The sequence below is a fragment of the Lycorma delicatula genome, chromosome 9, assembly GCF_047948215.1.
Source record: "Lycorma delicatula isolate Av1 chromosome 9, ASM4794821v1, whole genome shotgun sequence".
NCBI lineage: Eukaryota > Metazoa > Arthropoda > Insecta > Hemiptera > Fulgoridae > Lycorma > Lycorma delicatula.
Window position 1 is genome coordinate 127,820,047 of NC_134463.1, and position 72,089 is coordinate 127,892,135.

The window sequence follows — 72,089 nt, forward strand, 5'->3', positions numbered from 1 at the left end:
CCTGAACGCTGGTGAACAACTAATGATATCGGGACAATAAGTCAACTTACACATCGCTATTAGTAGGTAAAGTTATGTACAAAAATTTGTAAGTTATGTACAAAAAAAATTTGCTTAGAGTCATCGCTCACCTGACTTATTTCTAAAATTCAAATTGTGATTAAAAAGACAGACAAAAATTTGAGACAATAGAGTCCATAAAAGGAAATTTGCAGAATGCTCTGAAAATTATTTCAAAAGGTGTGTTCCAGACCTGCTTCTCAGTGGAAGGGATGTTTGGAAGTGTACATCAAAGAGAATAATTACATAATGTTGCAAATATTTAATAAATACTTTTTTGAAAAAGATGTCACATTTCGAAGAGTACATGGTTTATTGAAATTTAAATAAGAATGGTTTTTTTTTAGTTATTACTTTTCTTTAAATAAAATATTCATAATAATGAATAAAATAAATACATATTGTTTACTGCATTACTTATTAAACACAATCACTCATTAATGATCTACTTCTTTATAACACCAAACACACTCAGTATGAATATAACTGTTTTTCACCATCTGTTTTTCCTCTTTTCACACTTGAATTCCATTAAACTAAAAAAAATATACTGTCATTTTGGCAAAAATGTTTTTTGTTATAGTTTCTAAACCAGTTTGTTGATGATGGAAGAATGTAATTAACTGAAACCATGGTATTATAACATCTTATAACAGGTTGTTTCAGAAACCATCATTGGTAAACTTCAGGCAAGATCAAAGAAGCTCTGAAGTATTTACTTATCTACCGATCATTAAAAATTGAATTTTACATAGAAAAACTCTTTTATTTTTTTAAAGTGTGTAAAGCTATCAACAAAGATGCTGAATTTTTCTTTAATTTGAAATGAGCTTAATTTTTAAACTTTCCCAATCCCCCAATAACGAAAAGTAATTAAATTCGTATGAAATTAAACAATACTAAAAAAAATTTATTCATAAAATTATTAAACAAATCGATGTCCTAAATGGTAATACTTTAGGTTATCTGAAGAAAAGACAACTTTCAGAAGTATTAACCTTACTAACTGCAACTCGGTTAACAGCTGAAGACTAAGTTCTTGTTTGGAAAAAAAAAATTTTGATATGTTGCATTAATACAGTAAAAAGTTGGAAAAACTGAACTATAAATTTAGATGTAGTAGAGCTTTTTATGATTTTTTTAAATATCTTTTTAAGATATACTCGGTGTTATTAATTTTTGATTAACTGAAAAATATGATAAATAAAACTTTCATGAAATCAAATCCTGTTCAAGAACACCTGATTTGTTTTTCAAAAATCTGATAAAATTTAATACCGTTAATTTACCAGCTAACATACTAAATTTCATAAAAAAAATTGTACATTAAGATTTTACTACTGAATGAAGGATATAAATAAAAAAATTAATTTAAAAAGAATAACTTTTTAATAAAAACAAACAATTACTTAGATTTTATTTCTCCTTAGCTTTTTTATGAAGCACTTTAGCACCAGCTGTAGTTTCATTTTTCAGTAAATTTTTAAAATTTTTAGTAAATTTACTCTTAAGCTGAGTCGCAGCAGTGGTGTCTCCTGATTCTATCAATCTGAAATAAAAAATTAAAACACTTTACAGATATTCACAAGATATTGAGTCATAGAATAATACTGACAGTGTAGCGGAGAAGTTAAGGAAAGACTTTTGCCCTAACATCACTACTACACTTATAAAGGGTGAAAGGACTAGGGAGAAGTAACAGCAAATATCCTAGGAAGCCAAAAATGAGTAAACAATGTGACTTCAAAATTAAAACAAGCCTAACCAAATAAAATAAAAATAACTTGTAATAAGAACTCGGAGTGTTACAACATTGACAAGAAAAGTGGTGGAGATAGTATGTTTGATAGAGTAGAGGAGACCTAATGTGTTGGAACTAGCAAAACATAGAAAATGAAGAATGATGCACGATGAACTGGTAAAAGGGTATCATATTGAAAATGAGAAAGGAAGGAGATACGGAAAGAGAATGGTACTAAGAGAAATTTAATGAGTTGGTGAGGGGAATATGTGATCGGTCAATCCAAAATGAGAATGCCAGTTAAAGAAAGTATTTATAAATTTTTAAAATATTTTCTTTGTAAATAGGTGTAATGAAAAAAAGGAAAATATAATTTAAAAATTTTGTAGGTAACTTGATAAGGAAAAGGTAATGTTAGAGGAATTGAATGCATTTGTCAGTGAAGATAGACAAAGGTTTAAAAGTGTTAAGAATGAGAAGGATGGGGAAGCAGAAATAATAAAGGTGAAGACGATTACAATTATGCAAGAGGAATGGTACAGTGACCAAATAGAATTATCAACATATTTATCTAGTAGAATGTTCAGAAAAAAACATGGGACAAATAAAAAAGGCTTAAGAAAAACAAAAAAAAAATGGTGAAGATCTTAAAAAATTTTAACATAAACAGCAATACAGATTTATGAAAGGATTTGCTATAAGAAATAGAAGGAAACAGTATCATGGTAGGGGTAGGGCAAAACAAGCTATAAAGAATAAGGCAATTGACTGAAGAAGGCAAAGGAAAAATGGTAAAGGAACAGGAGGTGGAACTGTTTAGCAGAGTAGATTCTGGATGAAAATGCGAACAAGTGTGGTAAAAAAAAGTGTAGGGATGGAAACAGGAAGGTTTAGATGGGATAGTACGGAAAAAGAGGAGAGATGTCAAATGAGACTATATTATAGTAGGTGAGAAACTGAGGATTGAGAAAGGGGAGTTTGGGTCACAACATAAAAAAAGAGAAAAATCTGACTGTGGAGAAATGGAATATACAATCAGAATAAATGAGATAAAGCAATAACTTTATTAATGACAAGTAAAAAATGATAAGGTAAGGAGATAACAAGATTATAAAAAAGAAATAATCATAATTCCTATTTTTAAAAAAGGAAACGGGAAGAGTTAAGAAATATAAAGAAGTCATCTAAATATGTCTCTACGAACAACTTTTTAAAAGTAATGGAGTGAAAAATTTGTGCAAGAATGGAAAAATGTCTTTAACACATCATCTTGGCTTCAGACCAGATCAATGGCAAAAAATACATTTTGAGTGTGAGGTTAACATTCCTAGATACTGAAGAGGCATATTATAATGTATGATAAAGAAAAATACAGATAATATTTTAAGAATAAATACGTGAAAAAAGGAACAGTGAAAAGATTGTAGGAATTAATGAGAGAAGTATGTCATATAAGGCAGGTGCAAGAAAGAACAATTAAATTGAACCACAGCAATGGATAGAAGCAAGGTAATGCACACTCACCTTTGTTAATAAATAAGATAGATGGTGGAAAGAAGCAGCTAAGTACAGAGAGAAAAATGAGGACGAACACTGCTATTAAAAAACTGCTGATTGTGTGAGGAAACATGAAAGAAATTCACAGCTGAATGTGTGGAAACAGTGAGATCTGGGCAATCGGTACAAGAAAGGAGTATACACCGTTCAGAATGGGTTGAAAAGAAAAGCTAATAAGGAATATTTTTTTTAAGTTACCTGAGAAGTATAATAGAGGAAAAGTGAAGAAAAACTAGATAAGATAAGATTTAAGATATAATTGAGAGGGTAGTGTAATGCAAGTGTTTAAATATTATAGAAAGTTATGGTTATGGTAAGTTTAATGGTTAGCAGGTACAGGCCATAAACCCACCGGTTGGTGTAGCGGTGAACTCGTCATCGCCAATCAGCTGATTTCAAAGTCAAGAGTTTTAACGTTCAAATCCTAATAAAGGCAGTTATTTTTATACGGATTTAAATACTATATCGTGGATACCGGTGTTCTTCGGTGCTTGGGTTTCAATTAACCACACATCTCAGGAATGTTATTATAAATGTAATATTAAAACAGCTTACCAAAATATTACTTGATTTCCTCAAACCTTTTCGACTATTCTGCCATCTTCAGGAGGAACTTATAATAATTTAGAATTAAAATATATAAAAATATAAAATTCACAAGATAAAATTGGAAACATAACAATCGGTCGTCATAAGACAAAAATTTTGTAAATGTTAAACTCATATGTTAAATTAAAATAATTACGTCGTTTTGTGTGTCACAATTGTTATGAATTCTGTAGATTGTGGAAATCAGTTTTAGTACAATTTTTATACTTAATTATATGGATATTCCTGAGGATGGATGAAAGTCTGAAAGTGCTAGAATATATTTAAACATTTTATAATTGTTGGTAAGCTAAACCTTCATTATTAATAATATAATTTTAATAGATTATATGATAATAATAATTAAAAAATAATTTAATAACAGATAATTATTTCAAATTGTTTTCCAATTTCAGTTCAGATTAAGTAGTAATAATTATATTTATAGTCTTGTCTATATCAATACCTGAATTCATATCTTTTGTGTCAAGTGTCATACGTTTAGTATTACTGTTTATAATCAAGAATATTATGCAAATTATATTAGTTTCTATTTTAATATATTCTTTTAATGCATTTGATAAAAATTTATTTAATTGGTATGCGAGTGAATTAATAAAATTTATGAGAGGATGTATAGACATATCGGTTTAATGAATCTTTATTACTCTTTCTTAAATGACTTTAATATTTAAAAAAATGTTATCTTATGATGACCAATTGTTTCTAATTTTATCTTTTGAATTTTATAGTTTTATCAATTTTAATTCTAAATTTTTATAAATTGCTCCTGAAGATGGCAGAATAGCTGAAAATGTTTGAGGAAATCAAATAATATATTTGTAAGCTATTTATAATAATTATATTTTACCAACGATGCCATGTTTGAAAAACTTAAAAAAATCTCAGGAATGGTCGACCTGAGGAAGACCAGATTTCATTTACATTCATACATATCATCATTCATCCTCTGAAATAATACATTACGGTGGTCCAGAGGCTAAACAGAAAAAGAAAAGGTACAGGCCATACAAAAATAAGTACAAATATTATCGAGTATTAACTCTTACTTTGGAAGTAATAAGTAAGTGGTACATCAGGATATCTATACTCAAATATGTAACATTCGTATCAAAATTTTGGCCTGTGAAATGAGATTTCTGAGATGATGAGAATTACAGTGATCGACAGGATAAGATACGAAAGGATTTGAGATTTAGAGAAAAACCAAGGATCCAAACAACCTGCATTCTGAATGTACAGAGACTCAGAGGTTATCAATAATAATAATAATAATAATAATAATAATAATAATAATAATAATAATAATAGAAATGTCAGTATTGCTGGCGTTGTGACTGGAAAAATAATAAGTCCCTTTACTTTTTACTTTGCAAATAATTGCAATAAACTACTTATAACTAATTTTAACTTCTTTTAAATATAATGCAAAACATTGGGCATTTTTTTTTTATTCCTGACAGGGTCACACCACCATTAAACACTTATTGTACCAACACCAGACAGAAAACTAAGTCAATGAGTTGATTCACAGGAAAACACCCCTACCTGATACTGAAGATGCGCTTGACTTTTTGTTTTTGGCCCGCTCAGCACAGATGAATATATTATATATAACACAGTATATATTAAACACAAAGTATTAATACGATAAACAAAATCATAAGAAATATTTACTTAACAGCAGGAGAAATTAAATTCATTATAAACATAAATATTAAGGCAAATTTATGTTATTCTTCGAGTTTAATGGCAAGGATTTTATGGCTTGATACTCTTCTCGGTGCAACCTACTATAAGAGATAATATAATATATGCTTTATAGTTGAACTAAACATAACCAAAAACTTTCTGGATGAAAGGCACAGATGTTATAACTCTGCCATGGAGAATGAAATTTATAATCAAGATATTTACATAATTACATCCCAACTGATTATTATTCAAGTTTGTGGAATAGAGATTTGTAACATAACTATTATTTAATAATTATACATAGCATACTACAATAATTATAAGTTTATTAATTAAACAAATTAATAATACTTTATTAATTAAAATAATTATATACAGCCTACTAAAATTATTATATAAACCTGCTATAATTATGAAAAAAAAAATCAAAAATGTGTTCAAATTTTAAATTTGTTATTAGCTTGTTCTACATCTTAATACAAGGTCTGTTCATAAAATAACTGAACATTTTTAATTACACGCAAATAGATATTTAGTGATGTGCATTGTGTTCCACACCTCCTCTGCAACCAGTAAACCCAGCTTTTGTCTCCTGTTACGATCCTTTGCATGAACGTTTCATCGTCATCGGCTTGTTCAAGAAGTTGCCAACAAAATCCACTTGATGTTCTTTCTGCTATTCAGTCATCAAACGAGGAACAAACTCTCCTGCAACTTGATTCGTGTTGAATTCTTCATTCAAAAAGTCACTGCATGATCCAATTGAAATGCTTCCTCTTCTGCAAGTTCTGTGACAGTCAATCGGCAATTTGAATCCACCAGATTGTTGATTTTCTGAACGTGGGTGTCATCAGTTGAAGTTGAAGGCCTTCCTGGTTGAGAGTCATCTTCAATCAACTGATGACCACTTTTAAATCGTGAAATTCATTTGTAACATTGTGTACAACCCAGTGCACCTTCTCTCTAAGCTTGTTTCAAAAGTTGAAATGTTTCTGAAGAGTTTTCTTCAGTTTCATGTTGTATTGTTATTCCTGAAAATCGCACATTACAAAAATTGCTAACACTTACAACATGTTGCACTCAAATAAACTAAAAGAGCTATCAATAATCCAAGAACACATGGTTACAGAGGAGATTATGCAGAATACAATGCTGCCAACCGCATGTCACTAAATATATCCGTTGGCACGTAATTAAAAATGTTCGGTCATTTTCTGAACAGACTCATATTCTGTATTTTATTATTAAATTAAGGTTCTTAAAAGACAGTGGTTAATTAAACATTATAAATATTCAACTCAAGTATTGTGATACTATCCAGAACATCATAACTAACAAAAATTATCAATTCAACATTATAAGTAGCGGACAGAGGTAACATTTTAAGAGATATAAAAATCTTTTGTATTAGACAAGTTTGATACTTGACACTTCTAAAATTATAACTTTTCTTAAACTAAACATCCTATTAGACAGACATTAATGTATTTATTAACAGATTATTTACTTATTCTTAAATTAGATAAAAAAAACACAACTAAAATAATAAGAATTCAAACACTAACTTACCCAACTAACAAAAAACATGCTCTGTTTATTTTTATCCAACTTTCCAATATGGATTCAGTCAAGAAATCGACAAGCGTAGATGAAAATGTAGCTGAAATAAGAAATAAATAAATAGATGTGTATTTTCTGTTTTTTTTTTTAAATTTATTTTCTCATCCATTTTTTAAACAAGTTTGTAATAATGATGAAATCCTACAGAAAATCTGAATACAGTATGTAAACAGTAATTTTTGTTAATGCAAATTTTCAATAATTTATTGTTAACCAAAATAAAATTGTATTTGGTATAATAATGATGTATAAGAACAAAGAGAGCAGTAATTGCTTCTACACCAAAAACAAAGAGTTACACTAAAGACATTATAATTATCTGATTATAAATAATAAATTAATAAAAAAAATACTTTTTAAATGATGTACTTTTGATGGACTTATCCTATGATACAATAAGTATCAAGAAGTATTGAATCACTCCAATGAAACAAGACTTTTTTTTTCACATGTTTAAACAGAACTTTTCATATAATTTTTTTCTGTTTATTTCATATAATTTGCAACATCATATACAACTGAAACACTAACAAACCTCATTTTACTTTTTTGGTTACACGGTTATGGAGTATATTATATAAGGGAGAGTGTAATCATATTAAATTTCACATATTAGGGTTTTTTCAGGTCTTCACATTTCATAGCCCTCTTACAAAAAAAAAAAATAATAATAATTATATGATTGAAAAATTCTGGAAAAATATATGTACAAAGGCATGCATGTTGCCAAATTGGATGAACCAATTTGAATGGGATTAATTCAGGGGTGGAGGATAACAAGCCTAACTTTTTTTTGCTTTTTTCATCAATTATCGTTTTGCTAAGTATACGTTCAAACTTGGTAACCAACTTTAATGAAATTGTAAACTGTAACTTCTGAATGTGGGTTGTTATATGGTATTTAATTTTGGTTAAAATTGGTCGGAGGATGGAGAGATATGATTATCATGGGTTCCATATCCCAAAATTTTACTCAGAGTAAATCAATTCTTTTTTACATAATTGTTTACCAGCATATATATATATATATATACAAACTTAAATACTCTACCTAACTTTCCTCCAAAGTAGTAATCTGTGCATCGGGTAAGTTATGCAACTCTTTACCAGCGTATTATAATTAATGTACTAAACTAGTAATTATTAAGAAATAATAAATTAAAACTTACATAATTCTTTGTCATTGCTGAGAATATTTTTATCATGTTGTATTAACTTTTTAATGACAAAATTCAATCCACCATCTTCAACTCTATCAGTTTTGCCATCATTTATTATATATAAAGCAATTTTGGAATGAACATCTTTCAATTTATCACTCGATGCACAACTATCTATAATTGTACAAAAAAGTAAATAAATAAAAGTAAAGAAATCAATCGATAACCTTAAAAAAAAATCATTACATCTTTTCATAAACAAGTCTGATTAAAAGAATCTAGATCTAGATCATCTTATAAATAACAACAAGGAAGAAAAGAAAAGCTTAGAGGGTTGACAGGTGAAAATGGAAAATAAATTCCAAAAAACATTATTAAACTAAAATTCATTAACAAAAAATATCATTAAGGCAGATAATAGAAAGAAACAGACATATTTGCCATACAGCACACTCAATGTGTATTTGTGCTGATATTTTTGAGGCCTCACCGGTTAAGCAAACCATTCCCTCGCTGTAAATCAACTAAACCTTTGACGAGTAACAATTACAAAAAATTTACTGATCAGTTCTTCTGTAAATTTTGCCATTCTATGCAGACCTAAGAATTCATTCAGATGTTTTGAATATATACTAACATTACCCTGTTTGCACATATTTAAGCTTCTCTTTACGTTAAAAACAATAACCTACAAAATTATGCACCATGATGTGTTATACGGACAAAAGATGTTACAGAGGTGCCCGAGCAGTGTTCATATCATTTTATTACTTTTGCATATATTATGGATTATTGATTCTTTTGCATTTGCAAACAAAAAGATTAGCATAATTAACTTCAAATAATTAATATCGGGATCTGGCTTCATTTGAAAGGTGCTCAGCACCTAGTAGGAAATATAATTCAGCTACAAGAGATAGGATAGTATTGTTTTTAGAAAGGTTTATAGAAAGGCAACCGCAATTGCACTACATAACTACTAATAAGGTCTCATTAGATATTTAAACAAAATGACCTGAAACAAAGGGCTGAAAAGGGTAAAAGAAAAGGATGGATACTAAGAAAAGGTCAACCTATAAAAATGATATAAATAACCTTTAGTCAATGTAACATTCAAAATTATCTCCAAGAAATTAATATCAATCCTTTCCACAATTCCCCAAAAAATGGCTAATCAATGATTCTGCATTGACTGACTCTATATATAGCGCCACAAATTTATGTTCCTTCTGATACCAGAGGCACCCAAATAAAAGCAAAGGTTTTCTTTAGAGAAATCCTTGGCCAGAGATTTGTGACACATATTGAAGTACTTAAATGAAACAGAAGGATTTTAGTAGAAAGGTTTTTTTTTTTAAAAAAAACAGTTTTAACTGATGAAAAGCTATTTTCAAACACATTTGGTTAAATTTATTATCTTAGATATGTTATGTTAAAATTAATAAAATGGTTACTTTACATTACTTTTAACAAGAGTTTACTTATACTTAAGAAATTCTTTTAAATGATTCACATAATGGTGGTTTGAAGAAACTTTAACAAAATACAAAAACTAACCTTTCATATAAAGTCAACTATGAATATTACATTTAGAGTACATACGCATGACATATTTTTCCTTCACTCAACTGTAAAACATTTTTACTCTCCAAGCTATATATTTATTGTTGTTGCAGCAGGATGTTTTTAAACAGAAGGTATAGCAATCAGCCAAAATTTTGGGCATCAGGGTTTTTGCAAATGTTGACAGTTTAAAACCCCCAAAAAAAATTATAGAAATTTCTGGAAAATATATCTATGTATTTATGTATGTATATTTTTCCAAATTTAAGGACACGTACTGGTTTGTATTTTGGTTAATATCTCTGGTCAAACTCATAAATGCTTCAAAAATGACCCGACAATTTTCTATATATGGGACACTGAATGGCATTAAATTTTAGACAAAATTTAAAAAATGGAGGAATAGTTTAAGCCATTTTTAATTTTTGATTTTTTGTACAGCGGGTACAGAAAATTGAAGTTTTGTAAAATGAAAATACTTAAATAATTTATTAAGTTATTTAAAATTGAAAAGTTATAAATCAATCTGATTTAAGAGTAGGGTGATATTCAACATTATTTCCATTCAGTTTTTCTCATATTTCAAAAACCCATTGACCAAAAAAGTTCTTAACTTAGAAAAAATATTTGGCTCTCTCTCTCTCTCTCACCCTGTATATATACAACTAATGAGAAACTGGGAGATATATAAAGCTTTAGCCTGAATTTCATTTTCATTGGTCAAGGAGGCATCACGTACCAATTTTTTTTTTTTTACATTTTTGTTGAATAATACTGGACCAAATTGGACTAATTAATTTCTGTTTTATTCTGTGGCTGTAAGTAAAGTAGTTTCAAGCTAGAGGGGTCAAATCAGGCCCAAATTTTTTTTACAAAAGTTTTGATATTTTTTTGGTACTGTATTCTACATAGTGTAATTCTGATAAAAACGTCATCTGGTCAAGAGGGTCGATTGTAACCCAATATATTTTACTAATAATTTTGATTTTTTTTCTCATACTTTTAATAATAGTGAATAACTTTTAAGGTAAAAAGCATTATCTGATCAAGGGGTGTCAGATTGTACCTAAATCTTTTACTGAACATTTTGTCTTTACTCTAATGCTGTTGTACTATTAACTGAGTATTACTGTAGTCTATCTAGCACAATTGTGAAAAGGACAAATCTATCAAGAGTAAAGCCGGGAAGTTACACTTTGCCACCTTTTTTTTTTTATTAATTTGCCAAAATAAATTCTGAAGGCTTGTAAATGGGGAAAGGTTAATGAAAATATTTGGCCTGTGAAAAATTCTAAATTTTACCGGGATTCAATCGTGAAACTTACTAACTGAACGATAGCTGTACTACCATTTTGTCATGGAAATGATATAAATTTTTTTAATATAATAATAAGCATGTTTTTAAAATTAATCTAATATAATGTCCCTAAAAGTCAGTCATGATTAATATTCACAATCCATTACATTTAATTCTTTAGAATGTCAAAGTTTAATTAATAAATAAAAATTTAATCTATTTAGCAGAAATTTATACTAAATTATAATTTACCTGATGTACTTGCAGACTTTACTACAGCAAGTGTTAACATGCTCACTGATGAATTACCCAACCAGTGACTTGGATTATTAGCGATGAGTGTAAGCAGTGGATCAATCAGTCCTTCAAATAATTCTTTGTGCTTTACATTCGCACTTTTTTTACTGTAAAAATTAATAAATAGAAAGAACATTTACATCATCCATATCAACAAAAAATAAATAAATAAATAAAAATAGTAATTTCCTACAGTATAGCACACAGGGCATTTGATTAAATCGATAATGAAAATTATTAAATAAACTTAAGTAGGTTAACTGCTATTAAAAAAAAAAAACTAGTCACAAAATATGAAGTACATATAGACAGTAAGTCTAAATACTGCTGGTGCAGAGGTTTGATCAAAATCAGATGTAAGCTGAATCATCTGATATTTTACAAAAGCTGATAGTTACATCTTATTTAACGGTCTAGTCTGTGCACTTTTAGTGTTTTTTACAAAACTTTTACGAAAATTGAGACAACTGTTACAGATGAAATTTGGTCTGTAATCAGTTTTTTACTACAAGGAACACTGAACCGGTTGAAATTCACCATCAGATTTGTGATGTTTATGGAGAAAATGAAATGAATGATTTTATGTACACTTGCACGATGAAGAACAGAGCAACAATCTTTGATTACCGATTTAGTGTATGCAACTGATTAAAAGAGATAGACAGTCTTATAGGGAACAGATTTACAATCACATATCTATCTATACATTTTCCAGAAATTTTACTTTTGGTTTTACATTAAAAAAAAACCAGATAAATTGAATTATTGGAAATTGAGTGTACACTGGGCGCTAAGATGCTTACGAAAAATTACAAAATGAAATGGTTAGCCAGCGGGTTGAAATTTTTGGTTCGGTACAAAGAACAAGGCAATGGCTTCTTGAGTTGTATAATCACTGGGGATGAAATGAGTGTTGCATGTAATGCCTGAAATTAAATAATCTACACGTGGAATGACATCACACTATGATGCCCAGAAAGACAAAATAACAAGTCATTATTTTTCACTCAGAAAAATAAATAATGTGCACATTATTTTGGGGGAAAAAAAAGGAGTTATGTGTTTCAAATCAATAGTGATATTTATTGCGAAACATTGAAAAAACTGCACTGTGCCTGTGCGATCAAAGAACAAACGATGATGCTTGCTTATCAGGCACATTATGTGACAACACTTGCTCGCATGCTAGGTCTCCTCACAACCTTCAGCTGGGAACAGTATGATCATCCCATGTACAACCCAAGCCTTGCAGTAACTATCAGGTGATTCTGTGTCTTAAAAGCTTCCTTGCCTTAAAAGCTTTCCTTGTCTTAAAAGTTTCCTTGACAATTTCACGATGACAATGAGATCAAACATGTTCTTAATAAATGGCTTACACCCCAGGCCGTATCATTCTAAGATGAAAGGATGCAACTTCTAGTGCCCTCTATGATGTGTCTCCCCAATGGGCAGGAACTATGTAGAAAAATAGAGAAAGATTTGTACTTCAAAGAGCAATAAGTTTTATATGAGTATATTCTTGAACTTTTTTAATAGTCCTTTAGAACTTACTTTCAGGATAAACTTTCATAATAATAACTTTTCCATACTAAATTCAAAATCAAAAAAGTTTCCTGCAACACAAAACATAAAATAACAAAAAATCAAAAGAAATCTACAAAGTCTAATTGTGATATACAAAATAACAAATTTTAATAATGGCAAAACTAAATATAAAAAAAAATTGAAAAATATTTTTTTCCCAAATTGGGAACTAATATTCAAATTACGCTATCACATTTAGAAAAACTAATTTAATTGGAACATTTCAAGGTGATATGAGAATCTACAGTAGAAAGAATAAAAGTTATACATAAATAATAAAGAAATTTTATCTTTTATCATTATTATTTCTACTCGCATTATAATCATACAATTTTGGTTTTACATTAGGTAATAATAATAGCAAGTTAAATACAGTATTGTTTTTAACACTAGCTACAGAAAGAAGTAGCTAAATCATATAAATAAATAAAATTATCGGCTAAATTTTACAAACATACAAATAATGATTAATTAAAATAAAAGATTAAGAATAGCAACCCAGATCACATTAGTAAAGTCCGATGATGAAATTAAACTAAAATACTGTTCAAAATTTTGCTTATCGTATTCATCACTTAATAAACAATTTTTTTTATTAAACTGAAACTACTCATCTCAATCATCAAACTGAGCATTATCAAGTAAGGAATTATAACACTTTAGAAGTAAGATTCAAATTCCTAAAAGGCTTCATTTTTTGTTCAACTATCAATTGATTAGTCTGCTGTTTTGTAATTCTACCGTAGTTGTTTTGACTTTAAAATACAAGAGAGTAGTTTTAATATACAACTGTCAAATGATAAATACTTTAAAACTTTATAATTCCAATTAGAAATAAATACAATTTTTTTACGAAATTACCTAATTCATTTTGTAACTTTTTAATTTTAAATACGCTGAAGACTGTTTATTACATTTTAATAAACAACTTTCCACACAATAATTCTGTACTGTAAAACAGTTTGGATAAAAGAAAAGTACATTACTTGAACAGGTAGAATAGTCTTCAAGTTAATAAAAAACATATATATAACTTTATTTAAGCAAGGGATAATTTTACTTTTATGCCATCTTACATTCCAGCCAAGGTGCTGATCCAGTATTAGTACTACTTTGTAAATTTAATTGTACATTTTATGTTTTAACTTTAATTCATTAAGGATATCACAATCACTGATATCAATTGATGGCTGCTTAAAAAAAAAATCGGTAAAAGTAATAAAACAAGTTTTATCTAGATTGAGAGCTAACAGATCTATTTTCAAATATCTTCGGTTATCTATAACTACATTTTTTCACAGTCAATTCTAACCAGCAATTAACTCTTTCCTTAATATAAATAAAAGTATCATTTGCAAAAGATAACACATTACAATATTCTAAATCCAAATTCAGAAGGTTATTTCTGTAAATTATGAATAAAACTGGGCCGATTACTGTTCCCTTAAGCATACTATATTATAAGCGTCAACTACAACATCAAACATAACAAATTGCCATCTATCAGTCGGATAACTCCTAAACAGTAAAAGAACTCTCATAATTGCATTTCTCTCTCCAACTTTGTTAACAGCCTTTTACATGAAGTAATACTAAAAAGCCAAGTCCCCATGTCCAAAAAAAAAAAACACAACATCCCTTTCATTTTGTTACATATCATTGAAACGTCAGAAATTAATGTTTCTACATTATCTTGTGTGCTCATGTTATGAAAGAGATATTACTTTTTTGAAAATACTTTATTTTTTCTGTTTTTTTTCTAAGATAACTATTTTATTTTTTCAGTTTTTTTTTTGTCTTCAGTCATTTGACTCGTTTGATGAAGCTCTCCAAGATTCCCTATCTAGTGCTAGTCATTTCATTTCAGTATACCCTCTACATCCTACATCCCTAACAATTTGTTTTACATATTCCAAACGTGGCCTGCCTACACAATTTTTCCCTTCTACCTGTCCTTCCAATATTAAAGCGACTATTCCAGGCTGCCTTAGTATGTGGCCTATAAGTCTGTCTCTTCTTTTAACTACATTTTTCCAAATGCTTCTTTCTTCATCTATTTGCCGCAATACCTCTTCATTTGTCACTTTATCCACCCATCTGATTTTAACATTCTCCTATAGCACCGCATTTCAAAAGCTTCTAATCTTTTCTTCTCAGATACTCCAATTGTTCAAGTTTCACTTCCATATAAAGCGACACTCCAAACATACACTTTCAAAAATCTTTTCCTGACATTTAAATTAATTTTTGATGTAAACAAATTATATTTCTTACCGAAGGCTCGTTTAGCTTGTGCTATTCAGCATTTTATATCGCTCCTGCTTCGTCCATCTTTAGTAATTGTACCTACCAAATAACAAAATTCTTCTACCTCCATAATTTTTTCTCCTCCTATTTTCACATTCAGTGGTCCATCTTTGTTATTCTACTACATTTCATTACTTTTGTTTTGTTCTTGTTTATTTTCATACGATAGTTCTTGCGTAGGACTTCATCTTTGCCGTTCATTGTTTCTTCTAAATCCTTTTTACTCTCGGCTAGAATTACTATATCATCAGCAAATCGTAGCATCTTTATCTTTTCACCTTGTACTGTTACTTCAAATCTAAATTGTTCTTTAACATCATTAACTGTTAGTTCCATGTAAAGATTAAAAAGTAACGGAGATAGGGAACATCCTTGTCGGACTCCCTTTCTTATTACGGCTTCTTTCTTATGTTCTTCAATTATTACTGTTGCTGTTTGGTTCCTGTACATGTTAGCAATTGTTCTTCTATCTCTGTATTTGAACCCTAATTTTTTTAAAATGCTGAACATTTTATTCCAGTCTACGTTATCGAAAGCCTTTTCTAGGTCTATAAACGCCAAGTATGTCGGTTTGTTTTTCTTTAATCTTCCTTCTACTATTAATCTGAGGCCTAAAATTGCTTCCCTTGTCCCTATACTTTTCCTGAAACCAAATTGGTCTTCTCCTAACACTTCCTCCACTCTCCTCTCAATTCTTCTGTATAGAATTCTATTTAAGATTTTTGATGCATGACTAGTTAAACTAATTGTTCTGTATTCTTCTGATTTATCTGCCCCTGCTTTCTTTGGTATCATTACTATAACACTTTTTTTGATGTCTGATGGAAATTCCCCTTTTTCATAAATATTACACACCATTTTTCAGTTGGTATTTACAAATTTTTTATCAACTTTTTTTTAAACAGGACTACCTTATCTCAAAGTCTAACAACCCCTATTGTTATATACGTACAACCTTTCAATTGTCTTTCAAAAAATAAAAAAAAATAATTGTACTAATTACATAAATTATCACATTAAATTTCATGATTGTAGAAAAACCAGATGTAAATATACAGTGTACTAATTAATGGAGACGTTTTAAGATTTAAAAAAAAATTTATTTCAGTTATGAGTTTGCTTACATGGTATAATTTGTTAGTATGAAATATGTTCACCCCTATATTTTATCACTTCTTTTACTCTTTTTGGCATACACTGCACTGATTTTACACATTGTTTTTAAAACTTGTTATCCTCAAATCAAACACAGACTGCACTGTTAATAATTTTCTCCTTTTTCATACAACCTGGCTTCCTTATTGCCCTCTTGCAAATGCCGCATTTATTCTCATTAAGCTAGAAATTGGGCAAATTTCGTGGCCAGTCTGACAAAAATATTATTTACACTCATGAACATTTCTACTGCTGTTGAAAAATGACAAGCATAAAGCCTAATTGAAATATCCAATTTTTGCCTTCCAAAGAGGCAGAACTTTGTTTTCAAAATGACCATATTTTTTGTTTTCATCATTCCTTGATAGGAACTAGACAATGAGGTCCTTTAACAGAAAAACATCCCCAAAATATTTTTTACAGAATTTTCATAACTGGATGTGTCTGAACAGAACCTCCATCTGCCCTTTGAACGAACTGCGATGTTTCCCTTTCAATCAATCTTCAAAAATATAATTTACATATTTCTTAACCCACTGTAGTCCCTTTTTACTTATATCTTGTGATAGCAACTGGTTTTTCAATGGACATTGTGCTTTCCAACTTTTTTCAAGCAATCTTTATTTCATAACTGGATCAAGAATTTCAATACCAAAGCCAGCCATTTCCCTTTGAAGATTAACACCAGTTTTTTTTTAAGATCAATTTTAGATAACCTTTCTGGCAAGGTATCTTCCTTTAGTATCTCTTTTTCTGCAACACTTTCCCTTTCTTCAAGACTTGAAAGAATCAGTTTTTTTCTGATGGGTAATGGAAATAATCCATCAGCTTTTAAACTCATCCCACAATATGCTACAAATTTGATATTGAGACATTAAAGAATGTTCGGGGGTAATTAAGATTGTAGTTTATTTTTTGTGTAAGATTCATCTAAAAAATTAAATCCAATGATGACAATAAGAAAATACACAATATATATTAAAAATTAAACACACAGATGAAAAAATTAAACAAATCTAGTTAATATTAACTTAACAACATCATGCATAAAGTAAACAACTACGAGCACAGCTGTTTATATAATAATCAACAAAGGTGGCCACTACTCTTTGCTTGGCCACCAACTTAATTCAAATTTCTCTCTACGGTGAAATTTTTCAATTAGTTTGCACAATGTTCTACATAATACTTATAGAGATAGATGCATAATTTTGTAGGAAGAATTTAATACTTTTTGGTTCAGAATCGGAGAAGAGTTCATAACATCAATTCTACACTTAGTTTATAAAAAATCCTTGATGTTATAAATAAATTTTAGAACTAATTTTTTGGGTGTATCCTGACCCTGTAGGAGAAGTCACCCTCTGCTGCCCCCTCCGTTCTGAGCCCATCCAGCTAACATTTGTAACAAAACAAATTTTATTATTTCACACTAACCTGGTACCAATTTGATCGCCTTGTTGTAACAATTCTATCTCGGCCGGGTGGAAATATGATTTATCTCGATGTACTGTTAAATGTAAAAGAACTCTTCTACCTATCTCATCGACTGCCATTTCTTCAGCAACACTCAACAACTCTGGAAATAAAGCCTGCAACCGCAATGAGAAAAAATTAAACTAACAATGGCATTAAGGTAATTTAAAATTATCTTACTAAGTGAATTATTAAAAAAAAAAAAAGGTAATTTTGTAACTACTCGAATATTTTAATAACTAAAAATTTCACCCAAACCATAATGTGATAACGTAAAAATAAAGCAAATTTGTCAACATAGTTTCTTTAATACAGCAGTTGTTAAGAAAATAATTATTAATATAAACATAATTATTAATATAACATGACTGATAGTATGTGGTACAATAAAATGATAAAATGAAAATAAGAATATTTAAAAAAAAAAAATACTGATTCATATATAAGCAGTAAATTTATAACCGTGGAAAAGTACAAAAACTACAACCAGAAAATTAAAGACTTCCCTGGAGAAGTGAGGGTGTCATTTTTCATCCAGAAGATTCCTCATTTATATCTTGGTCAAGCTTGATATTTTCTTTTACAGTAAATAGATGAACGATGAACAAGCTTCAAACTTATAAGGTAAATTAATCATCAACTAAACAATAACCAGCAATGTAATATGTACAATGGATGGCTGAAATGCAATAGGTGCTTTTAACTCTTAAATGAAACAATATGGGATGAAAATACATTTTATTTGCTGCAAAGGCTTACATTTATTTTTCCTTATAGTCACAATTTCCACCTACACATTTCTTCCAGTGGTGAACCAATTTTCTCATTCTGTCAATTAAGAATGCTTACAACTTTTCCTTTATCCACAATCTCACTGCATCTTTCAATTCATCATCCGTGGTGAAATGAATGCTTTTAATATCTCTTTAATTATAAAAAAAAAACTGAAAGTCGCAGGATCCCAAATCTGGTGAGTATGCAGAATATAGAATCGGTTCAAATCTCAACTTCATAAGAGCCTTGGGCACACAATGAGTGTAGCCGAAATCATGTTGTACGAGCATTACCATGTTGCAGAATAATCGGCTCCATGGATTGTCAAATACGACATTTATATATCTTAAAGTGTTTCAGAAGTATCAAAATGAGGTGTTTCTACCTCCTTTTGATGTTTTTCATTAATCACAGAAACTGGTCAACCACTGCAAGGTTAATTTTTAATGTTTACTTTACCGACTTCTGATGCGTGATATTTTATTGTTCACATACTCACAGCATTTTAATTAGCAGTTTAATCACTATAAATGGCTCAGATGACAATGGACAATGACTGTCACTAACTCGAATTCAGTTTTCTGCTGTTAAAAATTCAACCGCTATATGTTATTTACACATGTTGACATAACAGATGTACTTGACCGCATAACAATGGTAACTGACAGAAAATAAGATAGTGTGGGACAACTGAGTTTTAGAATATTAGAAGTAGGAAAATGAAACTACAAGATCGGAACTGTCACTTCTTGTAACATCCTGTTCTCCCATTACATTTCAGCGGTCTTCATATTTAAAAATAAAAAAAACTGTCAGCTTGTGTACAACAAAAATTATATTAACAGAAAAATAATTTTATTCTGGTTGGTTATTACAAGCTAAATAATTTTTAGATTTTCTGCAGCGGCCTGGTACTGAATGACTGGTTAGACAGTGCATTTAATTGTGACAAGTTTGTCAATCTTAAAAAAAGAAAAAACTGTATTATGTATGTTAGAGACAATTTAAAATAGGCAACAAAGCTGGAAATTAATGTTGTCCAACTAGTTGGTGTAAAATACTCCAGATCACTCAGCAATTCTGTGCACTAGAGTTACTGATCTTTCAGGTAAGGTAAATTACGGTCAATAACTCATTGTCTATGTTTTTATTGTGTAATTTTCTGGTAATTTTCAGTCTATCAACTTTGGGAAATTTTTCATTGGTGGTGAGTTATATGCTCCATTGATTTTTTGACCAAATATTTAACAAACAAAAAATAAATAATATTACTAACAGTAATAATCATGTAATAAAAAGTTAATTTCTGAAAATATTCATCAGTAACTACCTTTTTAATGAGCACTGTATCGTCTACAGAATCAAATAGAGCAAGCAGTAAGAGATGGCCATGTTCAAGTTCTGATACTTCTTTAACATGTGTCTTCAACATCTTAACTGTCGTTTTCTTCATCTGCTCACAAAAAAAAAAAAAAAATAATGAATAACTAAAAAGAATTCACAAACATACTTACTTTATAATAAATATGGAGATAAATATTATTCATAAATTACAAATAATAGGCAGTTATTATTATATACATTTATGTAAAATGTTGCTTATTATCAGATTTAAAATGTGCTAAATGTAATTTTTCTGTTATTTAGTATCCTGGATATTTTCTTTTTGTTGATTTTACCAAAATATTTCCAGTTTGTATGATATTTAAAGAACAATTTTTTATTGCATTATTTTGTTGTAATATTGATAAAATTTTTATATTTGTACAATTAACACATTTTTTGGATTATTAATTTTTATATTTTTTCATTCATACGGTTTTTTAAATTCGAAATTACATTTTTATAAACAAAATTCATGATTCCTTCTTCATTTCACATTAATTTAATATAAAAATAAGATTAACTCCAATATATATATTTTTTTTCTTTTTTTTTCTTAATTTTCAGAGGATACATGAAATAGAAATAACTTAAATGATTTATTTTTTATACGTGTGGCACACATCTACTATTTTTATACTGGTGTAAATTAAAGAAAAAAAAGTCTGGTACAGGTCTTGCGTAGTCCATAAAAAAGCAAAAGATAAAATTTGTCACTTTAATTAACAAATCAAACATATAGGAATGGTACGGTAGGAGTCTTAACAAGATAGACATTTGTACAGCTCATAACAATGCTAAGAAACACAAATAGTTTTGTTAATGAATGACAGAGACCGTTAGAAGAGGTGAAAGTTTATAAAATCCTGTAAAGCACTAGTGGAAACACAAATACTGGAAAATGGGGACTTGTAATACATGAAAATTACACATACTAAAAAAAATACTGTAGCCAACATGTTAATGAGATTTTCAAATTAAATTTTAATCAAACAAATTTATTAAACAAAAGTAATTGTGTCTCCAGAGTTTCAACAATTCAATTTCAAAATTATTTTACATTAATCAATCTATTTATTCATTTTATTTATTTCTAGAACTCAAGTCTTTTTTTTGAGCGGTATTATTATTTTCCTAATAAGTATGTTGCAATTTCAATCTGTTTAGCTTGTGAATAAGCAACCCCCCCCCCCCCCTATGGCCCAACGAGATGATTATATGTACAACATGTAAATAAGTTATAGTCTTGTACAGACTCAGGCCAACCATTCCTAAGACATGTGATTAATTAAAATCCAACCAGAAAAATACAGTGGTAATACAGTGGTACTGTCTAGTATTCAAATCTGTATAAAAGTGACTAACATTTACTCGGATTTGAACCTCAGAACCTTCAAATTTGAAAAATCAGCTGTTAAAGAACCTATTTGAAATGACACATTAACCACTAGATTTTTAAGCAGCATTACGCAAATAAAACTTGACAACAGCTTGTATGCAGAGGGAAATTTTAACTTGAGAAAATTTTCTTGATCTACAGCAATCAGTTTATTAAGCATGGATTTTTAATAAGTTGGAATTTTATCCATATATCAAACCCTTCAATTTTTACCGTGCTATACTTTAAAACCTCCAGGGACCAAAAGATTATAAGCAATGTAGTTTGTTATCCTTTACTTATCACCTATTTTGTTCTCTTTTTTTAGTCAATCAGATTATGCATCTACTAAATTATATTTATATTTAACAATGAATACCACTCACTTTATTTGTACCATGCCAAACGATATTCATAGCGACAATGGTTCCATCTCTTGAAGTCAACAGCTGCAGTAGAGATTCAACAAGTGATTCAAGTAGCTCATTGCGTTCAACTGAATCACAGTGATTCATATAATCATGCATAACACTATGAAGAAGACTACTCACCATAATGTGTTTCCTTAAAAAGAAAAAAAAGATTATGAAAAAGTTAACTAATAATATATTATAATGGGTACAAAAGCTTTCAGAAAGAAGAGAGAGAGAAAATGAAGAATCTTAAACAGACAAAAAGCATAGAAGGTGCAAACAATGGAAATTATTACACTAAATGGGTTGGTATGAGTACTGTAGGTCAGGAGATATGAATACTCCCGAGGACCACTGAAGTGACAGTTTTTTCAAGTTAGAGTTAAATTCAGTGTGCGATTAAAGCAATCATGGTGTACAGGAGTATTCAGAGTAACTGTTTAGTAACAAATAAGATAAGAGAAGAGTGCGTTACAAGTATTCCATTTTGGACAGTGGTTGAAAACAAGACGCTGTTCAACAAGTTATTTGTGAACAGAATGAAAGTGACATTATTCTATTCACTCATAAAGTGGGTAGTTCTTTTGTAAACAGTAAAAATGAATAATACTTGCATAAAGAGAATGGTACGAATTGTAATTTTTCCATTGTTATCTTATTGTTAACTTAATATTAGTTTCTAATTATTATGTGTATATTAAATCATCATTGTATTTTGGTATTTATAATTTATTTGTTATTAAATTAATTTTGAATCTTATTTTAAAACTTATCTGTAACAAAAATGAGATATTTACATATAGATTTATATTTAATTTTTGGTTCAAATTGCTTAATCAGAAGTAAGTAATGTTATTCATTACCCAAAACTTAAAATAACCTTCCTTTTATTGCATGTTACAACTTGTACTAAGAGGGATCTATACTAAAATATTTAAAATAAGTTGTATGTTGATAAATTATGTAGATTTAATGAATTTTTAGGGACTGTTGTTTTGAACTTTGATTTATTTAATCCTTTGAGATTAAATTCTTGATTGCATCTATAATCATTAAGCTTGCTTACGAGTGAGTGCAGGATGCAAAGTTCTGGGCCTGGGTAAAAAAGAAAAACATTTTTCTGGGTACATTTTGATTTTTTTTCAACATAGTCACCATTAAAGTTTATTCATTCAGCCCAGCGTAACCACAAGAGTGCTTATACCAGTTTAGTACATCAATTTATCCAACTTCCTAAAATAACCATCTATGATGGCAATAACTTCATTACTGGTTGAAAATTTCTTCTCTATGCCGTTTTTTTTAGGTTAGGACACAAGTGATAGTTACTGGGAGCCAGTTGAGGAGAATATGGAGAATGTTGGAGCAATCTGAATTTGATTTTTGTCACTTCAACGAATGAAATGTGAGCTAGAGCATTGTCTTGTAGGAAAAACACTTTTTTTTTGCTAAATGCAGTCATTTTTCCTTAATTTCATCGCTGAGATACTGCAGTAGGGTCGCATAATATTCGCAGTTTGTTGTTTCATACTTTTTAAGATAATCAATGAAAATTATTCCACGTACATTATCAAAAAACAGTTGTGATAACATTTTTTCACAAAAAGTTGTTTTTGCTTTTTTTTGGAGCTGATTGGACCTTTTTCAACCATTGTTATGACTGCTTTTTTATCTTGGGAGTGTAGCGATGAACCCAGCATCAACCGTCAAAAATTGACATAAAAATTCCTCTGGATTGTGCCAAAATGTTCTTTTAGCACTGCTTTTGGTCAGGCTTGAGCAAATGTGGTACCAATCTAATGCATAGTTATTCATGCCAAAATGTTTGTGTAAAATATTTTTGTTGACACATTGGCTGGTAATTCTTAATTTAAGTTCACAGCAGATAACTCTGGATCAAGTAGGTCTGAATAACCAATCTGCATTGAAGTAGTTTTTCTTTTACAGCCACATTTGCCTTTCCTTTGAGATAAAAAGTAAACGGTTTTTTAAAATCGTTTTAAAATAGCATTCACTGTCCCCAGTTCAACATCCTAAGAAGCTATTTGTTGTTGAGACATACAGGTATCAGAAAGAGAAACAATCTTCGAACACTTTCTTGGAGTTATGTCCATTATTATATATGTATTCATTAGAGAACAAAAAAAAATGAAAATATAATTTATAATAAAAAAATTAATAAACTTTCACAAAGTATTATTTATAACATGAAAATTGCTAAATAACCGAAGACCAATAACCTCACATTACCCACACACCTTAAAGAATGGGTGTGATCAAACAATGTAACATAGAAATAAACAAAAAATTCCATGTTTTTGGATTAATCTACATGCACCATACAGACATACTACACTACACATTATTCAATAAATAGCTTACTTTTCCAACGCTTTACTGATTATAGATTTAGTTGTCAATAAGATGGCAGGTTTAACTTGTGGATTCTTAGCAAATAAATCAGATAGAGTAGAAACCGTTTCATCTTTTGACAATTTAAACAAATTTCCATACAACTCTTGGCGCATAATTAATTTCTGTGATTGACTAGCCCACGTACTGTATGCGTATTCCAACCACCTCGATGCTATCTAAAAATATAAAATTAAACCGATGAAGATAGGAAGATATAAACTCAAACAGAAATAAAATATTATAAAAATATAAACAATTTAGTTACAAATGTAACAAGACATATCACTGCTTATAGCCAGCACCGGCCAAAATAAATCGCTAATAAATGAAAAAGCAGATGCACTAACTGGTAAAACTATAACTGAAAGTATCTGTAACACAATCAAGCGATTATTTATTGGTGATTCATAAAATAAACTTAACTCTATCGACGACAGTAATAAAGTTCTTTTCCAGGGAGCCTATTTATTAAACATGTAATGGTAGTCTTTAACTTGCGATAACTTTCTGACTGACTTCAAAAAGAGGAAGTTCTCCAGTGTACTGTAATTTCTTTTATGTATGTTCAAACTATATCATTTTACTATTACAACTACACTTGATGCATCATTTTCAAAATTATATTTTTAACTTACTGAAGACGTTTCTCAAGTGGTTCTGTCATAAATGTTTCATACAAACTGAGATGTTTTAAAATGAAAATTCTGTAGTCTAAAAAGTCATATCAAAGATATTTTGCTTTTTTTTTGTGGTCATCATTGCTCGGCATTGGATTGTAATAATGCATGTTATTATTATGATACTGATGTCAATCTAATATTCAGAGTATTTTCATACAAAATAATGAACTTTTTTCTTTCTTTTGGGGGGGGGGGGCAAAAATGGTTTGCATTATCATCACCTGGGACAAAACTATAACAAAAAATGCCTCTTCTTGAATAATAAAAACATTAATGAAGTAAGATTGAAAACTATAACAAGATTAAAACTAAAATAATAAAAGAAACGTAACCATTAAAAACTGAAAACCCAAAAAACAAGATAAATCCATAATGAAGAATTACTAATATAAATTAAAACAGTAAATATTACCATCTGCCGTACACCAAAATGTATAGATAGCTGAAAACTACTACTGAATACTCAAATATTTATATATAAATGGACCACTCTGAGAAATCGTAAAAAAATTAGGTAACACCATTTCATTGTTTCCCAACAAACTTCCCATTCCAACCCCTACTTTGAACTTGTGACACAAAGCCACATAACAGATACAATCCAAGTATTTTAATAATTAATATTCTTGAATTTCATCTAACCCTTAGCAGTTTCTTTAACTTGATTCTGTGCATTTCACTTATTTTTATTAGGACAAATATTTTCTATTTTTTCATTTCTGGCAAATGGCTTTCTTATACTTTCCGACTGTAATTCTATCGCTGCTGCAGCAGAAAGCTAATAAGAAAAAGCGTAGCAATTTACCAAAATTTTAGGTATCAAGGTTTTCTAGACTAACAGGGGTGCTGAAATTTTGATATTTCAAGACCCCTTTAAACCCCTCCCCCACACACTGTTACAAAAATTTCTGGAAGCACATGGGTCGGCCTGTATTTTAAATATCTGTATACTGGCTCAACATAAATAAAAAATGGCTTTGAGCATTAGTATAACAAAAGTTCATACAAACTTATTTAAAATTCTAAAGTTTTTAACCCCACTGGATAAGAGGCCATTATGGTGGTACAAATTTTAATTTTTTTTTTGTAAACTATAATTTTTATTAGCCTTGTTAACATTGTAACAATCAGCAGACTTACTGAAATAAATAAGGACTCCAATAGATAAACTTTTAAGCCCCAAAAACCAAGGAGCTGTAGGAGGCCAGTACTTATAATCATTTTTTTTTTTAAATTTTAATTTTCAAGATTAAAAATCCAACTGTCTATTAATGAACAGGATATGGGAATCTTTTAAATAAAGAAAGAATTTTTAAGAATTCGATAAATATTTTAGTTTTTGTTTTTAATAATTTCTGAAACTTTATCACTTTCCAAGTCATGGCTATTATTAAAAATATTATATGAGCCAACTCATACATATAATTTACAAGCTACCTAATTAATATAACTTTTGAGTAAGAGACAAAGGATCCACTTTTTTTCTCTTTTTTTTTATAATTATACTCTAAATACAACATAATTTTAATGATAAAAATGCCATTTGATCAAGAGGATCAACTGGAAATTTTTTACTGTCACTATACTTTCAATAATTCATGACAATAGTAAAAATGTAATTTGATCACAGGGGTCCAATCGAATCCAAATTTTTACATTGAACATTTTGATAATTTTTTTAATTGCATTCTAAATGCTGCATTAATGTTTAAAAAGCCTACGGCATCTTTGAAATAAAAATCTTTCAAGATTTTTGGAAAAGTTGAGAAAGTTTGTTATCCTTTGCAGATTTTTTTTTATAGTGGAAGTGTTTTTATTATCATATCCAAATTTTAAATGACTATAAACAAAAAAAATTGTAAAACGTGAATTTAAAAATCAAAATAGACCAAAAATAATACTTTTAATTTGCTACAGACTTCAAAACTTAAAGAATGTGAAAAGTATTGTTCTGTGTGCGTAATTTCTATTTTATGAATATAAACATAAATTGGAAGTATTAAATACCATTTTAAGTCTTATTTCTTAAATTGTTGGCCGAAGTGAATAAACGAAACTGATTTCTTATCAGAAATACCTTATTAATAAAAGAAATTACTGACTTAGATAAATATTGTCTTAAAAGTTGTTGAATAGCATTTTATTTTTCTTATAAGAAATTACTTGTAGCCTTAAAAATTTGTGTGTGGTGCACTTTCAGTCTAGGTATTTCTTTTTCTTAAAAAATTTATTTTCTTTAAGAAATTGCTGATGATGTTTACTATTTCGATAAACAAATTCTTTCATAATCACCATTATCTTCATCTAGTACTTGATAGTCGTCCTTCATCTGTTTATCAAAATTATGTAAAATTGTGCAAGCCAGAAAAATCTTTACAACTTTTTCCAACTTTACTCGAATAAGGTTTCCCAACAATGGAAACTACTTCTTAACTTGTCCGAATACTCTCTATTATATTATTCTTTCTTTTGTAGTAAGTTTCATCTTCAGCATTCTGAGGATTTCTTAACAGTATAAGCATCATGGAGCAACACCATAGCCACTATCTCCCTTGAGGCAAGCAGCCCCATTATGTTTTGACATTAGTTCTGGTGTTTTGCTGAGTTTCCAAATATGACTGTCATGAGTGCTGTCCAGCCATGAAGCATCAACACCAGTAACTTTCTCCTCTACATCAGAAGTAATTTGGACATTAATACTTACGTATCCCTTTCGATTTATGTAACAGTTGCTGAACCGTGATGGTTTTTTAATTTCTAAGTGTGTACAGTCTACTACCCCAATTGCACATTGCATTTTAAATCTTGCACTCCATTTTAACTTGGCTTCACAATCAACTCATCTGCACTTTGGGGGAAGTAGATCCAGTCATTTCCTTTTGCCATTATTTTACAATGAAAACTTTTACTAACGGTGAATGCCGAAATCTTCACTCACACCAGTCTGAAATTCAGCGTCGGCAAAGTACTGAAGAAAAATTTCCATCTTCTGTTTCAATGACAGGGCTGCTCCCTTCTTTTCACATAATTATAAGGTAAAAAATTTTACTTAAATGATCAACTGTTCCTTCATCAAAGCAGAGTAGTTCTTGTAACTACTTGGATTGATAGATCCTGAACTCTGTATTTTTTACATTTAAAAAGTTCATACAGGCAGCCATAATGTTTATATGGTTGGTCTGGAGATACCTTAAAAATTAATCAATAATTTCTTATAAGAATAAGTATTTTTTGCCTTTATTCACACGCTTTTAAGAAATTACTGAACAGGATTACTATTTGTGTGTAGTTATCAGCAACTCTTATAAGAAAAATAAATACTTGATAAGGTAAAAGAATACTAATTTCTGAAACTTTATTCTCCTATTCATAAGTCATTTCTTAAAAAGAGACAAGAAAAGTAATTACTGCTTCTTATTCGTATCACATATTAATGACTAAATAACTGTAATACAAAGCATATTAAAATTTAGAAAGTTAAAAAAAAAATAAAATTTAAAAATTTGTCTTTAATCAAATTAAAAAGAAAGCACAGAAAAAATATAGATATTAAAAGAACAGGTTTTGACAGTCTGATCCCATAAATTACACCAAGTAATATCTAGATATTACGCCCTGTAATTTAGACAGTGCATCAAAGACATACAGTATAGTACTTTGACATGTATAGCATTTAGACAGTGCATCAGATAGCATCAACATCATGTAAGTAATATTAAGAAAACCTAAATTATTACATTTACCAACATAAAATTCATATAATACAAATGCAATGTCACCTTCATCTAAAAATTCATATAACATTTTATAAATTACAAAAAAATTATAAGAGATTAAAAACACTCATACAAATGAGTAAGCCAAGGAGTGCACACGCACACACAAAATTAAAATCCATGTACCATGTATGAAATGGACATTATAGTAGCATTTTCAAAACTCTAAAGTTAATGTGCGATATACCTCATCCAAGATGTTTTTCCATATTTTTATCAAATTCTGCTCCTCTTTTTTTCTCAATAATTATTCATTTTTCATTTTTGTCTGACTATTTCATCTTTTCCATTTTTCTCCACAATCAAACTTCAAAATGATCCAAGTACTTCTGTTCTTTCTGACCTACCAAAATTCAGATCAGTATGATTCTACACTAAGTATAAAGGATTTACCCAATCTCTTCCTCAATTCAATCATGATTTAAAGTACAATTATACGCTTAAAAATCTAACATAGTTATCCACAAGAATTAAAATACAAATTACAACCTGTAATCAAATTAAAAATACAAAAGAGACAATACGTCAAACAAATTCTGTTTTAATAGAAAAAAATGTTAAATGCATACGTACCGAATGATTAAGAAGTTTAACTATATGTCCTATCATTCCATCAATTAACAATTTTCTGTGGTCATTATTACTATAAATAAACAACGGTTTGATGCAATAGCAACCATATTTTGATAACATAGTAGCAGTTATATGAGGTAATAATTCTTCACACACAGCGATGCGGACATCACTTGTACCAAATTTTAAAAGACACTGAACAATACGAGCCATATCATGTGAATGTATCACCTACATTTAACAAATAAAACAAATTTTATACATTAAAACTGGACAACAGTTAACACCTGTGAACATAAAAAATAAATACGGTTAAAAGGTAGAAAGAAAGTGAAGGAAGTTTAGGTAGTATAATGAAATGGGAAAGTTAGATCAGCAACCCAATTTAATTAAAAAAATTACGATATAATATTTTCCAAAATTAAAAATGTAGATTGTATGAGCAGGTTAGAAATCCACTAACATCACATATCAATTCTTATCCCCGATTCAAAATAAGATTAACTCTCCACCATGTAGATAATAGCCCGGTCATGAATCTAACCAGATAGGCCACTGCTAACTAGACATCTCTCTCCTTTTATCAATGATATTTTAAGGAAATCTATGAGCAAGAGGATCTATTGTAATTTTGATTTTTTGTCTTGTAATTACATTACGTTAATTTCTTTTATATAAAAAGAGTAATTATACAAAAAGGTAGAAGTATAATGATTACTATCTGGAACGATTTTAATTAAAAGTAAGTTACTTTAAAGAACGGCGAAATTAACATAAACAAAGAACCAAAAAAATTAACTTGATAAAACATTAATAAATGAATAAATAAAAAAAATGCTCTTGCTCAAACAACTGCAACTAACACAGCATTTAAAGGAACCTGGAAGTGGAAAATAACCTGTTGAGAAACTCGTTAATTATATTCTATTTATCTATGTATAACTGGGGGCGACTTTAATTGACAGATGCAGCCGTACCTCAGCCAATCCTATCATATCTAATCTACTGGCTGTAATAAGATTGTTACAGCCATTCTATTCCGATCGATACCTGCAAGGATACGGTCCATGACCAGTTTCATATCTGAAATTCATTACATAAGGAAGGGAGAACAAGAATAGATCTAATAGACATTTTGATAGGACTTCTAATCGATTCCTACAACGATACTATCAAAATAATGAGTTCAATACTTCCTGAAAATTTATATTATATACAGCACCCCTTTCCAAGTTAATACTCAGACTGAATATAGATTAAAGACTTCTATAACAATACTTGTAAATAATGTATGCCATTTCAACAATCAATTTATAAAATATGAAAAATTTTGAATGCTTTTCTACAACCAAAGATTTTCTCGACATGTGTGGATTAATGCCGAGATCATAAAACCAATCTCTTCATATCCTCTATCCATGGAGAAAACATGACGGCATAGTAGCATTGTTCTCACAATCCCCGGATAAGTTATATTAAGTATCATTAACCTGAATAATCTAGTGCTCACACTTTATCAAACCAATAATCAAATTACTCAAACGTATGTCATAATTGGTCTCAACAAACTGTCAATATCCACCTGCTTTTTTGAAAATATCTAAAAAATAAATAGTTTACCAAATTGTATTTTAGAACCAGAATATATTTAAAAAATTTATTTATCTGCTTTTTCTTTATTTTTCTCTCCAGGTTTAATACTTCTACAATATTCTCTGTTTTATCAGAACATCTTATGTAGAAATTAAATTAAAAGCATAATTAATATGAATGAAATTAAATTAAAAACATAATTGAAAAACAGAACATATTTAGACAATAGAGATCATAACTATGATGAGATTTTAAGTGGAGTTATTTCCTAGGAAGTTGTAAAGTTTTTGCATCCTTCTCCTGAAAAGCCTTTGGATCTGCCTCTGACGGCCTTTCAGTCAAACAGGAATGCACCTAATGGGACCTAGTTTTATAGAAAGTATAATGCACTCTCTTCCCAGAGAGAGTTGCACACGGTGGCTGAAAGCAGTTTCCTGCTACTTAATATTTTAAGGTGAAAGAAACTGAGTTTTAAAGATTCTTCTTCAGCTTCTCCTTCTGGTGGTCTGAGTTGTGCTACCTCCACTTTCATGAAATACTGATTCAAGTCACTGCAAATGTACAAATATAACATTCCTGATATTGAATCTGAATGCTTATTAAACTGGCAAATGATTTTGTTGAATGCAACACATCACCTAACTACTTTTTAAAATTAATGAAAGATTTTACATACAAAATATAAATTTCCAAAGATTTGTAATAATCTGAGGAAATAAAAATTATACTTATTTATTTGTTTTTATAAAGCAGAAATTTTTAACATTTCTATCTATTCAGAATGTGTTAAATGAAACAATTTATAATATAAATTTTATGTACAGTAGAATGGAATCAGGGCATCAGGATTATGAGCATACTTAACTTAAATCAGAAATGAAAATAAACTGAAAGAAAAGGTATAATATAATATTAATATATTACATAAAAATAACAGATTTATTAACATTTAAATAATGTAAATTTTATCAACTTACAGAGCCCAGTTTTCCTTTAAGTATTGAATGAAGTTCAGTAACAAGCGATGATCGTTTATCTTTAGGGCAATTATGATTTCTCACTTCCTCCCAAATCTTTTTAGCTTTTATTGTTATTTCATATTGTGGATTACGTTGTTCTCTTCTTGTTTTCTTTAATTCTTTCTTTTTCTTTTTAAATTCTAACCAATTTGGTTTAGTTGTTTTCTTCACACCTAGTTTAACAGAAAGTTAAAAGTATATACAAAATACATACACATGATTGTAGTAAAAAAAAACTAAAACAGGAATTATAACCATTAATTTACAACAATTTTTACCTTGTAAGTAAACGGGAAAAAATGATCAATCAACAGCTATAACTCAAGTCAGTATTCTTCATCTGAAGCTAACTATCCCTTGTAATATAACCAGAAACGAAATAAAAAAAATAGATCTTTTATTCTGATTGCCACAGATCAGAAAAAGAACTACTCCAGGAACTGTTTGCACGGATGAAGGCGAAACCACAGTAAAACCTTCATCAGAGCAGCATCACAGAATATACAATTAATTATAAGATAAAAAATAGATGTGATTAAAGTCCAAAGTAATTATTGAAAATATAAACATACAAAATAATGTTAGTGATCCAGACAAATGCTGAAGTAGTAGCATATTTACCATTTGTAACATGATCAATAAAATGTACACAAAAATATAAGTACCAATCAGAATAAAACATTTATTTATTTGTAGAAATTCGACACAGAAATAAAATATTCCCTTGCTCAGATCTCCAGGAGAAAAATACTTTGAGGAAAGATGCAAAAATATTGAAAAGTGAGATAATGGGAGAAAAGAAGTGAGTAGAAAGAATAAAGACAAAGAGGTAAGTAAAAAAAAAAAAAAAAATGGTAGAGGAGGAGCAAAGAAAAATTGAAAATTAATATCCTGAGTGTCCTAACATTACTTCAAACTGGTAAATTAGGACATCTAAAAAAGAGAAATGATAAAGAATCAATTTGATAGCTCATTCTTGGAATGTATGAAATTAGATGGAGAGGAAGCTGGGAGTTGCAATGTGTAGATTTCCATTTTTATTATTTTGGAGAAATAAATAGACAAAAAGATTATGTTGTAGAAAGAATGAAAGATTATGGTGTAGAAACTACTGAAACAGAACACAAAAATATAGCCTGAGTATAACTAGGCAGAAAAGAAAACAAAAGGATTTGATACTAGTCTAAGTTTACATGACATCTAGGCAACAGACTCGGATAAGGAGATAGAAGAGTACTAGATAAAGATGAAGAAAATTTAAAAAAAGAAAGACATAACATTGCAATAGGTGATTAGAATCAAATCATTGTTCAGGAAAAAGATAACAATGTAGAAAAACCATTAAGATGAAATATTTAACACGAGCAGAAAAAAAAAGATGGTTTATTATCTTTAAATCTTATTGAATATATTGATTCTTCTTAGAATTAATAATACCCATGCCAGTACACGCTTCTCATTTCCTAGCATGGGCTGCTAAGGAAATGGTAACATATTTGTACCCAGGATTCCCACATGTCTAGGAATCCAGCAGAAACGTGTAGCGATGATTTAATTCAGCAACTGTATTATGTATTTTGGTGACAATAGATGTCTAGAATAAATACAAATCCTCCAAAGCTTGAAGAGCACTGTATGAATCGCTATAGATAAGGATGCAATGATATTTTGATTTAATAATTTTCAAGGCCATTTTGATGGCGTACAGTTCAGCATTGTAGATAATTGTAAGACAAAATAGACTGAACACATAGGTTATGCTGTCACTTACAACAAAAGCGCTTACAACAGTAACATTCTGCTTTGCCCCCATCTGTGTGTACTACTGCATCTGGGTTTGACTTTTGATAGAAAATGGTGAAATGTTTGCTGAAAGACGAGAGGAGTTAATTTTTTATTATATACAGCAAGGTCACAATTAAAATTAATGGGGTCGAGTCTCCACTTAAGTTTTTGTGACAGTACACCATGTACTTCTGTTGCCATAAAATAAAATAGTTAATTATTAGTAAAAATTTAATTATAACTTTTACATAAAAATAGCTCAAAAATTATTAAAAAAAACATGGTTATTCAAGAGTCTGATTTGGGAGCAACATCTAGTGCAGAGTGGCCAGCTCGGCAGAGGTCAAATCATTTCCAGAGGTGGATTGCACTGTAGTGATGTGGTCTACTTTCATCAGTTTCCTGACTTCTAAATCATTTCCATAACAAATGTCATCTACTGCAATACTTTATAAGTAAAAAAAAAAACATTTACTTTAGAATTAACTTTACCAACCCAGGCTCACAGTAGTGTTAATAGAGGCTCTAGAAGATATAATGAAAGAAAATAAAAGGTACCTTGTGAACAGTTGCAACAAATTATGTTAGTCGAAGAACTGGCTTGAATACTGACAATGTGGTGCGATCTGCCAGACAACAGAACCCTGATCACCATCATCATCAATTAGAGCATCAATCAGACCACTGTACAATACAGATCAGCAATAATGATAATTTTTACATTACATTTTGTTTCATTATTCTTTAGTTTATCTGCGTATTTAATTAAGAGCTACAATAACTTAAAATATGGTAAAAATTATGAGTACTAACACAAAAAGAGATAGGGAGGAGGTTTGTTACCAATAACTTACCGAATCTAGATTTCCGAATTTTTCCAGATTTATCAATAACACCAATACCTTTTAATATTTCACTACTGCTTTCATCATAAGCACCTGATTCATCATCTAAATCACTATCATTAGATTCTTCCTGTATTTCCGCTGAATTATCCTTTTTCTTTTTCTTCTTTTCATTAATGCTGTCATTTTTCTGGACATCTTTTTTAAATTTCTTTTTTGATTGTTTCATTAATTTTTTATTATCATTATCATTATCATTATCATTAATTTCATTTTCATCAAGAGTTTCTTCTGTTTTTAATTTCTTTAGATGATCATTTTCATCATTAAAATTGTCTTTTAAGTTATGTGATTTACGTTTTACTTTTATTGCCATATCAGTAGTTATGGTTATGTATATACTTTTTCAAATAAATTAAAATTAACAGATTAAGATAAATCGTTCTTAGGTATCATCTGAAACAAAATATTACAAATATCACATATTAAAAAAAAAATAATAATACTAATAAGAAATAATATTTTATTCGAATATTTATTTGGTGCTACTGGAGGATGAAAGTAGAAAAAATAAAAATGATATGGAAGACAATTATTGTGTTGACATATAAACAAAAAATTAAGTAACAAAGGAAAAATGTAATGATGTATAGATAACAGGAAACAGATATACTGTAAAGAAAAAGAAACAGAACTGAAAATAGTACACAAATCGGTAAGTAATAATTATGAGACTGGAGAAGTCTCCTCTTACTTTAATACAAGTATTATTTTCTATTTTACTGCAAGCTCTGTGACAAGGTTTAAAAACTATTTGCACTCTGATAACATTTCATTTAAAATAAAATAATAAAAATATTAGAAATAAATATGCTGGATAAGTAAACAATGACTATTTTTAGGTCGGGGGTTTATCTCATAATTTTCTAAAATTGTGAAAACTATTCTCACTCAATATAATGCCTCATTCTCAGATAAACATTTTCTACAATTATAAAATTAACTGCAATGAATACAAGAAAAAGGCTTTGATAAAACTAACAATCATTCTTTAAAAACTTGAGAATTTACATAAATAAAAGAAAGAATCTCTCAAATGTAAAAATAGAGGTTGTACGTTTGATTTTAAAATAACAAATTGTACCTACCCTGATAGGAAATTTTTTTTAGATCCAATTCTTTTAAAAATAAACAAAAGTTAACTTTTTTTAAATATTTCATTGGTAAAACCACACGTAAGTACAGTTATACTATTTATATTGTATTTTTATTTTCAGTTATATTATATTTTCATTAAGTTTAAATATTGCCTAAATAATAATTTTTCCATCCTCTTGAATTTTTCACTAATCTAACTGAACTGATCCCCTAACAAACAACATAATGTTACATACACATAAACTGAACTTTTTATTATAAATCAAATACAGTCCAATTAATAATTATCAACAAAAATCCACATAAACATATCAAATGAATGGCAAGCTCAATGTAACCTTACTGATTTACATATTAAGTACTTTATAAATCGATTCATTCATCATAGATTATTTAAACACTATTTCAAGTAATGCGTTAAAATTAGAACTGATAGTTGTCATGATCAACTTAATTAAAATTGGGAACTACTAAGCCATCTACCACAGTTGTGCCAATTTAGACGATTAATAGCTTTAAAAATTTGCCTGTTCATTTCTATGCTTATATTTGTTTAATATTTATATTTATTTTGTATTTACCATCATTATTAAATTAATCTGCAATATAATTTTACTATGATTAAATACTATACTAAACCATTTACTGATCTAAAAGCTATGCTATAATATTCAATGTTGTAAATATTAACTATATAACTTTAATTTCATCTATTTTTTACTTTATAATTACAAGTATTTTATATGCTCCTGTGTGTCTGTTGTTTGTGAACTAACTGCAGTTGCAGTTTTTTAATTTCAGTATCGCTAGGTCAAGATAACCTACTGAGTTAATCAAAACCTAACAGAATGGTAAACTGTACAGAGAAGTAGAATTAGAAGGTAAAAAGTCCATTGAGCTCAAACTGCTAAGCTCATAAAGTGGAAGGCATGCATTAACTCTCTCCACCACGGCACTCAATTAGTTATCAAAACTGATTTAATATAGGCTAACATATAGCATTAATTCAATATTTCAACTTAAAACATTAATTGAATGTATATTATTAAATTCTAAACATATTTAGAATTCAATAATATATATTGAATAATATATTATATTATAGTAATATATTCAACTATATATATACATGGTAGAATATATATACTGTCAGTAGACTTCCATAGCAATATAGGGCAAAAAAATTCAAATTTAAATCAACTTTAACAGTTGAAATTAAATAACTTTATACTTATAATTAAATAACTATAACTTTAATTGAAATATAACTGATCGCTCAAAACCAGGACATCTTTTCACGCATTTGTATTCTACATAAAGTTTATCTGTTGCAATTCACAAATGAGTACCTTATGTAAACATGGCAAATTTTAGTTTATGTAATCTTTTTTTTCCTGTTTAGCCTCCGGGAATCACTGTCAGGTATTACTTCAGAGGATGAAGGTAATGTAGATGTAGTCTACGGTAGCTGAAATAAACATTAATTATTGGGTTGTTATCCGACAAAGGCAACTTTACACATATACATGTCATCACTATTGTAATAACATTAATATTATCTATAAGAAATTACGAATAAATTAAATTACTCCAAAATTATTGTTTACAAAACTAACCTAAAAAAATATAAAATACGATAACATCAAAGATGTAATTATCAAGAAAATTAAAATAAACTATCACATTTAAAAAAAAATAAAGTATAAAAAAAATTAAATTCAACTATAAACTAATCATACACATACAGCACTTAGAAAGGCTTACCAATTGACGGTAATTCACCACACACGCGGTTAACCTCTACTCCAACACACAAAACAAACGTACAAAGTAGTAATGAGAAGTATCGTGAACGAGTCGTTTCTTTATACTGAACGAAAGGATCTAGAATCGGTTTGCAGGAGAAACAGATTCTTTTTACGATTCTTAACAATAAATAGGATCGGCGACGGGAACCCAAATCTTTCTCAATTACGATTCGATTCATAGCAATCTTTCTTATGCATAGCTTGTAGTGGAGGATCCTCCTACCACACCAAATTTTAGCTTGCGTTTGTTTTATTTATTTATTGTTTTCCACACGTGACGCATAACTTATTACATCACCATCACTAATGTTTATTGAACATTCAGTAAATTGATTACTTCTGATTATAAAATATTTTCATTAAATGTGCTACTTAACCGAGTTAATCTTAATTAATTTAAGATTTAATTTAAGACCCCCCCCCCCCCCGGTTGCACCTTTTCATTCTTTATTGCCCACTCTAATAGGGATACTACATTACTGGATTCCCCCCTTCCGGTATAGGTCTATATATCCTCCGGTTCCAGATTTGCAATACAAGCCCGAATACGTTGTTCAATCCATTCCTCACACTTTAAGAGAGTGTGCTCAATCGAGTCCTGTTCAGCACAATACATACAGTCAGGCGACTCTCTCCTCCCAATTCCATACAAATACACTTCAAAATTACCGTGACCAGATAACATTTGCGTCAGGTAAAAACTTGTCTCACCAAATCTTCTATTATACCATATTCTTAAATCGGGAATTAATGTCCTCGTCTATCCAGCCTTGACACCCAAGTTCCATCTGTCTTGCCACACTCTTAGTGTTTCATTTCTACCTTCAGCACTGTCACCGCCTTCTACTTACGGGCACGCTCAAGAACCAAAAGGTCTATGGGAGGAGTCCCGGCAAGTACACATACCGCGTCTTAAGAAGCCGTCCGATATGCTGCCACCACACCTAACAAGACTCTTCGATGAATTCTCTCTAGTCTGACTCGGTTCCTCCGTATACCAACTGCATCCTTCCAAACAGGCGCGGCATACAACATAATGGAAGAAACCGCCGACATAATGGCTCGACGTTTAGATGCCCGCGGTGCAACATGTGAAGTGATCAGACGACTTAATGCCTTAAGAGTCTTTTCAGCCCTTTCACAGCGCTCCAAAACGTGTTCGCCTAACCGTAGTGACTTTTCGATTTTCATACCAAGGTACTTCACCTTAAAGCTTTCTTGTATGCGGTGATTCCCGACCACCAAACTGATGGGATCAACTTTAGGTTTTCCTGTTAACTTGTCATACCGACAAGTTCCAGCCCGTGGTCTCTCAACCATACATGGATCAAATCAAGCACAGCATTGTCCCTGTGCAGGATCTCCTGCTCCGTCTTGCCACTAATAAGGACTAAATCATCCGCATAAGCAATTGTCTGCGGTGTTCGGTTGCTGCGGCAACCGAACATCCAATATGTCGTCTAAAACAATGTCCCAAAGGTGGGGGCCCAACACTGAACCCTATGGTACGCCCCCAAACATCTGGAAACTGATCCAAAGTCTCCGTCTTGATCCATCTCACATTTAAATAATCGCCGACTTGCTTAATCAGGTAATTACTTATTTACCAGGGCAGACATTACAACATCCCAAGGCACGGAACCAAACGCGTTCCTGATATCCAAGAACACCAAAACAGGGATACCCTCGTCCCGCATGTGTCTTGTCTAACCTCCTTAGCCCATTGTATCGCTCGTGATACAGCTTGAATGGCCGATCTTTAACCTAACCTAACATTTCCTAACTTAACCTAATCCTCTACCATCTTGTAATTTCCCTTTAATAAAGATTATGAAATCGTGCAAGATATCTTATTTTTAAGCTATTAAAACCCTATTTTTAAACAACACTTTGTTTTGAGGCCTATCCCTGTGTTTTGACAAGATAGGGGTTAAATTAGACAACTCAATCAAACTTTTTATGAGTATTTAAGCCACCAAAGGAAAAACGGAATAGCTACTGCATTCGTGTAATTTGACACCTTGCAATTTTTCATTTTTTTGAAAACAAAAAGATATGGTATTTTCTTTAACTACAAATGACCTGAACAATTTCAAGATTTTAATTACCTGTCCTGATTTTATACATCAGAATGAAACTTTATCGAAAATAAAAGATATGTACTTCATCGGTAGACATGTACTGCCCGTATTTTATGTAAAAGATGTTACATTGCATGGAATATTATATTCAGCATTCCTGATGCTGAGTATATATATAAAATTTGATTAAAACTTTACTGAATGACCAAAAATCAAATTTTTGAAAAACTCTTTGTATTCAACACAACTGAATTTTCAAAACATACGTAGTCAGTTTTTCTTAATTTAATAAATATTACTAATACTGATTGTAAATGCCATGTTGTTTCATAAAATATCGATCATTGACATTTCCAATAATATTTGATGTAACATTGTACAGCAAATATGATTATGCATTCGTATGTATGATTAAATTCCATTAAAGCATAAATTTTTAGATGACCTGACATGAATCACGAGTTACCTCTAAAACTGGTAGAGCCATCCTCAAGAATAACAAACATTCCGTGCCAGATTTACTAAGAAATGTGAGGACTGAAATGTTTCCTGTCGCCTTATTCACTAAATTTTAAATACGTAAAACAAAAAAAACTGTTCCCGTAAATTTTCACTACCACACTGACAGAATACATAAGAGATTACGCTTATACATTTATGATATCCCATAAAATGCAACCGCTTAAAAATGGACAACCCCACTCACAGTCGATTTCATTAGGAAGAAAGACAGTAGGTTTACCAAACAAATTAAACAACCGTTTAATATCAAAATGAAAAATAACTATAAATAATACATTTATTTCGAATAATGTAATTACAAAATAAAAAAATTGAATATTTTAATAATAAATCTGAACGTAAAAGGTAACGCAAAGAAACCTTGCAAATAGATTACCCAAATGATAAACCCGATAAAAGATGAACGTCAACCGAAAATCGACTCTGAAATCTTAAACAATCACATTGAGAGAATTATGCCAAAAAATTATCGAACGATAATATAAATATTACATCAATGACATCATGTCCTGCAGCTAGACATCACAATCCACTCACTACAAATGCTAGACAGTTTTTTTTATCCGCTGAGGAGCACATCTGCCATTTCAGTTTAATAAATTTATCAGAATAAAAAATGTATTTAGGAAATTCTTTTTTAATCATAGGTCCTAAGTCATTTTTTTTTAACCGTGTTCCTCAGTCAGATAACGTACATAGGGAAGTGGTGTTTATAACTTCGTTGGCATGTTAAAATATCAATTTTCTTTTGTTATTTATTAATTTGTTTTTATCCAGATTAATTTTTAATTATTATTATTATTTCTTTTTCCACGAAAATAAGTCATTACATTAAATTATCTCAGATAAAAATATTAATTTTATCATTTATCAGAGAACAGAATAAATTTTTCCAAACGTTTTTTACAAAAATACTCAGAAAAAAATTTTTCATGAATTTTATACGATCGCTAACTTAGTGATGTCGTTAAAAATTAGTCTTATCGCTTGAAACTTAGATATACTCTTTTACAGGTTTGAGAGTAAATAAATTAATTTATAATATCTTCTCTACGTTCTACTGAATGTAGCAAATTAGACGTGCATTAATAAAAAAAATAAGAAGAACACAAAACAGAATAAACCTTTTTAAACCTCCTCGTGGAAACTGAATTCTTACGTAAAGTTACGAACCGCACCAAACAAATCCTAACTTAAAATACGGATAAAATTTGTGCGATCCACCGCTCAGGAAGACAAAAATTGCTAATTACGTGAATATTATTCTCATGAATAGTAACATTTCCGTTGTGTACATTACGTAAAAGATTTGGACTTAAAATATTAAGTCCAAATGATTGAATTACTTTTTAAGACCGTTTTGGTTAATCGATATTAATATGTGAAAAAGCGGTCTGTTGTTCACAGGCCGCTTTTCGTACATTCAATAACCATTTTCTTGTAATTTGAGTTAATAGCCTAATAAAAGTAAATAACAATAAATACTGTAAAAATGATTCATTTTTTATTTGATGTTTTCGTTTCGCACCGACTGAATCGAGGTTATTTATGAATTAATTACACGGCAGCTATATTTTAGGTTATATCGATGCTGACAAACCGCGATAGACAATAACGTATTAAAAAAATGCCGGTAAGGAGTAACAAATCGACTCACCCGGTACATTACTGCACTAATACAATCGCACACGTTGCAGTAAAACTCACTGCTACAAACAGCAGCTAGGATAGCCCTTATCCCGAACATAATACAACAACGAATTTTTAACCGTTGACCTAACTTGCATTTCGAAACGGAAGCGGTTTAATGCAGTTTTTCTCAAGCTGTAAAACGCGCTTCGTAGGGGGGCCTGATAACACTAAATAAGAGCGCGAGCATATCGAAAAGAAAATATTATAAAAAAATGTATTAATTTACCGAAAGGAAAGCAAAATAAAATACATTCTTACATAATAAATAATAAAATATACATTTACACTGATATAATACACTTATAAATAGGACTGCATTACTACCGCACAATGTATTTATTAACTTATCAATGCCGAATTAAAAACTAGTTCAATAATTATTAGCGACTCCCTTGGGCCCGTCTGGCAGAGTTAAGTTTTTTAAAGGAAGGTTTAATATTCGAAACAAACACTTCTTTTTTCTATATTCTTTTTCTATATTTAGCCGAGATTTATATTTCGAATTCAAAGCAGCCACCGCAGAAAATCCGGTTTCGCTAAGGTAGGGTGTTGAAAACTGTAACCGTACACGAAATGCTCTTGTTTTCTGTACAAAATCCATCTACCCCTAAAAAAATTCAAACGGCGATTTTTAATAGATTGTCTTTTGCTTACGCCACTTTCTACGAAGACTATGAAGATTTCTTCTTCGGCATTTGAAAGCCCTTAGGTAGTATTTTGGAACGGATCCCTAAGCTACTCGTAACTTGCTATCGAGTTTTCATCAGCAAGAAAAACTTTTTAAAATTCTTTGTCGGCACGGCTAAATGATTTTCAACGGTTACTAAAACAACGTTTAAATTTTTTTCTTCGGCCCTGTAAGTTTTAACACATTCATTCGCATTTACAAATATTTCTAGATTTTTTTTGCTTTAAATTTCTGCTCCGCTATTCCAATTTTCTACAAAAAACATTAAATTTATCACTCGTATCCAACATATGTGTATTTGCTCCGTGGAACTGAAGATTCAAGGTATTTAATTTTTCGAATATATCGACCGAGTAGGTCAGTTCCATCGCAAATAAACCATCTCGAAACTTCTCGGCTTCCGGTCGGTTTTCCTCTTCTAGAAAAATAGTGATTTTATCTCTTAATTCATAAACACGTTGAAAACATTTCCCGTGTGATAAACATATTGACCCGCAATGAAATAGTAACGCTGTGAATGTCTGCAGCCGTGTCTTTACGAAGTGCAGAAAAGATTCTTGATTTTAGGGGTTAGCACAATATTCAGACCGCGAATCATTTCTTTGGAAACCAGAGCTTATCTGTGGATCATTCAATATGTCCAGACGCGCTGTGGAGATTTTTGTTTCGTAAGTGCTTGTATGCTTTCGAATCTTAGAGACACTGAAGGAGCACCATCGGTGCATATTTCGAAGCAATTTTTCTACTCTACGTTTGCCTCGTTTATAATATCATTTAAAATAGCAAATAATGCGAGCGCTGTTGCTTCGAGTTCTATCGGTTTGCATTAAAGGGGTTCTTCTACCGTTGACATACGATCACAAAATCGCAACATAGTCAACGAAATACTTTCTGCTCTTTATCGCTATCTGTTGTCTCATCAAGCTGAATTGAAAAACGTTTAGTCACGCGACTTCCCGAAAAGCTGATGCTGTACATCTTCAGCTACATCACCGATTCGACGGGCAACAGAGTAATTTGATAGAGGTATGGACTGCGATTGTAAGTTTTCACCGATGGTGTGAGGCTTTACATGAAACTTAGTAAGAGGCAAGTACTTTTTTTCACAAGGTATTTTTTACAACGATATTGTTTTTCATGATTTTAATTTTAATTCGAATAATTCTCGGGGTTTGTTACCGCACTCGCTATGAAGCGTTTCCAAATGTCGGTTAGTTTATTAGGTGTCATGCTGACTGCTGAAAAACATTTGAGCAAATGACACGCACGGTTTTTCTTTTTTATTTACTTCAGTACTAGTAAACCCAAAATTTAAGATTTCTTGAGAATACTTTTTTGATTTTATTTTCGGAACCACCCTCCTCTGTGCACCTGTTGATGCTTCAATATCGTTTAATGCTCGCTTACGCCCGCTTAAAAATTTATCCGTGATTCTGTATAAATTTACCGCCGTGAATATTTTATATCGTTAATCGCAATTAATACGCAAATTACAACATACGCATTCACGATAGATTCGAATAGCGATATAAGGATCGACTCGACCGAGACCGGCTGGAATCGAACGAGGTGCAGCATTTATACACGTTTGCGCAGACGTTCCAGAATTTTCGAGACGAATCGGAACTTATCGCGAAGTCGCGAAAATATCCAATATGGCGGACGTATGACTGAGAGCAATAGAGAGGCATCGATTCTGGTTTTGTCAATGCAGCGGGCGGATAGGATTCGGCAAATATCAGTAAACTTACTTATTATTGGCAATTTGTAAGGTTTGTAATTAAGGTCGAGTGTAGCTTTCATGTCAAAATATTCAAAATACATATTTATTGTATCAGAGGGGGGCGCGATGAAAATTATGATTGAAATTTGGGTCGCAAATACTGAAAGGTTGAGAAACGCTGTTTAAAGAGTAAACCGATAACACAAAGAAAATAAATATTTCTTACATCAGTAACCATTTCAGAGCCGTAACAAAATAATAAATACAGTATTGTGAATCACGTACAAACTACTGACGCATCGTTATTTGTAATGTACGACATTATTTGTGATTACGCTTGACATGCCGACACCATCAAACAAGTAACGTAATAACATGTATCAAATTATTTTTAATTTATTTTTTGTTATCAAGATTCATTATAAATTATAAAATATTTAATAAAGATTACGAAATTAAAATAATGTGCTAACTACTTTAACATCATAAAAATGATTTACTATAACTTTTGAAAATAATAACTATTAAAAATAAAATAATAATAATAATAATGTGTGTGTGTGTGTATATATATATATATATATATATATATATATGTGTGTGTGTGTGTGTGTGTGTTATACTGTAAAAATGATAACAATTTTTTTCACTGAAATTTCGATTTTCTTTTATCTTCAGTCTCATGAAGAAATTAAATATATATATATATACCGGAAAGTTTTTGTTGAAATTAAATTTAGAAAATATTCAAAATTACCATCAAAGAATAATAGCTGCTTATAATTTTGTATTACGTTTATCAAGCTACTAGGCGATAAACATACCTCGCTAAAATTTTTATAATTTAACTAGTAATGCTTTCTACTATGTATTTCAATTTACTCAATGTATTTCCAAAAAAATATAAACAACGTCGAGGAATACATAAACCGCTAAGAAGAAAATTTAATTTTTTTATAAATAATTATGTTTACTGCTAGAATAATTTAGATTCGGAGTAACAGTACAAGGTGAAAAGATAAAGATGCTACGATTTGCTGATGATATAGTAATTCTAGCCGAGAGTAAAAAGGATTAAGAAGAAACAATGAACGGCAAAGATGAAGTCCTACGCAAGAACTATCGCATGAAAATAAACAAGAACAAAACAAAAGTAATGTAATGTAGTAGAAATAACAAAGATGGACCGCTGAATGTGAAAATAGGAGGAGAAAAGATTACGGAGGTAGAAGAATTTTGTTATTTGGGAAGTAGAATTACTAAAGATGGACCAGCAGGAGCGATATAAAATGCCGAATAGCACAAGCGAAACGAGCCTTCAGTAAGAAATATAATTTGTTTACATCAAAAATTAATTTAAATGTCAGGAAAAAATTTTTGAAAGTATACGTTTGGAGTGTCGCTTTATATGGAAGTGAAGCTTGGACGATCGGAGTATCTGAGAAGAAAAGATTAGAAGCTTTTGAAATGCGGTGCTATAGAGAATGTTAAAAATCAGATGGGTGGATAAAATGACAAATGAAGAGGTATTGCGGCAAATAGATCGAAGAAAGAAGCGTTTGGAAAAATATAGTTAAAAGAAGAGACAGACTTATAGGCCACATACTAAGGCATCCTGGAATAGTCGCTTTAATATTGGAAGGACAGGTAGAAGGAAAAAATTGTGTAGGCAGGCCACATTTGGAATATGTAAAACAAATTGTTAGGGATGTAGGATGTAGAGGCTATACTGAAATGAAATGACTAACACTAGATAGGGAATCTTGGAGAGCTGCATCAAACCAGTCAAATGACTGAACACAAAAAAAAAGAACTGCTAGGATGTAATTTATTAAAAATATTTCACACACACCCACTGACAGACAAACAGGGAGAGATTGAAAGGTTGCTTGAGACTTACGTACTACTAAAAACGCAAAACATCATTTGCACTTTGGCGCAAAGTCAAAGTAGCATTAAACAACACGTTCACCGCATGAACTCGAATACGAGTGAAAAATATGTTTAAATTATTTTTATATTATACTACTAAAAACTTCCTAGAAGCTATATATTTAACGATGAAGATTAAATATATAAAATGATAAAAATGAAAAAATGTCAGAACTTGCCGGGAATCCGACAATTATCGAGTAACTATGCTGGTTATAATGATGGAACTATTTTAATTTTTATTTCCGAAATATGTCAGACAAAATTAGATCGTTCCTTGTGTCCTTCATTTATACAGTTGATACAGTCTTCTTTAATCGTAGTCGAAAAGAATCGATAGCCACCGATGATAATTTTAATTTAATTTTATTTAATTTGAAAAAAAAGCCTACACAATTTGTAAAAAATATCAGTGTTTTGTAATCTCTTCCCAGCAACAGTTTGGACAGCACAGGACCCGAAACTTTAGGTGAGCTGAAGAATGCGGGTTTCAAAATAGTCGGTACCTCTTAAACATATTAGTTTATAAAAGGTTTATATAAATTATAATTTCCGCTTAACAACAATTATTAGTAGAGATTATATTCTAGCACTTTCGGTAAATATTGTTTCCATCTTCAGGAACATATGTTAATTAAATATATATTTAATTATCATTTGTTAATTAGATGAACAAGAGATTGTTATCTGCTATGAATAGCGGTGTAAAACATAATAACAATATAATTCGTAATAATGCAATTAATTGGGAACATAAGTTTTGAGCGGACTTAGTCAACACTGCTAATATTGAATTTAATGATAAAGAAAGTAACATTATTAAACACCCGTACAAATTAATCTATCAATTTCAATAATCAATCTTTATAAAATAAATATTTTAGAAAAAATTTCGTATATATTGTAAGTTGTTACACTCCTTAAAAAATCCCGAAAACTGTTTTTTCGATATATATCTGAAGGAGTATTTGTAAGCCCCAATCTAGCGAATACGTATCTCGTTTAATATAGTTGGAAAGGGGGAAGATTTGCAAGGATTGCTCAAATATGCTTTTTTTACTATTCTTATTACTTTTACGGCTGATTTTCAAAAAATGAAGAAACTTGTTTTTAAATATTTAAATGAGAATTACATAGGCCAAAGACCAAGTTGATTTCTTCATTTGTCACCAAAAATTAAAAAAAAAAAAAAAAAAAAAAAAGTACTAAGTTTCATTGTTACTCCGTTTTAACTCTTTATACTGGGAATTTCAAGAAATTCATTTTACTGAAATGGAACACCGTAAGAACAAAATTCAAATTTTCATCCGTTTTTCAGTACTTTTACTGGACGTTAATGAATCAGTCGATCATTCAGAACATGTTCTATATACCGGGTGATATTTCAGTACGGGAATAGCTTTATACTGCGTATCTGAGAGGTATTTGGAAACGGAAAGAAATGGAGTTCTACATAATTTTTAAAAATCTGCCTTAAATTTTGTTTAAGTCTGTTTTTTTTTTGATCTGATTTTGTTTTAATCTGTTTTTAAATTTTGTCCGCCATATTGAATCAAATTTTTTTAAATAGGAAGTAGGACGTATGACGCATGATTTCAATGGTGAAAACCGTTTTTCTGTTAACCTTCATGGTCGAGGTATAAGCAATCATATTTTCCATGACGGAAAAATCGTGTTAACAATAAAACGAGGTAAACGGGCTGCATGAACACTTTTATTGTACTTTACGTTCATAATGCATACAATAATGATTTTTAACAGATGCTACGATACTGATAACAAAAAAAAATACTGATCGTAAAAAAAATTGCAATAAATAATTATTCATTATTAAAAAAAAAAAACAAACAAAATGGAAAAATATCGGTAGTTTTGCTGAAATAATATTTTATGTACTTTTCACTTAAAAAAATGTGTATAATATAATTTAATAAGCGTGCAAGGAAGTCAAGTGATGTCCATACCAAATTTTTTCTTTTAAGATGATTAGCTATTGAAAACTTTAGTTTAATTGTGGAAAATTGTCCAGATACGAGTCTGGAATCCAACCCAAGACCTTTGATGTAAGATGTAGTAAGCAAGCACGCTTTCTGTGACACCGACGCAGCGATATTACATTTTTATTGTTAATTACACTTCGATTTTTAAAATTTCTGCTTTAAATTAAAATAATATTTATCAAAGTAAGTAATATTAGTAATATTTATCAAAAAAAATCTAATGTGGACACCACATGACTTCCTTGTACGTTTATTAAATTACATATACACATTTTTAAAAGTGCATAAAATATTATTTCACTAATAACTTTTTTATCGTATTTTTTTATTGTTATTATTGAATTATTATTTATTGTATTTTATTTTTTATAATCAGAGGTTAATAATTATTAATAAATTAATATATTTAGACTAAAAAAGTTAAAAAAAGGGAAGAAAATGATGCAAACAAAGAAAGAATAAAAAGATTAAGAGCGGATGATGAATAAAAATGGAAAAAAATTGAAAACTAGAGAACGTGTACGTAAATTAAGACCAGAAGAATTATATCAAACCAAAGAGCGATTAAATGGTCGGCAACAAAAAACAAATAAACGAAATGATCGACTCCGACTAAGAGAGAATATTGTCTGACAGTATCAGAGGAGTAATGAAATAAAATATAAGAAAATATTTTGCAATTTATTAAAGATCGGGCATGTATGCTTCAGTGTATATGTTGTTCTTGTGAGAGTCTATTTTTCAGTCACTCTGTAGTTAACTTTAATGTAGATAAAATTAAACAGAAATTAAAATAGAAAATCCAAAAATAATACGATTCTAAATTATAATTTTCAATTAGTATTAAGAAATCAGATGTTTCACCAAATCTGTTACATATACGCATATGTAATGGTGCCTATTAAATTACACATACACATTTTTAAAAGTACTTAAAATTTTATGTCAGTAATAACTTCTGATTTTTTTTTTATTATTGAATAATTATTTATTGTAATTTTTTTTTACAATCACGGGTTAATAATTATTAAAAATAATTATAATTAAAAAAAATAATTAAAAAACAAAAGGAGATGAAGTCTTATTCAAACCGATGTGCCTTCCTTTATAAGCTCCAAATATTTCATTAATTAAAATTTTATTTGGCTATAACTATGGAACCACTGAAAATAAGTACTCCTTACGATTATTACAGTTGAAAATCTTTACGATATATCGTTGAGGGCTTATTACTGCAGTTAAGAAAAAGTCCAAAATCAAAATGTTTTTGGATTTTGGGCTTTGTTGAACACTTTTGGTTCAGTCGATTGCAGTCAAAAAGGAAGGTGCACAACTAGATTTTACAACAGTCCTATATCAACATGCTACGTTTTGAGTCGTACATAATCGTTTTCGAGTCGTAATACGTAGGTACGTATTTGTACAGACGTCACGCCGAAACTATCAAAATGGATTCAGGGATGTTCAAAATGGATATTTCCGTTGAAATCTGAAAACCGAAATTTTTTGCGATCTCAATACTTTACTTCGTGCAAGGAAGTAAAAAGGATTATAAAAACACGAACGCGAATGTGTTTTTATGTAACGTCACGATAACATGTGCTGTTGAAATTATATATATAAATTGAATATTAGATAAAATTAAATAACTGAAAGCCTTACCATTACCCGTTCATGTACCGTTGGCGATGTTCTTTAGCTAATACAAACAGGTTAATTTTAAAAGTCGCTTTCATTTATTATATTGTACAATCGTAAGTTATCACGATTAATAAAAAGAGATCACAATAAAAATATCGGCTAGACTTTTGTCGAATAAAAAAATTAATAATAAATCTGACAATCTAAAATAAAATCCGACCGTTTTGATCTGCAGAATACATTAATATAAGTTAAAAAAGTGCCAACAATTTGTAAACTATTTCGTACTGAACAATACAGACAATTTACCTTTCTAAAATAGATACCTAATTTATTAATCACGAAATGCAGACAGGCAAAAGATTTCGTTATTAACAGAAACGTAACTTTAAAAAAGTTAGATTAGAACTTCAATAAATATTGATACACGAATTTATTAATAAGCAGCAATTATTAGAGCACATATAAATAGAAATAAAAAGTTTAGTCTACCAAAGAATCCGCAACCGTCTTCTAGTTATCGGTACTTTTTTGAAAGCAAATTGTTTTTATAAAATTATCTATAATAAATTTTATTTTATTTAAATTAAAATAACAGGAATAAAAATATGTTTGGCTAAGTTAAAAAAAATTATTTTTTAAAGCCTTAAATAATTGTGCAAATGATAAAAACGTTTAGTTCATTAAACTACCATAATTCCTGCTAATACTTGTAATTAATCGCAATATTTAATAGCGTAATATTTTTCTTAATACAAAATACTGTTATTCAAAGAACTTACCTAGTTACATGTAGAATTCGTCGTTTAGATTCACATAAAATTTGATAGTAAACAAAATTTGATACGGTTTTAAACACGGTACTACATATCGTAAAGAAATACATATTATTACTGTATTTGACAACGTTAATCGTAAATAACACTTACAGTAGATTAATAAGTTATCAGAAAGAAAATATCACATAATATCCTATATAAGTTTTGTTTATTTTCACTATATCGCCGTATATAATGAAAGGAGCTAATAATATTATAATCAAATATAATTTTTTATCAACGTAGCACCTAGTTTGACACACCAGTTGTTTTGACGAACCAGGTCGAAGGAGGAGAGCGTCGAATGCACTCATAGCAACTAACGCTATCTTGTGCCATTTCTATGTGCACTCCCTCCACAATCAAAATTATGAGCAAAGTTATCAGTTAGTAATTTTTTTTTTCACTCTATCTTTGTTAAGAAGCCATCTTTTTATTTAAATTGTTAGGCTTTTTTACTTCCATGTACGAAATAAAGAAAGTATTGTGATCACGAAAAATTCCTGTTTTCAAATTTCAACAGAAATATCCATTTTGACTAGTTCGGCGTGACGTCTGTACATACGTATGTATGTATCTCGCATAAATCAAATACGATTAGCCATAGGATGTTGAAATTGTGGATTTAGGACTGTTTTAACATCTAGTTGTGCACCTCTCCTTTTGATTGCAATCGACTGAACCAATAAAGTCCAAAAAATTTGAATTTTAAACTTTTTCTTAACTGCAGTAATAAGCCCTCGATGAGAGATTTTTAACGATATGTCATAAGTGATATTTATTTTCATCGGTTCCAGAATTATAGCCAAAAGAAATTTTAATTAATGAAATATTTGGATCTTACAAGGGGAAGGCACATCGGTTCGAATTCGACTTTATTGAATTTTTTTAACTTTTTTTATTTTCATTTAAATGGTCTTAATGTGATGAATAAAACTGATAGCCGGATAAGCATATTACGCTACGAACTTTCGCCAAGCTGAGAAATTACTCTTAGATTTTCAGCCTAAGGGTAACGTTTTTTTTAATTGATAATACCCAGAAAAACATTAAACATGTCAGCTATCGTTCAAGCCAAGAATCGGACCCAAAACCCTCAGTATATCATTCGGTTTTTCTGTTACGGAGATGACAAAATAGATTAAAAAATCCAACAAAATCCGAAATCCGACTAAATCTAATTCCGTATTATTTAATGAACTTTCAGTTTATTTTTTGGATTGTTTCATTCATCGAGAGCCAAGTATTATTTAAGAACGACGAAATATATTTTAAAAGATCTAAATAAAATTAAATTAGGATTTACACGTGTAATAAAGTGTATTAATAAATAGATCTGTGGGTGTACAATATCCATTTGATTTTGATATTGCAGACGGGCTTAACAGTAAAGTACCGAAATCGGCTAGATATGATAACTTTGAAATTTAGATATAATACTAATCATTACATCTTTACGTACCATTTGTAGTTTTTATAATCTGTCATAACAGATGTGGCTTTGTTATTTTTCTTTTTGAGCTGATAACTATTAAAGTAATTAGAGAATGCGCTATTATAAATTTTCCAGATCCTAACCGAGTAACGAATCCGGAACATTTAGTCTAGCAGGTAAGCAACTACCTCTCTAATATTGTAGAGGTCACGTTAATCTAAAAAAAAATAATACTATTTTTTTTTAATCCCTGATTTCATATTTAGACAAACACAGTAATAGTTAATAATAAAAAATGTACGCGTGGGTGAGGGTCCGTATTTACATGTACTATAACTTGATTACTATAAGCTTGATTACTTATATAAACTGATTATTAGGTGTAATTAAATAATAAGTGAAAATCTCGTTATAACCCCTTTGTGTCTGGTTGGCTGTTAGAGTAATACGTAGATTTATAGTGTAAGTGAAAATTGATTCTCAATAATATAAGTTCCGCAAGATTGATAATAAATTTTAAAAATAACAACAGTAATTTAGTATTAAACAACGCATAATAGATGGTCTAATGTTAAAACAAGCAGTTTGCGAACCAAATTTAAAATGGAATAATTTTGTTGTTTAAAAGTGTGGTTGTTGTGTCTATCGGCGACGGTCGTTGAGGTACGGGAGGGGGGAAGGAAGACAAACGCCATGATTGAAACTAAAGAAAAATAGTCATGCAGTTATTGGCGGGAAATTGTCGGACGTAGATTACTCAATTCACCGTATTTAAAGCCTCTAGCGAACAGTGTTGTTTAACGTAACCTAATCAACGCATCCATTGTACATCTCTATTGGTATATTCCGTATTACTGATTAAGGTATGTTTTATTTGCTTTTTTAATATTAGAATTTTTTAAACAATTATTTGCAGTTATTTTATTCTTTGTTTGTATTATTCAAATAAAATACGAGTAAATTAAGCAATATTTTTAACAAAAATTCTTTCGTATAAAGATTAGAATTACTGAACAAGAAAGCACTTCAGTATAATGTAAATACACCTTAAATAAAATTTCACATAAACACATACACAAAATATTTTATTAAACCTCCCCTTTGAGATTATTGAGTGCGATGTAACACCCGATAAACCGTCTTTATTCTGTTCGTTATTTACACACAACTACTGTCATTGTATTTACTAAATTAGTATCTACTCAATATTCCATTTTAAAAATATTTATTAATTAAAAATGTTAGAATCCAGTTTACACTTGTTTATTTTTACGAAATAAATTAATAATTATTTATCTTAATAATGTATCTAAATAGCAGTGAAACTGTGTCGAAAAAATAAATAAAACGAATCACGTTATATATTTGTTATATATATTAGGTTATTCGACCATTAATTAAGAAGGAAAGTAAAATATATTGTGTATCAAATTAACTGTCTCATATAAGCAAAATGTATTTCACGAGGAAAAAGAGAGTTTTTAAGTATCGAATTTAATATTTCATTTTAGATATATAACAAGTTTTAAGTCGGGTAACGAGAATGAAACGTGCTACGCAAGAAAAAATTTGCATCGGTATCGTTATCAAAAATATACTCTGATTTACTGGAACTCCTGAGTTCGATTCCCAAGTAGCTTACCGTTTGTTCACCGATCTCATTCGTGTCGTTAAATATTCATAAATGAATAGATTTAGGAGGATAGGTAGTTTGACGAACTTATCATTGTTCTGTCACTCAAGAAAATATTTTTAAATAGCGAAGGAAATAGTGAATATTTGTAAATAGTGATATTTTTTGAATATTGTATTTTTTAAATAGTGCTCTCTCTCTCAAAAATTTGAAAATTTTATCTGATTTAATTTTTGTAATTACAAAGGTTTTGCTATAACAAATTTTGAGTGAGAAAAAAAAATTATATTTATATAGAACAGTATGTTTCAGTATTTATATATAATTAAAATTGTGCGCGCGCGCTTCGGTTACTATACAGAGAATACTATTCTTAATAGGGAGGGAGCTTGTATATGAAACAATTCTAACATTTTGTGATTGACAAATGCTATGTTGCCATTTATACTGATTTTTTTCCTCCCCGTTGACTCTTTACCTGCAAAATTCGGCATCTCTTATTTTACTCCGTTGCGTTAGACTTATTCAATACTTTTACATAATAAATCTTACAACCAGTAAGGAAGATGAAAAAAAAAAAAAAAAAAAAAAAAAAGCTAGTCTTAAATTCTCATTCAACAATATGGTTGTACTATTAATGATTTTGTCGTTTATGTAGTAGTGTTAAAAAGTTTAAAAAATCATACTTAATAACTTTTTTGTTTATGGTAATTTTTTAATTTCTATAATACAGTTAGTAAAATGATCACTGATCTTATACATCCGATCTCCTGATTAACCGGACCTACATATTTTATTTATCCGTAAAATTTACATAAATCATTGCTTGATTTAAGTACTCGAATTATCAGAGAGATTTTCTTGTAACAAAATTCAGAAATAATTTGTGATTCAAATTAAATATAATCTGAGATTAATGTTTATTAAAACGTTGATTATTCGGACCTCCATATCTCAAACATTTTGCGACTTAAAAGCGATGACAAATCTAAGAGAACTTTGACAAATCTTAAATAACCTTTTTGTTTATGGTAATTTTTTAATTTCTATAATACAGTTAGTAAAATGATCACTGATCTTATACATCCGATCTCCTGATTAACCGGACCTACATATTTTATTTATCCGTAAAATTTACATAAATCATTGCTTGATTTAAGTACTCGAATTATCAGAGAGATTTTCTTGTAACAAAATTCAGAAATAATTTGTGATTCAAATTAAATATAATCTGAGATTAATGTTTATTAAAACGTTGATTATTCGGACCTCCATATCTCAAACATTTTGCGACTTAAAAGCGATGACAAATCTAAGAGAACTTTGACAAATCTTAAATAACCTTTTTGTTTATGGTAATTTTTTAATTTCTATAATACAGTTAGTAAAATGATCACTGATCTTATACATCCGATCTCCTGATTAACCGGACCTACATATTTTATTTATCCGTAAAATTTACATAAATCATTGCTTGATTTAAGTACTCGAATTATCAGAGAGATTTTCTTGTAACAAAATTCAGAAATAATTTGTGATTCAAATTAAATATAATCTGAGATTAATGTTTATTAAAACGTCGATTATTCGGACCTCCATATCTCAAACATTTTACGACTTAAAAGCGATGACAAATCTAAGAGAACTTTGACAAATCTTAAATAACCTTTTTGTTTATGGTAATTTTTTAATTTCTATAATACAGTTAGTAAAATGATCACTGATCTTATACATCCGATCTCCTGATTAACCGGACCTACATATTTTATTTATCCGTAAAATTTACATAAATCATTGCTTGATTTAAGTACTCGAATTATCAGAGAGATTTTCTTGCAACAAAATTCAGAAATTAATTATAATTCAAATTAAACATAATCTGAGATTAATGTTTATTAAATTGTCTAATATTTGGATCTCCATACCTCAAACATTATGTGACTTAAACGCGGTGAGAAATCTGAGAGAAAAATAATTATTAATATGCTGAAAAAAATCGCTTGTTGAACCAAGACTCAGATTTAAACAAGTTTGTATTTATAACGAAGTTATTAGTTATGTAATTTCACAGCCGATGGTAAATAATGGCGTAATGCGCTAACATTTAACTTATCACTCCTTCATTCTCCTTCATTCGAGATTTGTAGGATATGAGAAATACCAAATCTTGTTGGGATTAAACCCAGAACTTTCCATTGACGCTACTACTCTCTCCGTCGTACGTGTTTCCTCAGCATCATTCAGGAAATGCTATTATTCTGTTTTATATTTGGGCTAGTTATAGGCTGAAATTTTTTCATTGTATTTTATTCATTTATTAATTATTAACTCGTAACAAAAATAAAGCTAATTGGCCAACCCGTTAATTTAAATAATTATCGATTCCTCGACTGTTCCGCTCACAAAATCGTTTTTCTGCATTTACACTCTCAGGCTGTTCCTTCATAAAAATAAAGATTATAGGAAAGTAATTTGGAAGTCATAAAATCTTTGTAGGCATTTTATTAAAAGTGAATTAAACTTTAAAAATTAATGATTGTCTCCACCAATAATATTTTATGGGGCCCGGTGTATATGATTTTTTTGGTATCTTATAAAATTGTCTTTTATAAATATTTTATTATTATCATTTTTTTAATTTCAGAAATTAAAAAATAATAAATTGTATTATTTTTTATTGTTATATTTATCAGAGACATGATTAGTCATAAATGTGTCATAAATAAAGTACGATTCATTTGTCCGCTTGTTTAAATGTAAACATCTGTCATTTTTTTCTTAATTGTTAATGAACGAACTTAATTATTGTTAAAATTATTAATGTATGAATCTTTAATTTCCTTTAAAATGTTGAAGAAATAACATTAGTAAGTTCTACGTCTGTTCTAGCTAGGCAGCATATTTAATATACAATTAAAAATGTGAACTTAATTAAAAGTATGAAACTATTGCAACAATATAATGAATGATTAATTCAATGTAAATTTCAAGTAAGATACTTGGTTACCCGGCAGTTATTTAATGTATACACAACCAACGAATTACTCCGCGGCTGGAATTGTTTTACAGGTATATACACCCTTCCCTGCGGTGAAAGAAGTAAAGTTGACATTTGTATGACTGAACTTCATTTCCGTTTTCAAAAGGGTAGTTACGTGAAACTGCTTCTTCCTAATTCTCCTTAGCGAATTCGCCAGCCGTAACTCTATAACAAATTGTTTTCGGACATAAGTTTGTAGAACTTCTTAATTTCAAGCTCTGGAATCGGTTCCCAAGTTTTTTCACTTTCTTCCTATATCATTTTGTGTAGGTATATGTATATATAATTACATAAATTAAAATATAAAATCTATAGTTTATATTTTTTATTGTTTTTAAAAACATCATTTACGGGAAGATATTTTCTTAACTAAAAGTTTGAATAAAGTTTATAAATTCAATGCGTCGATGAACTTGAACGTTTAGAAATATCTAGATGGGATTGCTCTCCTGTCGCAGTGAGAAATATATTTTTTTTTATTTTATGAAATAATTTCAAACAATCGGTACACGGTTCATAAAAAATATGTCAGATTAAAATTAAGTTTGATTTGGCTATATTTATTCGTTATAATATTTAACAGAACTACGATCGGTATAAATATGCTGAAGGTCCGATAACGAAATTATTGCTGCAGTGCATTTTTAGTAAGGAATTAAATGATCTTTCGACCCCTCAAAATTTGCGGGCACCCACACGCACCAAAGAGAGAGTGAGAGCATGAGCGAGAGAATTCTCGCGCTGTCTGAGGTAGACTACTGTTTAAGACAAGGGGTGATGATACTGACTGTGATGTTACTTTTACTTTCCAAGAGCGACGCTTACTTTTATAATTGTGTTCTCTAAATAAGTATACGTTTTCATACTAAATTTTTACAGTATTTTGTATTTCATTTTATTCGCTAGTGAAATATTAAATCTCACATTTTAAAATATTTAAATGTTAGCAGAGTGATAAATTATAATGTTATTACTTGTATTTACGAGCGTAAACAGTAAAAAAAAAAAAAAAAATTTTTTTTACTGTAGTTAAAATGTAGTACTAGGTACTACCGGGTTCGAATTCCGGTCAGAATTGGCTTTTTTATACGTTTTATTAAAATTTAAAAATAAAAGTAAATGAACTGGATGTCGGTATATTATCGATTCAAATAAAAAAATAAAAAAAACGTATTAGATATTAATATATATAAGAAGAATTAACAAACATAATATGCGACGATTATTAACCGTTGGTAGCCGCTTTATTATGGAGACAACACCGCCCTTCTGTCGCCGGTTTCTCGCCGACAGACTAATCGTAGAGCGTTAGAACAGCCTTCAATAAACACATGCTTTACACGCTACAATATAAACTCATATTTTGATAAATAATTCAACGATTCTATAATATACATTATATTAAATTAAATTAAAAATTCCAACCGCGCCTGAGATTCGAACCCTGACCGGACGAAAGATCCCACCTAACGAGGTCAGTCGGCACACTATTTAGTTATCTCGATGCTTGTGGAAGTATTAAATAACATTATATTTTTTGTACTTATAAACATAAAAGGATTACATAAATGTAGGAATGCAAGTTTTTTATAGCGTCTAACGCAATGTTGTATTTATCTGGCCGTCTTACACTTCTATGTATTAGAACCTTAAATTTAATCGAGTTAATTACAAGTTTTACCGATTACTTTTTTATCCTTTAATGCTTTATTTCATTTTATAAATTAGTTTATAACATTCTATCGTATTAAAAACTGGCCGACCAGTAGATATAGTTGTTAGCTTCTAAATATGCTGGTCCCGGGTTTGATTCTCGGCAAGAATTTGGCTTAATTTTTAAATATCTCATTAATTTCATCAACCCCATATTCCTTAAAATATACGTGTAGGATATTACGAGGTCGTATTGTAAATAAAACCGGAAAAATTTATCTGTTATTATTTAATATTAAAATTTTACTTTACAAAACGGATAAACTATCGTAATATTTTTAATATGTTTATTAAAATTAAAGGAGATTAATTATAATTTTTATAAAATGTTATTAGTATAAAATAATAGACTAATCTTAATTTAATTTAATTATACCGAATGTCTACATAAGAAATAGGACTACTAACAATGTTTCCCGCATAGCAATATTGACCGTTACACGGTTGTATTTAAATTGTATCGCGTGATGTAGTACTGGCCTACGGTAGCCAATCAGAGCAAAGGAAGCCACCTGCCTTTGTAACCCCTCTCTCACCCCCACAACATCGTCGCATTAGTCACCGACTGACAAATCTCTTATGTGTCCAGCTACTAAAAAAAATTAAACGAAAAAATTATTACCTCTAAAATTCCTCTTTACAAAATAGTCCTCTTTCAGCGTATATCGATACATTTTTACTAATTATCATATTTATCAACTATTGAACAACTTTTTTATTTATTAAAACATTTGTTACTATAAAAAAAATATTTTATTAATTTATCAGTAAACATATCGTTTTAAACTTAATCTGAATTTTTTTTTAAAATATAGCGTTAATAATATATTTACAATAAATTAAATAAAACTGTACCTTCAAAACTAAAGTGATATACCGATAGCGCACAAAGAGGTGATGAAGGTTTCTATTATTTAATCAAATCTAATTTCCGTCTTGATAGAACTCCGCGTGTACATGTGTTCATCAGTAATCAAAGAATTGAGACGCACGTGCACATGTACGCGCGCAAAGGAAAAAATTTGTTACCAGATTTTTGCTTTTAAATTTTAATTAAAATAATAAATAACGTTTACTTCTTAGCAAATGTTACGCATTTGTAATTGTAAATGAACGGAAACATCAGAATTTTTAATTTACTAAACAATTTACACGAATCACATTTACCGGTACAAAAAGTTCTGATAGCCCATTTTAGTATTTTTTTTTTACTTTTTCAAATAATCACAAAACATATTATTTTATTTTAGATAGGGTATTCATTCATAAACGTAATAAATGATAACGATAATGCAAGGTTAGCATTTCATTAAAACGCTTGAAAGAAACACAGTGTGATTTGACTCGCTGTAATGAAATCGGTTTAGTCGTCTCATGAAAATTTGCCACTTAATTAGACGGTCCAAACATTTTACATAATGTACTACAGGAATGTTACGATTAATGGGAATAATATTTATGCAATTAGCAATGTTATTTCTTTTTGAGAAGTGGATCGTACAAACTTTTTCATGTTTAAAGTTAGGATTTGCACGGCGGGTCGGTAACTTTATGTAAGAATTCAGTTTCCACGAGAATGGTTACAAAGGTTTATTCTGTTTTGTGTTTTTGTTTGTTGATTTATGCACGTCCAAGTCGGTGATACAGTGAAATGTAGAACAGAGACTACAATTTAATTTATACTCAAATTAGTGACAGCGTATATCTAAGTAGATTTTCAAACAATGAGTTATTTTCAATTGCAATATTTGTAATACCACTACGTTAGCAAACGTATCAAAGTTCTGAAAAAAAGTTGTTTTTTTCTTCGTATATTTCTGTAAACTATGTTTGGAAAAATTCTGTTTGTTTTTCGATAAACGGTAAAATTTTTATTTTTTCACGTTAGGCAAGGTAGGCGACTGCCTACGGCGGCAAAATTTATTTTTTAGTAAAAAAATAAACACAACTCACAAAAATATATTTCGATTACTTTTATCTAGACAATAATATTATTTACTATTTATTAGTAATTTTGTTTATTTTTTAAAAAGTATATTTAAATTATCTCTGAAAATAGTAGGTACTAGTTTTAGTTGTTAAATCGTTAAAAAAGTAATTTTTTTCTCGATAAAACAATTTTCCGTAAATCGTATTAGTATTATTGTCTTAATTCAGTTATATGCCATTTTTCTGGCTAACATGGTTTTTTTATAATTCTGTTTTTTTTATTTTTAATTTTTTTTAAGCTTGGGGGGCGGAATTTTTGGGGTTTGCCTACGGCGGCAAAAACGCTAGGGCTGACCCTGCGTGTTTATCTGTTTTAATTTGACGCGTTAACTTTATTCTGATATAAAATGGAAGAGTAATAATTCGAAATTAATCGAGATAAAAGCTATTTAATAAATAACAAAGGAAAATTTATATTTCAAAAAGTCGATATTTTAACGCGCCAACAGGAAGCGTTTACACCTCTTTTAAGGCCGTTATCACAAGTTCTGACTGACAAACACTGTGTTAAAAAACTTAGCGCTTAATTAAAACCCCGAACCTGTAGGTGAAAGGCAGAGATGCTACCACACCGTCAGGAAAATCTATGATATTGTTTTTTCAAAGAAATCTAACAAATCATATACATCTCCATTTTTACTTTCCCGTTTAGATAGCGCTATAGGTATAGAAGAGAAAGTATTGTAATCGGTCCGATTTGGAAATACGCGGTTTTCACTGGATCTTGACGTTTTGATACCTAAGGAACCGAATAAACCAAAAAGCTGGATGTAAATTTTTCGGATGTGTTTGGGGTCGGCCCCTAAATCACTTTATATCTCCAAAACTACTGGACCTATTTTGACCAAATTCGGTCAGATTACTTTTATATATGAAGCATTGATTTGACTACTTTAGAGTTATTTTTGTGGGGGTTGTTTTGTAGCAAGTCTATAGCAAAAACCACTAAAATAAGATGATTTCAAAGCAAATATTTGTTTTATTATTTATGGAATTCAATCTGATTTAGTGAACGAATTACGCAAAATTTTGATATAGACTTTGGTTATGTCATGCAAAGCCGTGGTGGCCATACGATTGATATTGATTTTTGGACATAATGTAACATTGTAAGCTTCGAAATAGAACACGATTGGTTGATATTAGACGTATTTTTTATTTTATAGAAATTTTACTTTTTGCGTTGAAAATGAAAAAACCCTATATACAGACAGGATATACAAATAATATAAATAAAAGGTTAAACTAAAAATTTTAATTTACTAATTATCGGCTTAAATCAATCACAATTTTTTAATAACAATACATTAGTTCGTCCAGCGACCAAGTGGTGGCCTGTCCCAATCCCCCGTCCACCGTCCGGAGTCTGAAAGTAATGATGTTTATTAATTAAACAAACCATTTGGCGAACGTTATTAATTAAACTCTTTGAATCGGTATATCAATATATAAAACGTGTTTTGTGAATACAGGGAACCGTTTCATTTCTCATTCTATATTCCTTAGTATGCTTGAAAAAAGGTTTTTTTTTATTGAAATTTTTTTGTTATATTTGTTCGTACAAAAGTTATGTATATATATTAAAGAGAGTTCATGAGCAATTGCAAAACTAAGATATATAGTCTAAAATTCATTTTATAATTACACTGCTACTTGTGCTAGAAAAAATAAAGTTTTATTAAAACGGATAATAGTCAAAACAAACGCTATTATATGTAAAGATTTCAAGAAGTGATAATGTATAGAAAAACTATATAACAAAAAGTCTTGTACGTGACCACTTCGTAAACCAGCGTTGAATGCACTAATTTCAAAGCTAAGTAATTGATATGTTATAGAAAATAATTTAAAAAAAGTTAATTAAATTTATTTTAAGTAAAGGTTATATTTAAAAATAAAAATTCTAATTCAAATTAAATTAACTTGCATCTTGCATTCCTATTTTAATAAAAGAAAAAATATTTAATTAAAATTATTGAGATACTTCTTTCCATGCAGTGTAAACATTTTATTTGCTTTACTATGCGCGCGCGTGTGTGTGTGTGTGTGTGTGTGTGTGTATTCAAACATAATGGACGCACACTTAGATCGCATAGACAAAAAAACAAAAGAGGAATAAAAGAAGTGAACAGATTTGTTAGTTAGTTATAATAAATCGTTAAATCATAGTCTGCTTACTCACTAACATCTGTCTCTCTCTCTGCACAAATATATATATATATATATATATATATTAAAACGTATGAACACTTGCTACATGAGATACAAAACATCAACCTTGACTTGTTATTAGTAATATACTGGACAGCTGTCGTTATTTTGTATATAGAGATGACACAATGTTAAATGATTTATGTCTTTATTGGTTCTCTTACGGTTTCACTTCTTTTTTTAACGGTATCGTTTGTTAGTTGCTTTATATCTTTCTTTGCTAATGTATTTAAACCGGTCGTATTCTTTCTAATAAATGCAATAGCATTTCTTCAAGGCTTTTTTTTCCTTGAAAGACATCTTTACCACCATTTGAATTATTAAAAAAAACAACAAAAAAAACAATCATTTCTTTAATCTTTTCTCTGTTTTTTTCTGTAAAATATTTTTTTCAATTTCGGACCATTTCTTTAATAACAGGGGATGATTTTTAAAAATAAAATATTACTTGTACGTATATCCGTTTCTTACCCTGATAAAGAAAAAAAATATAGCGTCCCTAAAGTCGCTTGACCGAGAATTACAGTATTTCAAAAGCTGAAAACAATACTTGTGGTTTTAAATCGACAATTTTTTATAGATAATAAAATCTTTTATACTTTTGTTAAAAACCATACAAGAATTGCTCAAAATGCTTCCCATGTACTCGTACTTCAACACATTTTTACAGCGTTTTTTTACATTTGTATCAATCTTTTGTACAAATGTTTGTTTCTGTTTAACACTTCTTCATTTTCTGGATATGGCTGGAGTTTGAGGAAATTTTTCTCCTAATTGCTGAACGACTTCATCGCTATGGTCATCCACCATTTTAGGAGAAAAACGTAAGTTAGTTTATATTTCGTGGTTAATTTACAGATCAACACTGGTAAACATGAACAGTGAACTACTTAATCGCATGGGAAAATGAAAACAATATAAGTAGTGTGTCACCAACCTAACAAATATGAAATTTTTTAAACGACATTCGTCATATGACATAAAATATAAATATTTTATTTCACCGTCAAGCGACTTTTGGGACACTGTATTAGTAATTAAAATTGATTATTATTATGAAGAAAATGAACTGGTATTTGGAGCTGAAAACATTTAAACATTTGGCTATATATATATATATATATATATATATATATATACAGGTGTATATATATATATATATATATATATATATATATATATATATATATATACAGGTGTATCACGAAGTTCTTCTTCTGTAACTTTCATAACATATTCAAGTCGTGAAAATAATGGATAAAGTTCATACAAACATGACTTAAAATGCTTCGTTTTCGAGTTAACTTTCCACATAATTTTGCGTATATGTTAATGATAGGTTAAGCAGGACGATGAAGCGCATCGAACGAGTACTGCAATAGAACTTTACTCGATGAGAGTCTATTCAGAACTGAATAATTATTCTGTACACTTTGGATGCAGTTGCATCGGTAGATTTCTAAATATTAAGTGATATGAAGCACACGTGGCTTATGGAATGCAGTGCGTCAGGAGTTTACGGTAACATAACTCCCCCATCCCCAAATCAAACACCGTGGGTTTGATTATCAGGCACAGGTGTTTTTTCCTATAAATATTTCAATATACAATACAATAATAACAGTTACAATTAATATACAGTATAATATTATTACCCAAATCGATATATCAGCTGTGACCGTGTTATTTTTCATATTACTTTTTTTACAGATATTAAAAGGAAGAGTTTAAAGAAAAATAACAGTTTAAGTCTCCAAGATTTAATTCATAATTTTAGTGAAAAAAACTCTTGTCGAAGATAGCTTTGCTGAATATGGAAACAGATTTAATACGTAGAATGGAAATTCATTCTTTAGGAAAACTGTTGATCACTTAAACAAAATTATTCGAAAACGACGGAGTATGTTTACGCAAAATAACTGAAACTAAAGGAATAAGATAGCGTCTAATGATGCTTACAAACTATTCGGGAAAAAATATAAAGTTAAGTGCAATATTTCATCACGGGCAGTCAATGAAGAAGGACGATCATACTAGCACGATCAAAATTGGATTAAAGCTAATGATTCATTTATAGCAAAAAAAAGTTGGCCACGAAATTCCAAAAACGTTTACGTTTTAGTTTTAGAACAAATTTGCTTTTTTATTAGATAACTGAATACAATCGACGAAAAGTTATTAGCAAACGCACGACAGATACCGGAATTATTATAAACATAAAACTAAAAACAGTTTCGATTTAACGAATGCACAAAAAAACAAAATACAGATGATATCAAAACTCCCAAATCAATAAAATTGTTAAGGTTTCGATGAGAGTTTGTTGTCGATTGAAAACATCGAAAATCCAAATTCAACAATTTATTTAATTATAGCACTTCAAAAAGATATTGTCCTAATTAAAAACGTACAGTTATGTATAAAAGGCGTCATAATAATTGTTATAACGTAAATTGAAAACATTAAAAATCGAAAATGCAAAAAATCTTGCCGGCCCAATATCGTACTTCTAAGAACGAATTTGAACGAAACTTCAATATTTTACGCTTACCATTATCATTTATTGTTCTACGTAAATGCACTGCGATCTCAACAGTAAGTTCAACTTTGTCCGTTACGGGGAAAAAATTCTATAAAGAACAATAATCAATTTCTGATTTCAATAAAAAGATCAGTGTTGATCAAATATCAATATCAGGGGCAGTACGGGTCGATGTGACAATTTAAAGTGAATGTTACACACCTTAATATGCGAATTAATTATCATTTATCTAATTATACATTTTTTACTAATTGTCTATTTATACATTTATCATATATTCCTAACGGTTAAAATGTCACATAATATTAATTGTATGTATTTTTACCTTTTAATAAAATATGAACCATTTTATTTTCAAAATTTTTCAAAATATCCTTGATATTTTGAAAATTCAAAGTGATGAAATCATTTCTAATGTCACCTTCACTCTAAAGTATCATAACTTCCGGTACCGCCTCTAATTGTGTATTAATTATTTTGGAAAATGTTAACTTACTGAATAAATATTAATTATTAATTATATTTCAATTTTGTGCACGAAATTTACGTTTTGTTTTGCTATTTTCAAATTATACAACATTTTTTTCTGGAATTGAATTAATTTTTGAAACAAAGAAAATTACGAACCGTTAATATATTTTTTTTATCCGATTAATTATTTTCAACGATTGAATCATTTGATACTGTCATGAATTAAAAATAATAATCAAAATTTGTTTCATTAACTTTAAACATCGTTAAAAATTAAGAGATAAAAATGTTAAGTATATTTTCAAGAAAAATTCGAAAAAAAAATATAAAATAAGATGCACATTATTTTGCATGATACTTCCGAATTGCATCAAATTATTTTATACCGTACAACTTCTTATAAATGACTAATTAGGATTTATAACTAGAGAATGATCGCTCGTATGATTTGCATTGTGAATTATCACCTTTGAAAAACAAGTCAGGAAGTAGAACGCTCGCTTATGGATCATTAATTATTACGATTTATGAAGTTTAAAGTATGAAATCGGGCCGGCAAAAGTTTTTGCATTTTCGATTTTTGATGTTTTCAATTTAAGTCGTAAAAATTATTATCTCGTCTTTTATACATATCTGTACTTTTTTAATTAGAACGATATCTTTTTGAAGAACTATAAATAAATAAATTGTTGAATTTTGATTTTCGATTTTTTCATGTTTTCAACTGACTTTCTCGTCGAAACCTTAACAATTTTTTTATTTTGGGAGATTTGATTACACATTCCCATATGTAATAATGCCTATTAAATTACACATACACATTTTTAAAAGTACATAAAATTTTATTTCACTAATAACTTAAGATTTTTTTTTTTTTATTGTTTCTTATTGAATAATTTATTTATTGTAATTTTTTTTTAAATCACGAGTTAATAAATAAATCAATATATTTAATTTAAAAAAAAAAGTTAAAAAAATAAAAAAAAGGAGATGAAGTCTGACTCGAACCGATGCGCCTTCCCCTTACAGATCCAAATATTTCTTTAATTAAGATTTCATTTGGCCATAACTCTGAAACCGTTGTAAACAAATACCACTTTTGATATATCGTTGAAAAGGTCTCGATAAAACCTTATTACTACGGTTAAGAAAAAGTCCAAAATCCAAAATTTCTTTGGATTTTAGGTTTTTTTGGATACTTTTGGTTAAGTCGATTGCAGTGAAAAGGGGAGGTGCACAACTAGATGTTTCAACAATCCTAAATCCAAAATTTCAACATACTACCGCTAATCGTTTTCGAGTTATGCGATATACGTTTATACATATATACATACGTACGTACAGACATCACGTCGTAACTAGGCAACCTGGATTTAAGGATAGTGAAAATGGCCATTTCCGTTGAAATCTGCAAACCGAAATTTTTCGCGATCACAATACTTTCTTTACTTCGTACAAGGAAGTAAAAATAAGAATATACAACGAAACTCGACGCAATATTTCGGCGTACGAGAAAAGGCTTTTATCTGTATATATATAAAAATGAATGTTTGTCTGTCTGTATGTCTCTTATGCCTTCCTAAACCGTTCATCCGATAGCGATGAAACTTTGGGGAACGGTTGGACGCATGTCAGGGAACGTTTCTGTATTAGTTTAGACCCGCTAGGTGGCGCTGTCGTCGAGATATTTCGAAAAATTGTATTTACGGTCCGATTTGCTTCATATTCAGAATATACATTAGTTACGTGAAAAGAAAACTTTATTCAAACATTATACCCGCTAGGTGGCGCCGGTGTCGTTTTAGTTACGAAGCATATATACAAACAGACTTTCTTTTTCTATATATATATATATATATAAGGCAATGTTCATATGTCCGCTATAGACTAAAAAACTACTGGACCGATTTACGCGCGGGAAAAAAGGGAAGAAGGAGAAAGGGAAAGGTTAAATTTTGTGAAGTTCCGTAATGTTCATTTTATTAATGTTTTATCAAACTGGACGCAAGCCAGGGAAGGTTTTTGAATTAGTTTCGACTCACTAGGTGGAACGGCGGTCGAGATATTTGGAAAATGTATTTACGGTCCGATTTTGCTCATATTCAAAATATACATTAGTTACGTGAAAAGAAAACTTTATTCAAACATTATACCCGCTAGGTGGCGCCGGTGTCGTTTTAGTTACGAAACATATATACAAACAGACTTTCTTTTTCTATATATATATAAGGCAATGTTCATATGTCCGCTATAGACTAAAAAACTACTGGACCGATTTACGCGCGGGAAAAAAGGGAAGAAGGAGAAAGGGAAAGGTTAAATTTTGTGAAGTTCCTTAATGTTTTATCAAACTTTTAATTAGTTCATTTAAGCTATAAATATTCTCAAATCTAGCAATAGCGAAGCAGCGTCGTGTCTTCTAGTATTTAATAAATTTACCTTAGGATTATTACGTATTAATACATTTAAATAATTAATATGAATTTTAATCATATCTGTTTTCATTTTATAATGACGTCACTTATATAACGCATTATTACACCGATAAAAATAAATTTATTTACCGCCTACATCATTCGACATAAAAAATGATAAAAAATAAACTTATTGAATTTCTACTGTCGGGCAGAATCGGAATGTTTAATTAAATTTATAAATTTTATATAAATTGCTCAAAATCTGAAAACCAAAAAAACCGCTCGAAAGAATTTTAGGTACTCTTCCTTTAACCGTCAGGAATAGAGAATAGTTATTAATTAATTAATCTAGCAGTAATATTGAAGTTATTAATGTATCAAGTCGTTTTGTATTTAAACGATATCAATATAGTCGGCCTCGTTGTAGTAGTATATGCACGTCCGCACTGTTCGCGTTAATATAATTCCGTATCTAGCCGGTTATTAAGCACCGATTAAACGACATTGTCCAGTATTATTTTTGCTTTCCGTCGTCTATCGTGAATTTGAGCCCGTATACGATTTAATACCTATAGGGATGGGAACGCGATCCACAACTCCGTCCGTAAACAAAACCGATATGTAACCGACTTTAATAAACAAATATCAAGAAAGGCTCGGCAACAAGAGACTATTGACCGTGTTTTGCGATTAATAGCGGGATATACATCTTGCGTTCCTTTGCGTTCAGGAAGACTCGGTGCTAAAAGTCCTAGCGGAAATATAGAATATTGTGGAAACATTAATAGAATTTTATCGCCGAGCGAGTCGAAGGCTTAAGTGAGTTTACATATTTTAAAACCGCATTTACTTTTTGTTTATGATGAACCGATCGGGGGCCTTTTCTGTTTTCCCCTCAACGTTTTTTTGCGTTACGTATTACGTATTAGTAATCTGTCATGTCTGGTTATTTGGTACAGCATTACTAGACATTGGTGTCGCTGCCTGTAATTAGTCTGTGTCGATTTTATTCAAACGTTGATCGTCCAAATGTACTTGAGAGAGGTACATTATAAGCATTATCGCTTATAATTATAATCTTTTCTTTCTTTTTCCTGATTCGCCTCCGATAATTACCTTTCAGATAATACTTCAGAGGATGATATGTACGAGTGTAAATGAAGTGTAGTCTTGTACAGTCTCAGTTCGATCGTTCCTGAGATGTGTGGTTAATAGAAACCCAACCGCCAAAGAACACCGGTGTCTACGATCTAGTACTCAACTGTGTAAAAATAACTGACTTTACAAGGAATTGAACGCTGGAACTCTCGACTTCCAAATCAGCTGATTTGGGAAGACGCGTTCACCACTAGACCAACCCGGTGGGCTTGTAATTATAATCTAACCAAACTTAACGTACGCTCGCTAACCTTGACTAGCGAGCGTTGGTTAAGTTTGGTTAGATTATATTTATAATTTCTCTTGTTTGAGCGATTACTAAAACGTAATACGTAAGTTAAAAAAAAAAAACATTGCGGGAGGAAAACAGAAAAGGTCCGATTAATTCACCACAGAAGCTTTTGCAACTTGTAAGACAGAATATGGAAATGGAAACTCTTAGCGCATGAAAAATGTCACGCCTACCGGGATTCGAACACGAGACCAACGGAAAAACGTTGAGATACTACGGAAATATTTTTATTAGAATATCCTAGAACGACAAAAGTTATTTATCTGATTTCTTTTATTCTAAAATCAGTCTATAAATACATTTTTTTTTTTGAGTAAATTTTTTTTTGAAGATTATTTTTGGAGCGTTTGTTGTTACTTCTTTTTATAAAGAAAAGGAAGTATTGTAATCGCGAGAAATTTCGGTTTTCAGATTTCAACGGAAATATCCATTTTGACCATCCCTGAATTCATTTTGACTAGTTTCGGGGTGACGCCTGTATGTACGTACGTACCTCGCATAACTCAAAAACGATTAGCCGTAGTATGTTGAAATTTTGTATATACGGCTGTTCAAACATAAATTGTGCACCTTTCCTTTTGGTTGCAATCGACTAAACCAAAAAGTGTCCAAAAAAGCCCAAAATCCAGGCAAATTTGGATTTTGGACTTTTCCTTAACCGCAGTTATAAGCCCTCATTGAGAGCATTTCAACGATGTATTAATAAGCGGTACTTATTTTCATCGGTTCCATAGTTATAGTCAAGTAAAATTTTAATTAATGAAATATTTGAATTTTAGGCGTAGGCACATTGATTCGAATCAGACTTCATCTCCTTTTTTTAAACCTTTCTTTTTTTATTTAAATATATTGATTTATTAATAATTAACCTCTCACTGTAAAAAAAAAATAAGATGAATAATAATAATAAAAAAAAGAAACAACAAAATGAAAAAATATCAGCAGTTTCTAATGAAATAAAATTTTATGTACTTTTCTTGTGCAAATGTAATTTAATAGGCGTACAAGGAAGTCATGTTGTTATTATTAGGAGAGCGGTTATTTGTTTAAAGGACTAAAAGATAAAAAAACTGTGACTACAATTTTTAATTTTTACTTTCTGTTATTGATCTGTCGAGTATTAAAAAGCTGTTTTGATAATGCATACATCTCCGCAAATGTTCTTGACTAGGAATGAACTAATATACTTCAATTAATTTTAATATAAAACATGTTTTCACAGCGATTGTAGTAGTATAGAAACCTCAGCTTTTGGATCTGGCCGACCAGTCCTGAGCACATGCCACTGAACTAGAACCTGAGGTTTTTTTCACGGAGAGCACCGCCATTTTCCAGTTAAATTTTCACCACGAAAGCGTCTATCTACTACAAAAAGCACACCAAAACACGACTCTGTTTTCTTCAATAAATCAACACGTTAAAAGATTGATCCCGTATATGAGTAAATTATTCATTACATTAAAAATAACAAATAAAAAAATAATTAAAATTTCTACTTATGAAGGTTGTTTTATTACTTTGCCGGTTAACGACGAGTAAGCCGCTACATTTTCATATATTAATAAACAATACGCGATTGTATTTGGTTTAAAATTCCCTTCAACTTCAATATTAATTTCCCTCTAAATCTTCGTACGGATAACAGTTTGAATTTATAAATACTTTAATATTTTTAACGTTGCACTAATCAAATTCCGACGCATTTTTAGTAGCTTTATTTAATCTATCGGTTTGAAAGTCTACAATAACGATCTAAGTTTGTCCAATTGTGATGATGTTTTTACATTCCAAACCGTAGATTTTGTCTGTGGCACTGTTGGATTCTGATGAATTTCCCAACTTCAAAACGTTATGCGCAATTCGTCATTTTTTTCTCTCAATTTGGCCAATTTCAACTGATATTGACTCGATACCTTTAAATATGGTACAAGCCATGCAACATCTGTTATTTCTAGTCTAGATTTATGATCTGAAACCGTGGCCAGTATAGCGTTTACATCATCACTAGTTCGTTTCAATAACAATTCTTGCCTGTTCTTTTATAATTATTTTCTTATAATCTTCGGCAAAACCCAACAACATTGAAAGAGGTATGTATAAAGTAAACGCCCCATCGTCGTCTATATTAATTTTATTTGTACCAGTAACCCACCCGGCTTGTTCCAACAATAGAATCGAATTGTTTGTTATTAAAATTACATTTTTCATAATAGAGGTCACGGCTACGTTCTTCGTACTGGCCACCTCTTAACCAATTCTGGTGTTGTTGATTTTTTATTGTTTTCACCAACAAGTTTCCCACGAATACGTAGACAACTGTCGCCCCGAACTGTATACTCCTCCGGTTGATTTATTATTATTATAATTTTA

At 29.8% G+C, this 72,089-nt stretch overlaps 1 protein-coding gene across 4 annotated transcripts; it reads right to left on the minus strand.

Annotated features, from left to right (window-relative positions):
* Window positions 1-1,430: 1,430 nt before the first annotated feature.
* Window positions 1,431-50,903, minus strand: LOC142329763 (pumilio homolog 3-like). 4 transcript variants are annotated; one of them, XM_075374527.1, is made up of 13 exons: window positions 37,678-37,767; window positions 37,263-37,381; window positions 34,765-35,211; window positions 32,084-32,298; window positions 29,514-29,744; window positions 24,452-24,660; window positions 22,043-22,220; window positions 20,226-20,348; window positions 18,083-18,237; window positions 11,555-11,706; window positions 8,452-8,616; window positions 7,232-7,322; window positions 1,431-1,609 (listed from the first exon to the last, which is right to left on the minus strand). In XM_075374527.1, the coding sequence occupies exons 3-13, from the start codon at window positions 35,129-35,131 to the stop codon at window positions 1,477-1,479; spliced, it is 2,019 nt and encodes a 672-aa protein (XP_075230642.1). In that variant the 5' UTR covers window positions 35,132-35,211; window positions 37,263-37,381; window positions 37,678-37,767; the 3' UTR covers window positions 1,431-1,476. The 4 variants fall into 4 exon arrangements, with proteins under 4 accessions (XP_075230642.1, XP_075230643.1, XP_075230641.1 ...); XM_075374528.1 differs by lacking the exons at window positions 37,263-37,381; window positions 37,678-37,767 and adding an exon at window positions 50,783-50,903; XM_075374526.1 differs by lacking the exon at window positions 37,263-37,381 and having other exon boundaries at window positions 37,678-37,818.
* Window positions 50,904-72,089: the final 21,186 nt, after the last annotated feature.

Coding starts and splice junctions, on each gene's coding strand:
- LOC142329763 (XM_075374528.1), bottom strand. CDS start 35,131: ATGGCAATAAAAGTAAAACGTAAATCACATAACTTAAAAGACAATTTT. Junction 32,299..34,764: donor AATTCGGAAATCTAGATTCG/GTAAGTTATTGG, acceptor CTGTTAAACTAG/GTGTGAAGAAAACAACTAAA. Junction 8,617..11,554: donor AAAGTCTGCAAGTACATCAG/GTAAATTATAAT, acceptor GTACAATTATAG/ATAGTTGTGCATCGAGTGAT.